The sequence below is a fragment of the Cheilinus undulatus genome, linkage group 3 (genome assembly GCF_018320785.1).
Source record: "Cheilinus undulatus linkage group 3, ASM1832078v1, whole genome shotgun sequence".
In the NCBI taxonomy this organism is placed as follows: domain Eukaryota; kingdom Metazoa; phylum Chordata; class Actinopteri; order Labriformes; family Labridae; genus Cheilinus; species Cheilinus undulatus.
In genome coordinates this window covers 17,984,394-18,045,341 of record NC_054867.1, presented here as the reverse complement: position 1 = coordinate 18,045,341, position 60,948 = coordinate 17,984,394, and the positions used below count along the sequence as shown (strand labels likewise).

At 39.3% G+C, this 60,948-nt stretch overlaps 1 protein-coding gene across 1 annotated transcript; it reads left to right on the top strand.

Annotated features, from left to right (window-relative positions):
- The first annotated feature begins 277 nt into the window (after window positions 1–277).
- On the top strand, window positions 278–28,555 carry LOC121506585 (inter-alpha-trypsin inhibitor heavy chain H3-like). The gene is made up of 24 exons (XM_041782392.1): window positions 278–406; window positions 8,063–8,098; window positions 8,204–8,227; window positions 12,338–12,492; window positions 12,576–12,680; window positions 13,234–13,396; window positions 13,540–13,650; window positions 13,744–13,872; window positions 17,847–17,963; window positions 18,066–18,234; window positions 19,752–19,877; window positions 20,800–20,981; window positions 21,102–21,287; window positions 23,184–23,323; window positions 23,515–23,675; window positions 23,860–23,889; window positions 23,985–24,026; window positions 24,162–24,191; window positions 24,310–24,351; window positions 24,764–24,874; window positions 24,947–25,148; window positions 25,494–25,669; window positions 25,780–25,891; window positions 25,974–28,555. Exons 1-24 carry the CDS (start codon window positions 308–310, stop codon window positions 26,113–26,115), a joined length of 2,790 nt encoding a protein of 929 aa, XP_041638326.1. The 5' UTR covers window positions 278–307; the 3' UTR covers window positions 26,116–28,555.
- The last annotated feature ends 32,393 nt before the right edge of the window (window positions 28,556–60,948 follow it).

Below are 60,948 nucleotides of genomic sequence, written 5' to 3'. Positions count from 1 at the left end.
GCAGTAAACACCTGAAGAAGCACTCCACGGGCAAGTCAGGACTGGAAAAGCCTTATCGGAGATGATACTTTCCCCCATACATTCTTAAGTCTACAAACACCTCAAACACCTTCAGATTAATGGAAATGCACACACACAGTGAGTCACACACACGTAAACTTAGAAATGGAGGAGCAGAGGGTCCCTCCTCCTGCAGAGTGTGGGCGGAGAGAAAGTCTTATGGGAAGACTTTATCCCTGTATTCCTGGAATTTCCACCCCACTTGATTTCAGTCATGCCAGGGAAAAGGCCCGTCTGTTTCTACGGCATGTGGAGAGCCATGCTGCTGTTGGTTTGTGTTTGCACATGGCTGACAGCCCAGACCCAGGGAGCTCTGGTTGTTTCCCACAGAGATGCTCTGACAGAGGTATGTACAAAAAGCTGCATGTAAACAAATGTGTGCCTCATTATTTTCTACTGTTCGTGATCACCTTATTAACCCTCAGCCAAATACTGTTTATAGAAGTCAGTTTTTAAAAGCTGTGTGCAGTTTTAAGAGTTTCTTTCTGTGGAAATCCTCCATGATGTGACATTCTTTGCATGCATGGTAGAAGCAACAGGAATTCTCTTGATAAGGAATTAAAGAGCTCTATTCAAAGGGCATAAATACCAAGACTGTGCACAAAAACAGAAGCAGGAAAGAGAAAAGCCAATTAAATAGATGCCAAAGTAGTGGCATCATGGGAAACACCCTTAGGGGAAACATCTTACAAATCTGATGAAAAAGACTTCATGGTGGACTCATGTATGGCTGACATGCTGTTAAATGACCAAACACTCAATCATGATAGATAGTCAGTGAAAATATCTGTAATGTAACTCACCATTATTTTATTATTCCCTTAAAAATATGTTCTTTAATTGCACTGTAGAACATGGAATCATGTGGTTAAGTCAAATGTTCTAAATGCATTTGCAAAAACTAAATTATATAATGTTAAAGGGTCAGTAGGTATGATGTGAGGCTCTCCAAGAACAAGGCATAGCTTGATGGTATAATCTGACATGGCAGATAACCCATTCCACACATTCATAGCATGGGATATATTTCACATCCAATGCGGCAACATCCCATTAGCCACAAGCCGGTGCTGCTGCCTGGAGCGAAGCCTGTTGTTCCAGAGGAGCTAAGGAGACATCGCCATGGCTGCAGAGCCGGTACCAAGAAGAGAGAGAAAAGGAGGAAATATAAGCCTTCGGTACCAGCGGTTATAAGAGGGAACGTGAGGTCTTTGGCAACAAGACGGACGAGCTTGGCGAACTGATCCTGAACCAGTGGGAATACCGCGAGTGCAGTGTTATGTGTTTCACTGAGACATGGCTGCACTCGCACATCCCAGATCACAGCGTGGCCTTACCTGGCTTCAGCACTTTCCACACGGACAGGGACGTGGTGCAGAGTGGCAAGAAGAAGGGTGGAGGGATTGCACTTTATGTGAATGAAAGGTGGTGTAATCCTGGCCACGTTAACATGAAGGAACGTCTTTGTACCCCTGATACTGAACTGTTTGCTGTGGGAATGTGCCCGTATTACCTGCCGAGGGAATTCACGTGCGCCATTTTTATTGCTGTCTACATCCCGCCGTCAGCTGACGCAGAGGCTGCAGGCAATGCTCTTCTCTCCACTGTCTCAGGGCTTCAAACAAAGCACCCAAATGCATTTGTAGCCATTACTGGGGACTTAAACCACGTGAATATGGACAAAACATTACCCACCTTCTCTGGGTATGTGAAATGAAACACCGGACCTCCTGTATGCCAATGCTAAGGAAGCATACTCAAGGCTTTCTCTCTCCTCCCCCAACTCCCCCTGGGGAACTCTCTGGACTCTGTGCCCCCAACCCCACCACTGGAGTGCAGTCCCCCCTCCAAGGTGTGCTGCTCCCTCCCCCACTTGACTGTAACCTCTGGCCAGGTTAAGAGACAGCTGGAAAGATTCCACCTCAGCAAGGCTCCAGGCTCTGACGGCATTAGCTCCAGGGTTCTGAAGACCTGTTCCAGCCAGCTGTCTCCTGTTCTTCAACATCTCTTCAACCTGAGTCTGTGCCAGGAGAGGATACCAGTACTGTGGAAGACATCTTGCCTGATACCAGTACCCAAGAAGACGGCCCTATCTGACCTCAAGGGGACTGTGCTATCTCCTTTCCTCTTCACATTGTACACCTCAGACTTCCAGTACAACTCCAGGTCATGCCATCTGCAGAAGTTTTCTGATTACTCTGCAGTGGTAGGGTGTATAAGTGATGGGAGAGAGGAGGAGTACAAATACCTGGGCATCCACATCGACAGCAGACTGAACTGGAAGGCCAACACAGAGGCTGTGTACAAGAAGGGGTTGGGCAGACTCTATTTCCTGAGGAAGCTGAGATCTTTCAACGTATGCAGCAAGATATTGGAGATCTTCTACCAGCCTGTTGTCGCCAGTGTTCCGTACTTTGCAGTGGTCTGATGGGGGAGCAGCATTGGAGCAGGGAAGACCAACAGACTAGACAAGCTGATTAGGAGAGCCAGCTCAGTGACTGGCTGCAAACTTGACACTTTTGTGGCGGTGTCAGAGAGGAGGACTTTAATCAAACTGTTATCCATCATGGAAAACCCTGACCACCCTCTGCACCACCTGCTGGATGGACAGCGGAGTACTTTCTCAAACAGACTGGTGCAGCTCAGCTGCCGCAAGGACAGATACAGAAAATCCTTCCTACCCCAAGCAATAACTCTCTATAACAGTTCACCTCTGTCAAGCAGAGAGCTGCCACCCTGACCGTCCACTTAAATGCCGCCATCTTCTTGCCCTGTTTTTCGTTGCACAGTTTTATCTTGCACAGTATTTTTCACTTATTAGCCAGTACTCTTTTGGTACTCTTTTACTCTTTTTGGTTGTAAAATTTGCTCTGTGTTTCTCAACAACTGTACTTGCACTTTAATGCACTCCTTATTCGCACAATTATGACAATCGTACCTTTTGCACATTCGAATTCTATCTTCAAGCAATACGTTTACATTTGAATACCTGTTGCATAATACCCAGTGATCACAGATTTGCAGTATTATTCTTACATTTATTATTTATTCACCTATCTGACACTATTTGACACTATTTTATATACAGCTTGTAAATATGTTTATACCTCTTGTTTACTTAATTTGTAATTTAAGGTCAAGTTTTGAATGTTAATTTACTGTTAATTTACTGTGTACTATATTTTCTTCTGCTACTTTCATGTTGATTTCGAGCTGCTGTAACACCGAAATTTCCCAGTTTGGGATCAATAAAGTACATCTATTTATCTATCTATCTATCTGTCTGTCTGTCTATATATCTATCTATCTATCTATCTATCTATCTATCTATCTATCTATCTATCTATCTATCTATCCCATTAGGGTGATTGGATGATTGTTCTGTCTGTCAGTTTCATTACAGGCCAATCAGAATGACAAAACATATGACATAGTAGGCAAGTGCTACCCCATACAAGCTAGACAGGAAGCCTAAAGGCCAGCTCAGTCTACGTGAATTCAGCCAGGTTTTGCCCGACTGCAACACTGCAGCTCATTGTCAAAACTGGGGACCAATTATGAGAAACGAACAGTCTTGTGGTGTGACATAATTAACAACAAATGAAGACATCCCATCACCCCGACTTGACAAGACTAGCATGTCATCAACATAAATCCTGAGGCCTACCAACAGGAGAACATTTGCTCCTTATCTTTGCATCGTCATTTACAAGATTCCCTACTTTTTCTCCAGGGAACAAATGTCCATTCATTCATCCATGTTCTATAACACTTATCCTGTTGGGTGTCGCAGGAGGGTGCAAGAGCCTATCCCAGCTGTCATTAGGCGAGAGGCGGGGTACACCCTGGACTGATTGCCTGTCAATCGTAGGGCTGACCTATAGAGAAAGACTACCAGGCACCCTCACACCTACGTCCAGTTTTAGAGTCACCAATTAACCTAATGAGCATGTCTTTGTTGGTACTTGGGGAGAACCCACGCATGCACGGGAAGAACATGCAAACCCTGCACAGAAAGGCCCTGACCGGGAAGCGAACCAAGAACCTCCACACGCCGCTGTGCAGCCTATGGGAACTTATGTGCACATTTTATTTTCTTTACATTATTACATGCATACCTTAAGTTCTATATCTGAAGGAGAGACAGTCTATATTTTCCTTCTCTTGTTACATCCATATTTTTTAACCATAATCCAATCCATAATTGTTTCTTGTTTATTGTTTTCTCCATTTACGAGCTAAAGACCGCTACAATCACACAGAGCACTTCTGTTGAAGAGTGACTGACACTCTTTGACCTACCCAGGGCAACCTGTGGACTCGCGCACAAGTCGCGAAGAGAGTGGTGACGTCAGCAACCATGACCGACCGGGTGCATACCTGTAGTATGGCCAGGCTTTCAGCTAAGATGGGTCAAGATTTTAGTTGCATAGTCTGACAAGGTGCTGTTCTGAATGAACAAAAATAACTGTGTTGTCTGAGCCAGCCCTTAATTGTTTACTATTAGTGGAGCCAGTCAGCAAATCAAAATCATGCTAAGGCCAGCAAGAAGAAGATCAGAACCCTCTCTTCCACTGTGAAAAGCTTTTAGTGTGATTCACAATAGCGTATAAATATCATATCAGATGTTGAAAAGGAGATATTTGACCATTTCATGAAAAATATTAGCTCATGTTGAATTTGATGGCAGCAACACATCTCAAAAAGTAGGGACAGGGCCATGTTTGCTATTGTGTTGCTTCCCCTCTTCTTTTAAAAGGAACCCTGCATGATCATAATAATATGATGATGCATGATCATGCATAATATGAGACCTTTAACACTGTTGCTAAGTTCTATTTTCAATTTTAAGACTTTTTAAACACATACATTGAAGTTTTTCTTGTAAATGTCTGACATAAACTCTGGAAATCTGAGCTAGGATTTTTGTAAATAAACAACTTAATAACGTAAAAAAAAATGCCTAGATATTTTAACCTTTTTGTTAAAAAATTAACAGCTTCGCTTAATTCTTAAAAATGTTTTAGGTTGGTCCTAATACATCATACACATGATATAAAATATAAATATGTGTGTAATATGTGTGTGCATATAATTTTGACAACATCAGAGCAGACAGTGTCCCCCTCCTCCAAAATCTTTGGCGCCCCCCCTGGAGGACCAATGGTTTAGGATGATAGGTATGACCTGGAGTGACCTCAGAAGAGACCTTCTATTCCAGGTCACACCTTAGATACATCCTGGCAAAGTCTTTTATTAATCTGTGTAAAACATCAACTTTCATTCACACAGGATGCTTTGCATATTTTGAGATTTTTGTCATAAATTTTGAAGCAGCTATATGTGATTTGTTATTAAATACACAAACATCAGCACCTCCCCTCATTTGGCCCCAAATTTTTGTTAACTTGTGAGAGCTCGTGAAGTTTCCCACACTTACAGAGGTCGGTCGTCTGCTTTGTTCACTTGCTGCTCAGTTGGAGACGCACAGGTGCCCCTCCCTTTTTTGTTAACCACCTGTTGCTGCTTGTGCAGCTCAGCTTTTTCAATTTTTGAACACAATATTTTGTGAGCATGTCATACTGCACTATTGGCATATGAAATAAATCTTGAATTTCCTGCCTCCGCCTCCTGCACACCTGCTTTTCCATCAGCTTCACGTCTGCCTGCTGCTGCCTGTTTATTCCTGCCAGCTTGTTTGTGTTGTGACCTTTAAGTCTGATCCTCTGTCCCTTTGCCTGCGTTAAATCTGGTTAGTCTGGTTTTGGGTTCACACCTTGCTGTATGGACATGCCACTAAGGTGCTGACGTCATCATTTTTATGTTTTTCCCAAGCTGTTTTCACACAGAAATTCCTCTTCTTGAATATTCAGGAAAAAATGTTCCTGAAATCTTTCTGCATCGTTTATCCTCAAATCATAAATATCCCTCACAGTGTTAAGTTTTTACTACCTGATGGGTAGTCTCTCAGGAGGTGAGACATGATGTAAAGAAGCTGCTGTCAAAGTGTCTGATGGCGGAAGAAGCTTTAGAGTGTATCACTTTCATATCAATACTTGGATCTGTGGAAAAGAGTAATCCATCCAGGTCCTTTGCCCAAACAATTCTGGTTCGGCCCTTTCTAGGGGAAAACATTTATTCTAAACCTAAAAGTTTGTTTATAGGTTTGTATATAGCACCCTGTATGACGCTGATTCACTCACTCGTCAGTGGATCTGGTGATAGTGCAAACTGTTAAATTGTCTATTCTTTTTAACTGAAGAATTTAAGTTGTTAACTTAAGACCACGTCTTACCTCAGGGGTCAATTTTGGGCCACATCTTTGTAAATAATACTAATCAAAATGCTTACAGTTTTTCTCAGTTGCTTTGGTGCATTTCTCAAATCATCCTCAACATTTGCAAAACAGTGAGTGCATTTCTCAAATAATTTGTACAAATAGCAAAACACCATGGATTACCTGCAAAAGCCAGCCTCTTGCTCAAAATCCTTAGTTCATCTCTCAAAAGTAAATATCTGTGTCAATGAACATGTCAGTGCCATCAGAATGACAAGTCCTTGTGTCATTGTGTACGGACAAGACAGTCAGATTGCTTAGTCATGTTGTCAGTATAACAGTGTACTCTGGAGGGACATTCTGATGTAAACTATGGCTAAAGTTTTGATAACAATTATTGTTAATTGTAAGTTACACCTTAGTGTATGTGGGAGATTCCAAGAGACTAGATTCACATTTACGCTTTTACTATTTGTACTGTAATTTGTTGACAGACCATGTCATTGCGATACAGAAAGAAAAAGACAGCCCTGCATATCACAAAGAAAAAAAACAAAGAAAAAAACAAAAGTAGAAATGTGAACACAGGACAATCTTCTTAGGGAAAACTGTACATGCAGTGCTGTAGGAATTACAGTGCAGTCCTCCTACACCTCCTGACGTTCCTGTATGTTGGGCCACAAATTCTCATCCACATCACAACGAATATCTTCTCTTGTGATGCAGTGTGGAAAGAGTATTTTAGAGTGTCTTATCCAGCCTCTGCAGGTATTTGCTGTGATGTCATCACTCGCTGCATCCATGGCAGCCAGAAGGGTCATCTGTGTATGTGGCTGGCGATCATATACTTTCCATCTCCATGCTAAGAAAATTCCTCAATCATCTAATTCTCCTCAATCAAATTCCTTGATCATTGGTTGATCTAATGCTTTACACATTTCCCTTCGTTAGAGAAAGTCAAGATTCACCTGGGAGCAATTTACTAATTCAGGACAGATTTAGGAAAAAAAAGTTTAATGCTTGACATAGCTATTATGACAACATGTTCAACCAGTTTGCATGTGAAGACTTATGCGATGAACTAATGCCTAAATGTTGTGAGGGGTGAGACTATTCAGCAGAGACCCACGATAATACATTTCAATCAACATGACATAAGCAACTGATAATGTAGGAAACAGCAAAGAATTGTACATAATCATTTGCATGGATGTACCAAAGCATTTGCAACTTGTTAAAAGAAATGAGAAACTGCTTTTTTGATGTGCACAAGTACACAATGATGTGAAAATTGAACAAGCAGTTTTGAGAATTTCAATTCTGATCTGAGAAATGTACCAAAGCGACTGAGAAAAACTGTAACACTGTCCAACAAAATTTTCATGACCTGAAAGTCATTTTAAAAGCTGATAAAACTAAGGTTAGAATTTTTTCAAATGTTAAATCTAAGCCTCTAAACCTACCTGTGATCTCCACTTCTCAGGGTTTACAGACTGAGTTTGTTATGAGTTACAGACATCTTGGTATTTGACTGATAAATCACTCTCGTTTACTCCTCCCATTCAGCAAAACTGACAAATATTTGTTGTTCACAACAGGATGTTGATGGAAAGAAATAAGCAGGCAAAATGTCAAATTTGCTTACTATAAATAGTCATAGATTTAGTGCCCACATTTTTCTGATGATGCTACTTCTCCTCCAAGTCATCCATGTTTGTGTTTCAGGACACCAAAGAAACAACGGGCATCAGGTCAATAAAGGTAATCAGCTCACAGTCTTTCTGTGCTTGATTCATCTAGCCAGAAAACACTTAAAGGTTTGATTGTGAAAACAAACTGCATATTTTCTCTGTTTTTATCCCACAGAAAAGAAGCACAAACTCTGAAAACGTAAGTAAGTTTTACTATCAGAATCAAGATTTGATTCTGCCTTCAAAGGGACACTTGCATGTTCCTGAATTTTTTTTTTTAATTTCTTATAAACCTGAATTGATAATTGAGTACACATGGGTCAGTCCAGAGAAGAAGTGACTCTCTTCTTTCTCACAGTAGTGGCATTGTAACTGTTTGCAAAAGGAAGGCCACATTTTTTTATAAAGCTCATTGCTTCCAGATGCCCTTTGCCTTTCTCTTCTTTCCCTCGAGTCCTCAGGCATGAATACATTTTTTTCTTTTCCAGAGAATAAACAGGAAGTGGACACTGGAAGTGTTTTGTCCATCTGTATTTTATTCTCTGAATTTTGCAACAGGACAGACACTAAAAGTTTCATCCTTTATGCATGTTTTTTTCACAGGAGAGTGACTGACCAGCCATCTTTTCTCAACAATGTACTCAGAGAGGGAGACTGAATTACAGTTATCTTTTACTCCAAAAATAATGATTAATCATTGGTAGGAAAACAATGTGAAGTGAAAATAAAGGGAATTTGTTGTTACTTTTAAGGGATTTTTCTGTTGTTTTTGATATTTTTGAAGTTGGATTGCATGAAGTAGGCTACTTGGCGATAACAGTGCCATTAGCCTCCAGTGATAGCTGAAGTTCACATTGCAAAATAATAGCAAGCACAGAGGCTCTCTGGGTGAAATATGAAACGCTTCAAACATTTGATATAGTGTACAATTAAGCTAGCATTGTTTTGTTTTTTTTTGGAAATTTTTACTGTAGATTCGCTAAATTATGGATAGCAATTACACCCATCTGCTACACTGTAGGCTAGCTTCCCAAAGCCCGTCCTGTTTGAGGAGGTAATGCTCACTGACATCTATGGAAACTAATGGCATATTATCGTCAAGTGCCTCATACAACTCTACAGCAAAAACACCCACATATTCACTAACATAATCACTTAGATTTTTTTTCTAGTGTGGGGGGGGGTGGGCTTCATTAAACGTTTAACTTTACTTTAAATTTACTTTTATTGTAAATTAAGTTAGTATTTTAAATTAGCCTTATTTTGGGGATTTGTTTAATTCTTGAAGTGGTTTTATTTATGAATTATTTTACCTGGAAATTAATTTTAATTTTCTGCAACAACGCCACCTAGGGGAATTTCACCCCCTAGGACATTACCCAGAAACGCACTCAATAGAAAAGGTCATGCATGTTCGAGACTCATTAGGACAGAGACGTGTTCCAAAAGAATTAACAAAAGCTTTATTAAAATACAAAAATGTTTAAAATGTTAATTTTCTATAAAAATCCTTCTATCCAAAAGTAAACTGCACAGTTTCAAGTGGCCCAAAAAAGTAGCCGTTTGGGTTAGTACAAAGGAGCAGGGCTGAGGGCTTACCAGAGGCGTGGGCCGAGTAAGGTGAAGGGGAAGAAGTCCTGGAGCTATCATCACATGTGCAAACCACACACAATCTGAATTGACACCCAAGTGCACTACTGTACAGGACTTTGAAGGGACCACCACCGGGGAATCGTCCAGCCACCTGACCAACTGCTCCTGTCCAGAGGAAGAAAATCAGCAATTAGAACAAGGGCCCACAGTATAAATATTCAAGCACTGTGCCTTTTAAAACAGCTATACCATTCACGCTCTCTCACACACACAGTTAAACCCAGGGGGAATAATAAAGTCAACACCAAAAGAAACAAACCAAAAAAGAGAAAGTAAATCAGTAATTTAACACAAAAATGTTATTACCCAAATCCTTAAGACATTCGTGGCATGGTATTACTGTCCTGGTCTAAAATGTCAAACCCATGTACATGAGTCCAGAGCCGAGATCACCCTGTAGATTTGAAGTGGAGAGGAAAAAGGCGAAAGGAAATGAAACGGACAAAACGGCAGTAAATCCAGGGAGCAGAGGCCGGAGATGCCGAATCCTCCACTGCACTGCGCAGCTTGGCCTAAACTTTCCTGTACCCTCCTGATAGAAATAATTAAACAGAAACAATCCTTTTGGGTCTCCACAATCCAAATCTAGCAAAAGATTTAATTTAAACACATTACATCGATTAAAATCCATGTATGGCTTCTGATCTACAATTAAAATAAACTTTACGGTAGCTTGAATTACCAGTCTGCACTCCAGCCTGACTGGGCTCAGTGACATAGCAACCTAATGCAGGCACAGCCAAGAAAGTCTGGCTGCAGACCATCATAGACACCTCCTTTATTCATGTCAGATGCTGTTTTTGTCAGAACGGAAGTGTTGTAATTTGCCAGTAAAGTGTATTTCCAGGTTTTATTTTATTTTTTTTAAGTAAACAATAATCATAAACAAAGTCTGGCAGTTACATTCATGAAATAATTACATTGCTAACATTGCAGACCCAGCAACATTTTTAAAAAACCCAGAAAGGTCAGAGGTCAAATCTGGAATTATGTATCAACCAGTTTTAAAAGTAGTTGCACAAATAGTGGCTTGCTTTAGCTTCATCAGCTTTAGCTAAAGCTAACATAGCTATGCTAGCTACGTAATTAATGTTACAGCATAAGCCAATGTAGCTTTGTTAGCTTTAGATTAAGCCAACATAGCTATGCTAGCTATGTAATAAACAGTATTATTGAATAAGCCAATGTAGCTTTGTTAGCTTTAGCTTAAATTAACATAGCTATGCTTGCAACACAATTAATGTCCCTATACAAGGCAATATAGCTATGTTAGATTTAGTTAAATCTAACAAAGCTATGCTAGCTACATAACTGACGTAACTATTTAAGCATATGTAGCTATGCTACGTAGCTACCTTAGCTACGTTTACTTACGTTTACTCCGTTAGAATGTTGTTTTTTTTTTAAGATTTATTTTTGGGCCTTTTCATGCCTTTATTTGATAGAGGAAGGACAGTGGATAGACTCGGAAACAGGGAAGAGAGTGGGGAGAGACATGTGGTAAAGGGCCACAGGCCGGATTTGAACTCGGGCCACCCGTATACATGGGTAGCGCCTTAAACCACTCGTCCATCTGCGCTCCCTAGAATGTTTTTATGGAGGAAACAGTCTGTTTACAGGACTTGACTTCATTACATGTTTTATAATTCAGTTCTGCAGGTCACTATTTTAACTTTTGGTATCCTATCCCTTACCCTAAACCTAAACAGATTTTATTTCTAAAGTTTAGCCCGTTATTTTCTTCTGACACAGATGGCCATCAGAGATAAATAATGCAGACAGACCCTCTCAGTACAGCAGCATTTCAACATAAAATCATTTTTTAAGTTATTCACTGAGCTGTTGGGGCTTCCAGTCTTTTATTCCATACACCCCCAAAGTAGCAGTACTAGAGACTGTTGACTCTTACATCCCGTCTTAGAAGCATATAATGTTGTGGACAGCTGCCCACACTTGATAGGTCTTTTCCAACGTTAGCATAAAAATGATTCAAAACATCATGGCCCCCCTAAAAACATCACCACACATCATTTCAAACATAAAGTGATCTAATGTAAGAAAGGCTGGACATAGAAAATACCATTTGAAATCAATTTAAATCTTCCTTTAATTTTTGGAATACATCTTGCAACCCTTCCTCCCCCCAAGGGGTCCCAACCCACACTTTGGGAACAACTGTGCTAAGCTCTCAGCCCATGTGCTCTTGCTTTGAAATAACGTTAATGGAAACTGGATTTAGCAGAAATTAAAGGCTTCAAGTTTGCTTTTCAAACTGACTTCCATGGTGATGAAAATGTACCAAAAAGACTAACGGAGGTGTACCCAGCTGTGGTCTTTATAATCAATCAAGAACTGATAATATTTTGGCGAACACCTTAGATCTGTTTGATTTAAAAACTTAAATACGGGACAAGAAATATCAGCATCTGAACTTCCAAACATCAAAATAGTTGCCATGTAAATTTGTTGATTTCCTTTCAATACCCTATCATGATTTGTGATAGAGAAAACACACCGCCAGTATTCTTTGCCACTTTTCCCTCACTCTTGTTGTGCTGTCTGAGACTGAATATCTTAGAAACTATTACTATACATGATAGAAAGAAAAACATTTCACTCACTAAAGATGTCGTTTCACACTCTGCTATCCTCTCAGGTGGAGGTGTACAGTCTGAAGGTGCACTGCACTGTGGCTTCCCGTTTCGCCCACACAGTCATGACCTCTACGGCTCTGAACAAAGCAAACACCTCCCAGGAAATCTTTTTCGAAGTGGAGCTACCAAAGACCGCCTTCATAAGCAACTTCAGCATGTCAGTCAAATCTCTGTGTTTTTGACAGTTAAAATGCCCCGTCTCTCTCTCTGTACCTTTTAATGATCGTCTTGTGTTTGCAGGGAAATCGAAGGTCAGGTGTACACTGGGGTAGTGAAGGAGAAAGAGAAAGCCAAGAAACAGTATGACAAGGCTGTTTCCTCAGGAAAAACTGCTGGACTGGTCAAGTAGGTTGAAAATTTGTAGAAACACCGTCTGCCTCTGAAATCTTCCTAACCTACCTGTTCACTGTCGGAGACTACAAATAACCATGGTTTGTAACGTTGAAGGATGTCAAAGCCAAGCTCAGCCACCCTCCTGAGACCCCTTTTAACAATGCTACATGTAATTGGATTGATTCAAAGTATAAATGAATAGTGCTTAAAACCTACCATATAGGCCTAAAGCAGCTTCATTACAATCACACCTGACCCTAAATGGTCATGAGATGCAAAAATCAATACTTTCTTCCACTCACTTTGGTAAATATTTTATGCTTTATTCAAACACGTGCTCACCTTAACTTCACACAGATCTTTTACTAGAGGAATAGATGTGAAATTTCTGGGCAAAGCCATGTGAAAATTTGCCTGTGTGCATTTATACAGGAACTTATGTTGAAAACTGCAGGAAATTGTCTGTTTTTTCGTGTATGTGTAAAATAGCTCATAACTGAAAATAATTTGGGAAGTCTTTTAAATTGAAACGTCACAGAAGAGTGATTCATGTCCATTTTTATAGGGCCTCTGGGAGAAACATGGAGAAGTTTTCGGTGTCGGTCAACATTGCCAGTAATAGCAGCGTGACCTTCACTCTGACGTACGAGGAACTCCTGAAGAGGAATTTTGGACACTACGAGATTTTGACCAGAGTTAAACCAAAACAACCAGTGCAGGAGTTTCAGGTTGAACACACACACTGCTGCTTTTTCCAGAATATTAACAAACCAGACAGCTGATGCTTAAAAGTTTGAGGAATTTCTTTTTTTTTTAATATGATTAAGCTACCTCAGTTATGAGTTCATACCTGTGTGTCTTTGTGGACCAGATTGTGACCAACATCTACGAGCCCCAGGGCATTGCATTTGTTGAGGCCACTGCAACTTTCCTCACCAATGACCTGGTCCCACTGGTGGATAAAACTGTCACAGACACAAAGGTAAATGTCAGACAGATATCTCCCCTTCTGTTTACAGACATTAACAAATTAAATGAGATCCACTGTTGATTGATATCAATGTCTCTTTGTCAGGCACACATCTCTTTCTCACCAACTCCGGAGCAGCAGAGGAAATGTCCCGGGTGTGAAGGGACCTTAATTGATGGCGATTTTATCATCAAGTATGATGTGACACGAGAGAAGAGCCTGGGGCAGGTTCAGGTCAGCCACAAACTTAGTCTTACTACCTTAAGGAAATTGATAACATGCAGAGTTGTTGCCACTTTATTTCTTATTAACTGTTAATTTGTTGACCCAATTATTATTGATAAAACCTAAGAAATAGGATGAATATTTTCTATATAAGATGCTTGATAATTCCCAGGTAATTTCTTTATTTTGGCCCACTATATTAAAGTGAGCCCTTACTGAATAATTTTCAGGTAGTTTTTTAGGGGGTTAAAGTTAGGTAAAATACAAACTAATTACCAGAGAATTGCCATAATATTATATAAAATTACTTTACAATTAAAATTATTACTAGGTTAATACTTTTGGATATTACCATATTTTATAATTATTCATTAATTATTCCTTAGAGAAATACCAACTTATTTCTAGGTAATTACCACCTCATTCTTGAGAGTTTACCAGATTAAACTTATTACTATAAAATAACTAAGTCATAGGGGTCCACTAAAATAAAGTGTTAGCAAATATTCTTTATTAAAGTAATTTTATACACTAAATATTTTGGTGATTTTATTTTCAACAACAAGCAACAGATCTTGCAGGTAAGTCTCGACTATCATAGGCTCCAGTACCCATCATCCCAGTGTTTGTTTCGGCAGCTATGTTAAATTTAGTCTTAGCCTTAGTCTGTAAAATATATTTTAGTTTTAGTCACATTTAGTCACTTTTAAACCATGTAGTTTTAGTAGATGAAAACTTAAAGGTAGGGCTGTTAACATTGACACCTTAACACTTGTGATTACTCTTGAAACTTTAACCCATTAAATAAAATAACACAATTTAATCATATGACTAACTTTGACCACAACTCCCTCCCCTAGTCCTCCAGCGTGGATGTTTACGTGCCTGGGGCTGAAGAGGTGACAGGAGGGTCAGACACAGCCAGCAGTGATGAGTGAGGAGACAGACCTAGGCCTGTTTGGCAATTTTCTGTTTAAAAAGCTGGCGAATGTTAGTTAAGATAAAACCAAACTTGTGGGTACATGCTGCAGTGACGAACTGTCTTAACACCAAAGCACGACGAGTCTTAAGTACCACCAAAACACATCTTTGCTAATGTTAGCAAGGACGCTAACAACAACGACAGTTTTCTTCTTCAGCTGCTCAAAGAAATACTGAGAATGGCTCTAAAACTTTGAGCAAGGCCTGTTAAACTATTAATCCAACGTATTTGATGAGTTCAGGTAACCTCGGTAAATTAGACGACTGTATTCTATATGTTATGGTGTGTTCAGATGTCACATAAAAAATAGGACAATTTCGTTTTTGATGAGAAACATACAGTGTGAATCTGTGTTTACATTTGAGGGGTATACAATAGGTGTGACAGACTGAATCATAGCTTTTTAACTCAAGCACTACTCAGCTAAGACCACTTGTAGTTTAAATTGTTGCCATTATTTTGTCTTTCCACCAAACTATAGAAAGTATCAATAGTGGTATTGATAAGGACTCAGATCAGCACTTTCAATGTGCTGTACATAGAGTTAAAAGAATAAAAATAAAACACTTGACAGTAACAACCTTTAAAAATCTAAAAACATAAAAATATACTTAAACTACTTAAAAATGCTGTGATTAATCACAGTGTAGTAATGTGATTAACTTGATTAATTTTTTTAATGGAATAACAGCACTACTTAAAATATTTTAGTCTAGATTTAACCAATTGCAGTTCCATGTATTAAAGTCTGTACTTTGGGTCGAAACAGTTTTTATCTCTGAACGGATATTACTAGCTGAACACTCATATTAATGCACTATCAATACTTCATTACTTTAAAATATAGAGAAGAAAATACTGACATACATGGAGTGCTCTCTCACCTCCTCTTTGTTTTGTGTTTTTACCAGTTTTACATATAGAAGAAATTGCAAGAAAACTGCATGAACTTTTCATCAGTTTTTATCATCAAAGATCTATTTTAAGCTAGTCCTAGTTTTGTCTTTCTCATGGGAAAAACAGTTAGTCAAGTAACATTTTTAGTCAATGAAATTTACACTGCATGCTGAGACTGGTTTTAATAGTGTGGCTGTTTACATGTCCTGTGGACCATGCAGGCTGTCTGTTGACTGTAGCTGATGAGCTGTCTTCACAGCATGTATTTTATTTAGGGGTGTAAGATATTGTCAGTTTGATATTGATATTAGCTTAAAAACTGAGTTATAACCATCTATAGACATGCCGATATTTACAACTGATATTTTGGATATAATGTTCTGTTGATATACGCTGTGAATATTGGCTGTATGAACAAAACAGTTAGTGGAGTTGGAGTCAGCAGTAGTCTTCTTCTTTATTCATCATCATTCCTTACACTTTGAAAAAAAAATCTGTTTGAAGAACACACATTTTCTTAATTTGTTCATCCTCAAACTTTAAATTGCATGTGTTCAGGACTGAAGTTTTAGGTTTTGGCTAAAATTATTCCGTAACTAGAAAAGCACTCAGAGAGCACAGACCTCCGCCATCAGCCCTATCTCCCAATAGTGAAGAATCCTCTAAAAACATTTCTGGATCCAGACGGTGATCCGAATCACTCCCAAAATCTAATTCGCCGATTACTCCTTCCCCGGTGGGTTGGAGACAAGGTGAGACAAAATGTTGGCTTCGATACGTGTGAACTGTAATGGTGGAAGCGCCATTGGTCTCACTAGATGACTGGAAGTCATGGCAGAGGGTGAATATTCCTCTATTCCTCCCAGCATTGTGAGTATTCTCGCTACAGTTCGCTGTCTTTCTCTCTGTTACGCTCCGACTCGTCTCCTCAACTGGGCGTGTGATTTTCAAACTCTATAAACTCCAAAACTTTGAATAAGTTATTCATGTCCACCATCTTCTGGTGTAAAATGGTAACAGTGCAGACCTCTGCCATTAGCCCTATCTCCAAATAGTAAAGAATCCTTTAAAAAATTCCTGGATCCAGACAGTGATCCAGATCAGTCCCAAAATCTAATCAGTTCCTTCTTATGCCATTTCTGACATTTCCTGAAAGTTTCTTGAAAATCCGTCCATGACTTTTTGAGTTATGTTGCTAACAAACTAACAAACAAATGAACAAATCCACCCGATCACATAACCTCCTTGGCAGAGGTAAATAGAGGATATCAGCAAAAATCCAGTATTGTGCATCCCTAAATTTAGTACAAACTCTACAAACTCCCTGAGGTAATCTGTGTCTTGGGGACTTTTAGCTGAATGAGAAATTGAAAGGAGGTCGTTTGCCATACTCCCAGAGAAGTGATTTCAATTTTTAAATAGATTTCAGGAATTTAGCTTTAGAGAACAGTCAGTCTTTAATACGTTAAAAAACTGCTTAACTGCATAGTTGTCACATGACTTCAAAAGGCTTTTAATAATAATAACCAGTGCTCAATTTAAGTCAGATCTCAATAAGCCTTAACATTAACCCTTAATTAATACACAATGGCAGCTAAAGTTATTATTATTTACCCCTGTTCTTTTCAGTCTTTATTTCACAAATGTTGACCTTTTTGTTAAGAATTTTGAAAAAATAGTTTATTCATAATAATCTGTTTGAATAACTTTGGGTCCAATTTTTGGAATTTTATTTTATTTTAACCAATGAATTCTATTTGGATATAAAATCATTTTCATTTGTTTTTCTCTTAGTGAAAAGCTTTTTTGATAGGGTGGTGGTGGTGGCATTTCTGCACAGGGCAAAATTTCACTTCAGCTGGAAAAAAAAAAAAGGCTTTTAGCACTGATGATTTATCTTAACATTAAATGTTGTTCTTTTTACTTCCCTACTTGTTTGGATATGTGTGTGGGTGTGCATTGGTGCTAACCTTGCAAAGCAGATGGATTCACCTGTTTCTGTGTTTCTCAGCATGTGTGAAACAAATCCATCTGGCGTGTCAGGTTACATTGGTGCTGCACATCTAGAGAATTTATCTAAACCAGAGTATTTATTTCCCTGAAGATTGTGAATGGATACTTTGTGCACTTCTTTGCTCCACCTGACCTGCCCAGAGTCCCAAAGAACGTGGTGTTTGTGATCGACAGGAGCGGATCAATGTCTGGAAGAAAGATTCAACAGGTGAGATTGAGTATTGATAATACTGATGATTGTTAATTGGTTTGATCACTGATCCCATCACTGTAGGCACATGTTCATTTGTGAGTTTGGGAACTTTTACAGACCCGGGATGCGATGGTTTCCATCCTGAAAGAGCTCCACAAGGAGGACCACTTTGCTATTATCCTGTTTGATGATCAAATAATCACCTGGAAGAACAATCTTACCAAAGCATCAGAGGGAAATGTGTCTAAAGCCATCAGTTACATCAGGAAGTTAAAGGACAGCGGATGTAAGAAAGAAAAAAACTATCAACTCACATGCCCATTTTTTATGCATATTCTTAAACAGTGGTTAAAATTTCTATTTATTATATTTTTGGGGAAAAAAAAGAAAGTCAAGGTCAGGAGTGTGGGGAAAACTGCAAAAGTATTTTGAGCTATTTGCTAAAGTGATTTAGCCTCCTGAGACCTGAGCTTTTGTTTGTAATGCATTTTTTGTTTCTGCAGAAAACACAGCACTGAATCGGTTTTAGATTGGTTAGTTAGAGGGGGTCTTCAGTCAGTAAGAAATGGTGTTAGTCACTGAGAGAGGAATTCCCCAAAATTGCAAAGCAAATTCCCTCTTAAAATTGTAACTAAATTCCTGAAAGAAATTTGCAACTATGTTCTTCACTTCCATGAATATGAGGGAAAATTACCCAAAACATCCAAACAAATATCCAGAAATTTCTTTGAAATTCTTGAAAAATTCAAAAGACAGCCTTCCCCCAATGTCCCACTCACATTCCCAGAAGTGCAAATAACTTCCCAAATTTCCATTAGAATACCATAATTAAAGTCCCAAAATTACAAGTGCTTATTCCATAATTCCACAAAAATGCTGGAAAATTTCCAAATTCCCCCAATGTTCTCCAAATCATCCAAACAAATTTCCCAAATTTCCATGAAAATGCTCATTTCAAAGTAAATCTCCTTTTAAATGTATTACTTCATTGAAAAAAAATGCAAATATATATTCAATGAAAATTAGGGAAAATTTCCCCCACCATCCAAACAAATTTCCTGAAATTTCTATCAAATTCTTGAAATTTTAATGGACGTGCCTGCCTCAAACACCTGATCAAATTCTCCCCAAAATACAAATAACTTAACCCAAATTTCCGTGAAAATTAAAAAAAATCAAGTCAAATTCAAATGAAATTTTCTTAAATTAAAGTGCATTTTCCACATTTCCATAAAAAATGCTGGAAAATTTCCAAATCCCCCCAATCATCCAAACAAATTTCCTAGATTCCCATAAAGATGCTCATTTCAAAGCAACTTTTCCTCAAAAAATTCCAATGAAACTCAAAAAAATATATAAACTTATTCCCCAATCCATCAAAACAAGGAACATTTTCAAAGAAATTCTCCAGTTATTCCAAGCTTAGTACGTAAACTTATTCAGTTTATTCAAACATATTCAGGACAATAAAAGTTTCTTATAGCAGATATTATCATTATGTTGCTGGAAAGCCCAAATTTAATGCTCTTCTGTGTACATGCATTGACTGAGGAGGTTAAAGGAAGTCACCACTAGGGTTAAAAGCAGCCAATACCCATAAAAACTTACTTAGCATACAAGTGTATTCCAGACTCAGAGATTTGTTACTTTCAACAGTCAATAGAATTTATGCTAGCTATGCTAGGAAAAAGAAGCAACTTGAAATATAGAAAATATTTAGGAAATGGTGCTTTATTTTTCTTTCCATCAATGTCACTTCAGCTGTTTCTCATACTAGTTGGCTCGTTGTGTATTTTCTTGCAGCCACTAATATTAATAGTGCCGTGTTAAGAGCAGTGAGGATGCTGGTGAGAGAAAGAGAAAAGAAGAACCTACCAGAGAGGAGCACAGATATGGTTATTCTACTGACAGATGGGATGCCAAACAGCGGTGAGTTCGCTTGATTTTAGATGGATAATATTTTTATTTTCAACTGTGATTACAACTGTCTAAATGTAGCTACATTTTCAAGCTTTTCTATCCATGTACACTTTAAGATCTCTAGTTAATTCTCATTAGGTGAAAGGGCCAAAGCAAAAGGTTATGACTGGATGATGACATTGAAATCATCTGTGTTCATTTAACTCCTACAGTGTTAAATGTAACTCTTTTTTCCAAGTTTATATAACTCTCTCAAATTTTGAGTCCAATTTACTCTTTGGAAAGTTTTACTATGGTGTTAATTTCTAACACTCTTATTTTATAATACATTAAAGTGTACTTTTAACAAATGTGTTATTTCCTTTCATTTTGGATGTCAATTCAGGTATTTGCAGCATTTCTCATGGACACACTGCTACTTAATTCTTATGCTTTATTGACTTCATTGACTTAGTTGAAAAGGTGGGGTGTCCTCTAGCATTGATGAAGCAAAGGAACAACATTTAAGCCAGGTACTACTCTTCTTGAACAATGTCAACAGGAGGAAACTTGCTAACACAGTGAGCAACTTCACTCACGGTGCAAAAGCAGTTTACATCAGCAATTCATTAGAAACATGAGAAAGACATCAGACAGTATCTAAACACACATAAAACAAGTCTCAACAGTCTGCCCAAGGGTATGATGGGAAAACTTTACCCACATATTCCCAAAGATCTGATTGTTTAGGATGCATGTATTTGTCCACTGTGCATTCTTGCTGGGCTTTTTCCCAAAGGTGAGAAGAAAATCCTAAAGATCTGAACAGTAACATTCACAACAGAATTAAAAAATTCTGTCTATTTTTTGCAACCGTCATACTGAAAGTCCTAAGTTTTGCACGTGTTGTACACAGTGTTTAATATATTCATGCATTTACATGTGTTTGTAGGAGAGTCTAACGTGGAGAAGATTCAGGAGAATGTGCGCTCTGCTATCGGAGGGAAAATGTCCTTATTCAGTCTTGGATTTGGAAATGATGTACGTTACTCCTTCCTTGATGTGATGAGCAGACAAAACAAAGGACTGGCCCGCAGAATTTTTGAGGGTTCAGATGCATCACTTCAGCTACAGGTGAAATGAAAATGACACATATTTAGGGGAAATAAAATGCTCATGCAAAATTGTTTATTTTTTTGTTCACATCTGCAAGTTCATTTTTCAAATCATTTTTTGAGCTTTTCTTAATTCCAGGGTTTCTATGAGGAGGTGTCCAGTCCTCTGCTATTGGACGTGGACCTGCGTTATCCTGACAACGCGGTGGAGGCCTTGACCAAAAAACAGTACAGCCAGTTGTTTAACGGCTCAGAGATTGTAGTAAGTGGTCGGGTAACGGACAATAACCTGGATAACTTCTTGGTGGAAGTGTTTGCCAAGGGGGTGAGTAATAAACATGAATATAACAGTTCAGCTATCTAATGATGATTATTTAAAAGTGTATTTAAAAATAATGACTGCTTACTCCTAACGTTTGTGCATGTATTTTAACTTAACTAGCTTTTGAAGAGGTGCTTTTCTATAATGTTTTATTGAAATCAAGCAAAGCTGCTCAACATTCCTCCTTACTAAGAGAATCTTAATAGCAAGAATAAGGAAACCATTGATTTTTTTGGTCCCTTGATTTTTTATCATCCAGTCAGAAACTCAGTTTTATCTCACTCACACATGAACAAAACCTCTGAAAATGTCCTGTAACTTTTTGGAGTTGAGCTTCATGTGACAGACAGCTGAAATTTTCACCCTGAATTTTTCACTTCTTTCTCTGCCATTACCCTAGTAAGATATAATCTAGAGAGGCGCATGTGTGAACAACGTAGCTCAGGAAGATTTCAAGTGCAAAGGGTGTGAATGTTGCTGTCATTTTCCAGAATAATGTGTGAAAACTGTCTCTGTTAGATATTTTAGTAATTTGTGTGAGAAAATCACAAAATTCCTACCAACCTCAACTTCACATTGCATTGGTAAGTAAATGTGTTCAGCTAAACTAGTATACAAAAAGCAAGCAACATCATCGTAAGAATGACATGCTAGCATGTTGATGTTTTTGATATCTACAAAGTAATCAATTAAATAAAGATATTTAATGTAAAATGGGTGACTGCATAAATATTTACCCTCTTTAAAACAACTCGTTCTTATTGAACAGAAGTCCAATTGGTGCTAGAAGTCTCACAATTAGTGAGATGGTGATCACCTGAGTGCAGTGAAAGTGTCTCAGCTGATTGTAGTATAAAGACACTTCTGTCTGAAAGGTCCAGTCACTGTTAATCAGGTGGCTACCATTACACCATGAAGATAAAAGAACACTCCAAGTAACTCAGAGAAAAGGTTGTTGGTCTAAGTATAAGCCGTGATGGATACAAAAAAATCCAAAGCACTGAACATCCCCTGGAGTTCAGTTAAATCCATCATCAAAAAATGGAAAGAATATTTTTGACACTCAGATAAGCCACAATGTTTGGCAGACACCAAACACTGCACATCACAACAAACACAACATTCCCACTGTGAGACAGCGTCATGCTGTGGGGATGCAGCCGGACCTGGAAGGCTTGGTAAAGGTAGAGGGTTAAATGCATGGGGCATAGGGAAAATCCTGAAAGACAATCTTATTTGGTCTGCAAGAAAACTGTGGCTTGAGGGAAGATTTATTTTTCAGGAGGACGATGACCCGAAGCATACACCGAACGCTACACAGAAATGGTATAAAGACAACAAGGCGAACGTTCTGGAGTGGCCGAGTCAAAGGCCAGACCTCGATCCAATAGAGGATTTGTGTCTGGACATGAAAAGGGCTGTTCACACCCAATCTCCATGCACCCTGACAGAGCTTTAGACATTTCTTAAGAAGAATGGGGTAAAAGTTCAGTGTCCAGCAATTATATCAACCATGATTAATGTACAAAATTAAAAGATCCAAGGAGGTACATATTTTTTATGGGCACTGAGCTTTAAGCTTGTCTTTTCTTAAGTACCTTAAGTAGCTGTTTGCCTTGTGTAGACCAGAAGAGGGGAGGAAATTTTAAAAAAAGCAATTAAATCAACTGCTGTTATAAAATAATTTGTGGAAAAACTTGCTATATGTCGTTTTGATGTTATTTACGTCATTGTTATCACTGGACATTAAAATCGAGATGTTCTTGTTTACGCCTGTCTTCAAAATAACTTTCATTCCTTATTAACTTCCAATTACTGTTATATTTAACTAAGAAATTTAAAAAGCATGTTTGTCACTTAATTTCCTACCGTGCCACTTATTTGCCCCTCTTTCTGCAGCCTGAGGAGGATTTCTCAGTGCAGGGAAAGGCCAGTGCACTAGACTTTGACGTGGTCTACCCAGACCAGGACTACATTTTTGGGGACTTCTCAGAGCGTCTGTGGGCTTATATCACCATCCAGCAGCTTCTAGAGAAAAGGTTCATCAGTCACTATGTCCATTGAACTTCATCTGAATCCTTCCAAAGATGTAGAACAGGTTTCTCTAAGACCAGAGAGGGACTGTTGAGAGAAATGCTTTGTGGGGAAGACTTTTATTTGCATACCATTTGATTTAAACTATGAAATTAAACATCAGAGTAATGTCTTCTTTCCCATATGTGTCCCCCAGTGATATCGGATCTCAGGAGGAGAAAGACAACACCACAGCAAAGGTCTTGGAAATGGCTCTGCGATACAACTTTGTCACCCCTCTCACCTCCATGGTAGTCACCAAGCCTGAAACTGAGGATGGAGCAGACAGCCCGCTCATCGCTGACAAACTCACTGAAGGTAACACAATCTGTCATAATTATATTGAGAGCAGCTGATGTCTTATCATTATTTGTAATAATAGAAAAGGTCAAAGTGCAGAGCAGTGTATATTTTGCCAACCAAAGTCTGGTTTTTATAAAAATTCATGAATCAGAGACATGCTAAAGAAATTCAACTGACTTTTCATTTCTGTGCTGCACAGATCAGCGCCAGAAAGCAGAAAGGAGCAGAGGTAAAATCTGTTTTCACTAAGTGATCACACAAACCTTATCAATTTGAAGGTTAATATACCGATGATTGCTTTTATTTGTATGCTTTTTATAACAGGTTCCTTTGCTCAGAGTACAGGCACAAGTAGACACTCACCCGGTATGCTTTTTCTGCTGCATTGTTTTTTTACACAGCTTATCATGTTTTCTTAAAGCTTGTATTGAATTCAGAGTGTACAGAACGGCCAGACTTATAAAACGACTAACCAGATGTATCCTATTTTGTTTTTAACAGTATCTTTAGCGAAGACCTTCAGCTCCAGACGTAAGCCTTTCATACCACACTAAACAAATATTTCATTCTAATGATTTCATTGTGGTTAAAGAAGTTTCTTATAAATAGTTTAATTCTTATGCAGAAGACTTATAATTTTTTATAACAGGTTCCAAAGTCCGTCTCTCCAGACCTGTCACCCAATTTGATGGTAAGACTTTCACAAAGCAGGAGTTCAATTGTCACTCCTGCTTGTTCCTGTTTCTTGTGCTGAAATTATTTTGAGTAGTTTTTGGTGGAATTCAAAGTACCTATACTCTCATCTGTGGATGAGATGATTTCTAGTGGAACAAACTTACCAAGCTGCCCTTAAATTTAGGCATTGATATAAAGGATGTCTTCTATGCCAAGTCTTTTAGAATAAGCACCCTTTAGGTTGTACCAACCCTCTGAGCCTTGGTTGGTTGTCAGGTGTTAATGCCAAGCCCTGGATGTCGATATGTTTAATTCAGGGGAACCAAGAGTGTCTGTGACGAACCTCGTATCAACTCACTTGTTTTTCTTGGTTTGGACCATAACTATGATGATGTTTTCTGTCTGATGTGATCATGTTGCTTTTTTAGCGGATGGTGATCCCCATTTCACGATCGAGCTCCCAGACAGAGACGCTCTGTGCTTCAACATCAACGACAAACCAGGAACCATTTTCAACCTGGTCAGAGACCCAGAATCAGGTCAGTCTGAGTCTAACTCTCTACTGGCTGTTTTACAAGAGAACACAATAAACTGAATCCTTTTATTTTTAGGTTTTGTTGTTAATGGACAAATTATTGGCAAGAAGTTGACAGATCATGGTGGAAACATCAACACCTACTTTGGCCGTTTTGGTATCATCCACCAGAAGCTGGGGGTGAGCCTGGAAGTGAGCACTCAGGACATCTCAGTGATCCACAATGGGAAAAAGGCAGAGCTGCAGTGGTCTGAAATGGCCTCAATCAAAGAAACAGAGTGAGTGATGATGCTTTCAATCATTATCATTTGTCCTTTGGGCTATCAGAAATATCCAGTAAGAAATAGCAGCAACAACACAGGAGAGTCCCCTACACGGTTATACAATGAGTTGTATTAAAATGATACCAAACTGGGAATGCCTGGCTTACCCTGGTTTCTGGGAGAAAACACTACTTCAAATAGCAGCCCAGAAATGATGGAAGATGACTGAAACTTTATTCACAAAATAAATAGATATGAGAAACCTAATGTGAACTTAATGAATCAAACTTGAGCTCTATGTACCTTTGAAACACCATTTGCTGCTTACCAATGGTTACAATTTATTTGTGTCTCCTTTAGTCTGGACCTTAGGTTGACCAAGAACTTCAGTCTGACAGTGACTCTGAGGCACTCAGTGAAATTTATGATCATTAGACACACTAAGGTCTGGAAGAGGCGCCACGACCAGCAAGACTTCCTAGGTTTCTACACCCTGGACAGCCACCATTTGTCTGCCTCAGTGCATGGTCTACTAGGTAGAAAGCTTCACATCATGATGTCATCATGATTTACTGGCATTATGTTTGCTTAGTCCATTTTTTTAGACATATCAAAGGGCTTAAAGATGATTTTTTTTCCCCTCCAGGTCAGTTTTACCATGGGGTTGACTTTGAGGTGACAGACATACACTCAGATGAGCTCGAGGAAAATGAATATGCCACCATGTATGTGAAGGGGCAAACACTCAATGTGACCAGGTACCAAGAGACATATTTACAGACACAATGCATGAAAGTGGAGAGAGCATGTCCTTATCATTGTTTTTGGTTTCTTCCACAGGCACTGGCAGAAAGACCTCAGCCAGGATCTGAAGAATGGGGAAATAATTCCCTGCTGGTTTGTTGATCGAGATGGGGCAGGCCTCATTGATGACACAGCCTCAGACTACATTGTGTCAGGGCTTTTTAAGACGACTTTTTGAATGTTGAAAATTAAGATATCCAAGTGGCATGTTCAGGGGCCATGTCATGATGGTGCCAGTGCTGTGAGATGAGAGAGAGCAGATTTCTTTGAGTCAGTTTACCTTCATTCACAAATTACACACACGCAGCAAACTATATCAAAACTAGGATTTTAACATCTTCATTAAATAGTAAAACTAAACACTAAATCAGCATTAAACAACACGGTCCAGTTTATTTGAATCTTATCAGTGGTCATTTACTAGTATGTGAAATTTTAACTAGCAATGTGTACTATTATATAAATGTTACCTTACAAGAAAAAGTGTTTCACAGAGTAATGGCTCCCAGTGGGTCTAGCCTCCAGACCAACCATCACCTCTTAAATAAGAAATCACAGAGAGGGATCTGGCTGCAGACCACAAATCCCAGACTCCACATCTCACAGACCATTACTGTAAGACACTGCATCTATCAGAATGGAAATACATGCTAAACTTTCAAAATTGAATCGGATAAAACTTTCAGCTGGGTTAGGGTAAGGGTGAAGGTAAGGGTTAGGATACCAAAAGTTTATAGAGTGTAACCCGACCTGCAAAACCTGATTACAAATAGTTTAATAAAGGTAGGTTAACAGTCTGCTTATAGGAAGAACGCTGCCCTCCATAAAAACATTATAATATAACAAACGTAGCTTCCTTAGTTGCATAAGCTATGTAGATAACATAGCTACATAGCTCATGTAGCTTAAGCCAAAGCTTATGAAGCTCATGGATATACTAACAAAACTGCAAAGCTAACATTTACTACATAAGCTTGTTATCTACATAATCTACATTACTTTAAGCTATGTTTGCTAATGCTCATGTTGCTAAAGCTAACTTAGCTACGTAACATTAGCTATGTAGTTGGTGAAGCTATGTTAGCTTTGGCTAAAGCTAATGAAGCTGAAGCAAGCAACCGCTGGTGTATCTACTTCTAAAACAGATCCATTCATATTTTACCTGTGGGTTAGACCCATGACATTTTCTCTGTTTTATTTATGTAATGTTGCTTAGTCTGTAATGACCGCAGTGTAATTATTTTATGAATGTAACTGCCAGACTTTGTTTATGAATAAAGTTTACCACCACCTCCCCCCAAAAAGAAAAAAAAAATCTGGAAAAAGTTGTACTGGCAAATTCCGGCACCTCCATCCTGACAGAGGAGGCGGTGTCTCACAGCAGCTGTCTGTGATAGGGGACATCTGAGATCTTTAGTCTTTGTCTTGAAGTCATGACCCACAACTCTGAAAATTTTCATTGAATGAAACACGAGGTAGTTTGGAGCCGTAACGGAACAAACGCATTTGAACAAAGAGACAGGACAAAACATACATTTTTAAAAGAGCATCAATACAGGAGCCAGAGAATATGTGCATTCTCTATGTTTTACTCTTTACTGTGATCACATGTAAATTTCAGTTGTTTTATGAAGAGCTAAAGAAACTAACACATTCTCACAGGTGAAACAGCTTTCATTATGTCTCTCAAGATAATGAGATAAATAAGTTGAGATCTCCTGAAATAACCTACATTTCCTGGTTATGACTTCAAAATAAAGTACAATGTAAATATACAGCCATGTGCATCAGTCCTGGGCATGTAGATTGCCAAGGATTCATCACGGGGCTTAATATGCCACAACCTGGGGCTGAAAAGGAGATTGGGGCAGCCAGAGTTAAGCTCTACACTTTCACACATATGTGTGTTAATTGGCAGTGAAGGTCAAGCTCAACAGCATCTCTTTTGTCTGGGCCTTTTCACTTGTAGTAATATGCCTGGAGACAGCTGGTGGTTTTTGGGTGCATGGGACAACCTTAGCATGGCCAGAGGCCTGTGGCAACCCTACAACCCGCCGGGACAGTACCCCAGGTCATGCTTACTCACTACATCCATCCCTTAAGGCCTTTACACATTGAGGGCGATGTAAACAAACAGCACGAAAACTCAGAGTCAAATTTTGTTGTGCCTTTCCATGCACATCTGGAGCAATGTGATTTTCCAAATGAATTCTACACATTCTGAAAATCATTTGTTCTGCAAAAGTCTACAGTGTGTTTCTCTCTGCCCTCTGATAAACAGTGATATACAGTGTATTGGAGCAGAAGATAAAATGAGGTCTCTGCCTCTCTCTTCTCTTGTCTATGCGAAAAGGCATGGGTACACACAGCCAGGAGGTCAGTATGCTGTTTTTTTTTTCTCGGCAACAACCAGTGTTTTGATTGGCCAGATGTGTGCTCATCTGGAGGTGAACTTTCAAAATCAACCATAGTTTGAAACTAGAATAGCCGCCTGAGGCAGCAGACCCACGCCTAAGCAGCGCCACAGAGGAACTTACGCTCCCATTGATTACTATGGTGTTCAAAATTTCAAAGTCCGAGAAAAATAGGTGCGCAGATCATCACCAAAATCTAATCGATTCTACCCTGTCACTATCCCAATATTCCCTGAAAGTCTGGTGAAGATCTGACTTTCTGTTCTCGAGTTATCTTGTACACATGCAAACAAACAAACAAAGAAACGAACAAAGATACAGAACCCTTTACATAACCCCCTGCCGATTTCATCGGCGAGGGTTAAAATATCAGTCGCAATTTCACACGGCAAAATAACAATGCTGATGTGAAAGCTTGCATTGTCTCACTACCTGATCAAATAAAAAATTCTTGCGAATTACTCACACGAAAGAAACACCCTTTGTGTGCAAAGACCTTAACTCTGACCTCAAGTTGTGGACTTTGCTTTTTTCAACAGATTATTTCCCTGTGCCCTGGTAATATGCAATGACATCCAGAGATGGGTTGTGGCGATCCTCCTTCCTGCTTGATGGTGCCCTCAGGTGGGCTTACTCGCCATTAGTCGCTTTACTCCAGCCTTGATTTTTGGCCCAAACATGCCTCAGAGTTCTGCACAGTACTTTATAAATGTATGTCTACTTAGGGCTTCTGCACATCATAGACATTTTGCCATATTTCATTTTCCCTGTCACATGTTTGTTACCAACTAGAAACAGCTCTGCAGCTCACCAGCTGTGAACCACAAACGCGCATCATTAACAGGAAATCTTAATCAGCAATCTGTGCTCATTTATGAATATTGAGGTGTTTTATTCATATTTCTCACCCTGATACTGACTCAGAGAGGCAACATTTTATGATACTGTGTAAATAAGATACATTTAATCATCTTCTATTAGTTATTCAAAAAGCAACATACTAATTTCTGATATTTTTATGACAACAGCTCATCATTGATTACCATTACTTGTCATCAATGTCTTTGAAGTGTCAGGACTTACGATGAAGAGTATACTTGTCTTGTTGTGAAGTAAAGTTGTAAGTATGCTTGTTGTGCTTAACAGCTGACTGACTTACAAGATTCTGACTGTGTTAGCATTGAACTCTACCACATGAAAGATCAATTATGCAGATGCATTCATCAACTTTTGTTTAAAAAACTATATAGATATGTATATATTTTTTTCACCTAATTTGATTTTGTTTTAAATGAAACCATTAACTGTTATTTAGTCATAATTTGCACTACCTGAATTAACCTTTAGCCATATTAAATTGGTACCACACATGTTTGTACATGACTTTCTTTGGGCATCTTCTGTATGCAGTTGGTTATAATGATTTATCTTCAGTAAAAGTACAGCTCATTTATAAGAGGAAAATAATTATAACTGGTTGGCACACATTGCCTTTGTTACTAAGATGTTCCTTTCCAAAGTTTGGGAGCTTTGACTTGTGAAAATACAGAAAATACACTAAAATGATTATTGTGTCTGTGCATAATGCAAATCAAAAACTAGAAAACATCAACAAAAACATTATCCTGTGGTTGCCCTTCTTATGACTTTAATGGAAATTCTAAGAAAAATCAATATACGCATTTTAAGTCCATGGAAATGTTGTCCCTGTTGCAGAAATGACTGGGCCCCTGAGAGGTCCAGCAAATATCCCCTCCTTAAATCGGATTCATTCGTGTTTAAAATAAAATATGGTTACCACAGCTTAGCTTTAGTAATTTGACCATGATTTTACTGACCTCCATAGGCCCCCAATTTGGCTGGGCCCCAGAAAGCTCTCTCCTTTGTCCCTTCTTATGGGTGGCCCTGCATCCTTCGTGCACCTTGGAAGTTGGTGAGTTTGTGCCTGCTTTAGCTCTACAGGTGGTCATAGCTGGAAGCGAGTGCCCAATTCCCCTCATTAGCATAGAGAAACACCCCTTTTATGCCTATATAAGGGCATTAAAAAGGTGAGTCCACACAGGAGTGAGAGGAGGGGAAGCAAGATATCAGTGATGATCAGTGATTGAAAACAAACTGTAAAAACAATCACAGTACTTTGAAGTACTTTGATAGTTCTAGCATGGATGTAGTGCTGCCTGAAATGACACCAAAAGAGGGAGAGTTGATCATACTTTTAGCACCAGTAGACATTAAATAGAGTATATGCTACAAACACATAAACTGGATGAAATCACTGGTTCAGACCCTGCTATAATCAGAAATGCATCATACTGTAGTAAGAAAAGTTGTGTGCTAAATCTATATTTATAATTTAACATTTTGCAGCTAAAAACAAACACTTGATGTTTAAACTGATACTTGTATGTCATGTATTTTAGCGTATCATTTCATTATAGAAAAGTACTGAATTGATAAAAGTGCGTTTCAATAGAATAAAATTACATTTTACTGTGTTGTTCTTATTCTAGCATATTTTAGTGCCAATTAGTGTTAAAACTGAACATTTTGTCCTCTCATATAAGCACTTCTAGTTTAGTGGCTTACGCCAGCTTATAGTCTAGCTGTTGGTAAGAGTGCTCTGGAGTGTTTTTAGATTTTATTCTTGGCTGAGAATAACAGATAAAAACTTCTTATCTTCCTTAAAACTTCGTAAAAGGGTCTTTCAAACATTTACTTTTTAAGAAAGGTAGATGAATGAGGCCCGTTGTGGTTGAAGGGCTTGTTCATAATCCTACAGCCACAGGGGGCAGCAGAGAGAGCGCTCCCTATGGTTTACCTTGCGCCGAAGATTTCCGCTCTAGAAAGCATGAGTTGCTAAGCAACACAAAGTTGAAAGATTTGTGGTACATGTGACGCATTTTTACACCATGTTTTCCACTACTGTGAAATTGAAAACAACAAGGATACCGACCGAGGAGCCTGGCAAATGTACCCAAGGCAATTGTCATTATTCGGTAAAACATAAATACAAGCCTAAAATGGCTAAAATAAGCAGCTAACCAGACCTAGCTAATGTTAAGCCCGCTACACATGCTTGCTAGACAGTTTAAGTTGTATAACAAAAAAAAAAGGCTAATTTTGACCGCCCTTGGTTGGCTTATTGTTTCTTGAAATACCCATAAAAAGGCGACAGTATGTTAAAGTTCACTGTTTTTGACAGGTTTTCTCACACTAAACCGCAGCTTCCCATGAAGACAGGGAGCAGAGACAGGTGACTTTTCAGCTTCATAACGGACTTTCTCTGCCAGCCAGGTAAGCATGTTAATACTGAGGCATCATGACAAATAATAATTGACCTAACAAAAACTACGGCTAAAGACGTATGTGTTCCAATAAAGTTCTAAAATTCACAATAATTTTGGCTCTACATGGTTAAACAGGTGCCTCTGGCGATACTAATAAAAGCTTAGTGTTGCAACAGGGTATTGAGTATTGTGTAAAATGATTTTAGGTTCACACTCCCTAAGAAACAAAGACAAAATTTAGAATTATTAGATTAGATTATTCTAATAATAAGTGTCTGTAATTTTATTTTTAACAACAATAATTGAATTTGCAATATAAAATTGCTATTAAACGTTCTGAACACCTATGATACACCTGATTACACCAGGTATTTGTAGGAAAATCACAGGTGTTGGTATTAATGCTAACCATATTTCTGTTCCATTTAAATCTCATAAAGCCTTAACACTAAGTCCATATGCAGAGCTTTAACACAATATTTACTTACCCCTAATGTTTCTCATCATTATTTTCAAAAATACCGTTTAATTAGCACTGTGAGAAATTACAATACACACACTCAGTTTCTTACACTCAGTTTATTCACAAACCAGTAGAAAAAGCAATACAATCCATCATGATAGTTAATAAAAAAACTCATTTGTGAAATGGGATTCCCCAGAAGCTATATGGAGCATGTGGACGGGCCCAGACATTAAACAATTTACAAATACACAATATACACATTTACAAATTCTACCATCATGTCTAATATTAACTCATAACATGCCCTCAAAGTATAGGGTCATTCTGTGGGAAACAGAGCAAAAAACTCTCTTTTCCTCTCTTACCTTCTTTTGAACCACTTGTTTGAATATATGTATAATTTTGCATGCAGTGTTATACGCTGAACTTGGGCTCATATATGTACAGTGAGTTTGATGAGTGTGTGTGTAACAGAGCTAGGGAGCGCTAGAGAGAGCAGGTTGTACTGTAACAACTCACCAGCTCTTATTACATGGCCGTGCGGTGTGTGCACTAATAGAACTAGGGCAAGTGTGTTGACCCCAGTCATGTCGGAAGTTCAGAAGTTGAGAGGGATTTTCTAAAGGGTTTCTTTGCAGAAGTGTTTGTCTGCCAGTGTCTATTTCTTTGTACGTGTGTGTATGTGTGTGTTTGTGTAAGCTTTGCTGATTAACACCAGATGTGCAGGGCTCAGGGTGTCGGCAATAGCTTGAGAGGGCCCCACTGTACTCCATTTGGCCCTGGTTGCAGAAATTGCTAAAGCGACTTCTTCACACATGGCTGACATTAATATCTTCTCGGTTCATCCCCCAAATCCCCAAAAGGTTAGAAACATCAGGTCAGTCTGAGCCAGAGACAGGTTTAATAAGGTAGACGTGAAGCAAAGGTTTATAAGTGTAGGTCAGCTGATGTGCCACTAGAGGGCGTGAGAGAGCTATGAAAAATCCACAGTGAGTTTTAACTCTGGTCCCTTAAAATAGGCTTTCATTACCCATCGTAAATGTTTTATGCAGGGATCTTTGCTGTTTCCAATTAATGTAAGCTAAAGTAACATTTTGTTAACAGATTTGATCACTATAGTAAAATTATTTTGGAACAAAAATAATTTCCTTTACCAATTCATTCAAAGCAAAAGAAGTCATTCTTGTGGAAATGTGAGAAGTGCTAACTATTTTCAGTATTTCTTGATCCCTGTGTTTAAAAAAATGTGTTCCTTCACGTTGAAAATTAGAGAAAATCATAAAAGGTGCCCACCAAAAGTTCCCAGAGCACAAAAGGGCATATTGAATCCTTTTACTAACTACACAGTCTGTAACAGAGATGTTTAATTTCAAATCATGAAGAAGAAATACACAGCAACTGATAGATGATAGATTTTTGTTTTTAATACGACCATCACAATAATTCTAATAAGATAATTTTCTGACAATGTTGTTTGAATGGCTAGATTCATGTCTCCATCTGATTCTGAAAGAAACTGGTTCATGCATTAATTTCCAACAGACCAGATTACCTTAACAACAACAAACTCATCCATAATGCTGCAGTTTGAGTTTTAAGAAAAGCAAAGAAAATTGAGCACCTCACAGCCATTTTTAAAATCTTCATTGCCTTCCAGTTCAGCACAGAATTGATTTTGAATTACTAGTTTTGTTTACAAATCCTTGAATGTTACCTTTCTGACCTGCTCACAGACTATGACCCAGTCAGATCTGTCAGATCATCAGGTATGAGCGTCCTGCATGTACCCTAGTACATCTAGTGAAAGTGCGTTAATTCATTACGGTGCTGTTGTATGGAACAAACTACTGCTGACTTGAGATCTTGAGATCTAGACACTTAAAGTTATTGTTTGAGTGGTGTGAAAGCACAGCTTTTCTCTCATGCCTTTGGCTGTTAATCATAGTACAGTATATTTGCATTTCGTTTATTTCTGTGTGCTCTTGATCAAAACTGCGTATTGTGTGTGTGTGTGTGTGTGTGTGTGTGTGTGTGGGGGGGGGGGGGGGGGGGGTAAAGTGTTTAGTGCTTTCATTGTTTTTATTTTCTGTAAAGCACATTGAATTGACCTTTGCATGAAATGTGTTATACAAATAACATTTAATTGAGTGAAATTAAATGAAATTGGATCGACTCAATTGATGTAGTTAGCTATAAATATTAGAGATGCAGCTATTGTGAAAATCAGGGCCAGTACTTATGTTAAACATAATATACTGTAGCAGATACTGTGCCGATGTTTTATTTTTATCACTTCTTTGGTGTAAGACTCGTAGTATGCCAACTTTTTCTCTCATGTTTGATCATGAAAACAGATCAGATTTGTCTGTTATTTAATTCAGCAGCTAGATATACTGGATGCCAGCATAAAATCAATATGGACCCAACAGATAAAACAATGGTAGCTGATGTCTGTTCATTCCACATTATTTGGCTGATGTTTGTAAATGAAGCCAGTATCAGCTGATACAGATGTTGAACAGATGCATCAGTGCATCCCTTATTAATGTGGTTGTTAAGTAGTTCCAGTTGTTTTTCTCTTCCACAGAATATTAAAAAGTTTTTGTTGTTGGTTAAAAAAGTAGCATTGAAAAATGAGTTCAGCGTGTTAAGGGTAACAATGCCTGCTTTGGAAGATTTCAGTGAGACACTTGTCTCAAGGCTTAAATTTGTCAGAAGTTATCATTTTATATCTTCTTATTTTAACACCACTTCCTTAAGCCCTCTCTTTCTTCCTCACCTCTCAGGTCTCTCCCTCCCTCACCCATCTCTGTACCTTTTGTCCCTGTGTGAATATTTCACATTGCTGTTGCTGCTGGTGCGTGATGCTGGGGACTGAGCGCTCATTGTGTGTTTGCAATGTGGGTGCTGCGGTATGTGGCTCCCCGGCGTGTGGTGTGTCGTGACAGGCGTGTGGCCGCTGACGCCAGCCAGCCGCCTGCCTGCCTGTCTGTCTGTCTGTTCAGTTACACCTGACCGACACCGACATTAGCATAATGGCACACACATGCAAAAACATGTACATGAACACACAGCAATATATACATATAGAACTCCTAACAATGCTCAAAAGTCATTTTGAAAGTCACTGATCCCTTCCACTGTGCTGTGCACACTTTGCCTCAATATATTTTCTTATTTTTGTGAATTCAGAGATTTAATTTTAAATACATTTGTCAAAATGTAGACTAATAAAAAATGTAGGCTGCATGCTTCAATTGATAGAATTTATCTAGTGTTTGCATATCCCTTGCAGTTATAAATATTACTGACAAAGCTTTATGCTCGCTTTTTTATCTCACGCACCCATATTTCATACTCTTTTTATACTCTTTATACTTTTCATTGTAACTCTTATTTTATATTTAATGCAGTGTTGATTTTTTGTGCAGGTCTGTGCTGAGATGCAGTGAGGGCCATGCGATATTGCAGCGCACTGTGGTGTAATCCTTGGTATTTAGTGTGTTCTCTCTGGCTGCCGAGGTGAAAAGTTGAACCTGGTGTTGACCTTCTCTTGAGAGAGGGCTTAGCTCTGAAGTCAGGCGCAGGCCAAACGCACAGGGAGGATATTCTCAAGTTCCTCTTTCCCTCCCTCACGTGCACCTCTCCTCTGCACGGCCATCCTCCCCTCCCACACGGAAACAATTAGCATCTGTGATAAGATGTTGTACATATTTTCACCGTTTTATCTCATCAGAGTGTTTTGTTTGTTTGTTTTTCCATCATGACTAAAGTTTGTGTCCCCTTGTCATGGCACTCTTTATCACCGATACATCTCATCTAGGTGCCAGGAGAGAGAAGGAGAGAAAGACTGAGAGGGGCCTTATGTTTACCACTGCAGGGAGTTAAATTCCAGATAGAGAGATAATGAAGAAAACAAGCAAATGGATATGCAAAAATAGACAAAGCGGGGAAAAAGCAAAGCAGACTGACAGACGACAGAATTGATGGTTGTTGTAAACAGTATTTAATGTGCTCTCCCAAAAGGCCAGTTTGGGAAATTTTGGAGTACAGGTTATACTCATAGTTGGGAAAGGGATATCCGTTGTGATTATACACCCTCGCAGTCACAACACAGCATTTGTTTGCATGCCTAAATTTAAGCTCCTAATATTGACTTCATCCTCCCTAAAAGGAAGATCTCAGTCCCTTCTTGACAAAAAGAAAATAAACTTATTTTTAGCTGTTTGTTTGTTATAATTCTCCTCGGTACAATTGTGCAGTTGTGATTGAAAGAAGGACACATACTTACCTCATTTTTGTATTGGCACTGTTAGTGGTTTTTCCTATCTTTGTGATATTAATCCATGTGAGGGAAAGATAGTTTAACCTCTGTAAGATTTACACGTCTTATCATGTGTCCTATCACACGCCACAGACGTGCTGATCCACACTCCATTTTGTTTAAAAACATGACTCAGAATTCAAAACTAAGTCTGACATTCTTCCAGTCCAGTGGAGCAGGAGAATACATGGCCTAAAGATATGAGTCCGACAGTAGATGTTGAATTTTGCTGCACTCTGTTCTCCATCTGTTTTAGTTTTGGAGTGGTTGTGATAACCTTAGCCTGACCCCTGATTGGGCTAATCTCACCCTCATCTTCTCTCGCTGGTCAGCTGACAGAACGCTGCTCTGCAATTGGTGGGTGCACCACTGAGGAAGAGGAATTTGTTTAGCATTGTGTTGGGGTAACAGTTAGACAGTGAGAAGTTTAGTCTACTGTCTAAACCATAGCAGGGCTTCAAAACACAAAAACAGGAGGAATGTTTAGGGTGAGAATTCAAAGGGCCAAACATGTTTGCTTTCCCAGGCAGTGGTCTATTAAATACTGTTCCACCGCAGTTTGTGCACAACTGGATGTAAGTAAATACAAAATCTGGCATGCCAAAAAGCTGATAAAAGTACTTGTTTTTATAAGAGCCTTAATAAGGTTAAACATGTTCTTTTTTTAAATAATTTCAATCAAAACCTTTTACAAGTTAAAATCAGGGAAAACTGCCACTACCCAGAAATGGATGCAGTATTTTTAAAGTTGATTAGTTTTGTTCTATTACTTACCAACTAAAAATGGAAAGATCTAGTCTTATGAAGTGATAGTTTAAGTACTTTTAATCTCTTTAAGGGACAGGACAAGTTGCTCGTGCAGTAGCAGCTTCAGGCGCTCTGTTCAGAGGGCTTTAGTCCGGCCAGATTAGATCAGAGGACCACTCTGTTTGTTTGTTTTGATTTGGGAGGGGCAAAGCTCCTGAGGGACACCCCCCTCTCCAAACTACCTCTCTGCTATCCCTCCCCAGGATTCACCTTCAGGGCACAGTCGACTGGAGCCCCCCTGACCTCTCTGTCACCCCTTCCTAAGCCACGTTAGCCAAGGCATCCTGGGAACAAAAAAGAAAGCGAAAGAGGACTCTGCTTGTGTCTTAGCGTCCACTGAACTAAATCACAACCAGATTCATACATTCAGGGGGTGTAGGCAGTGCCACCCAGGCAGACAGCCCCTCTGGTCCTGGTCATCATGCAAAAAGGTTCATCCCAACACGATGACCTCTCTTTCATCTGCTTGTGGGTCTTAGGTGCTCTCACACCCACAGGGGCAGCATACAGCTAGTTAGAGAGGTAAGCCTAGGGCTGTAGTCCCGTTCTTGGGTGTTTGCTGTCAAAATGTGGCTTTAAGTTTAAGCAGTTACCAGACAAGAAAAGGATTCAGATTTATTAGCTTATAGTTAATCTGCCATTGGGTTGAAAACTGAAGAAAAGACATGGCATTTACATGATTTTCTACCTCTGTGTATTCCTCTATTACCCATGACTGCGTTACACTCACCCACTTTTCTACTATCCATTGTCTTTGCATTGATGCATTTTTCCCTTTTCTCTGCCTCTCCGTATATCTGTCTGTCCGGGCTCATTGGCAAGTCAAGGGAGCGATCCTACACACACACATACACACACACCACAAACCTCCGCTGACCTCTGCTTCATCTCCCACAAGGCCTTGGGGTAAGGCAGCATGGCACCAGACAGTTATTCAAACCCTGGGGCAGCTTCACAGCAGGTCAGAGACAGAAACAGAGAGGTAGAGTAAGAGGAGTAGGAGAGTGAGAAGTGAGTGTGTTCTTAGCTGATTATGTGGTTGATTAACTGGTGTCTTCACTTCAGATGACGAATGTGGACGTTTTCGTTTGAGTAGAAAGAACTAAGACTTTGTGAAGTCTTTTCATTAATAATCAGTGATTGTTGGACATTGTTTAGTGGAATTTCATCTACTTTTAGAAATGCAAAAAAAATGTAAAGTCTTAGAAACTAATTAGTTTCTTTGACTTTAATTATTGCCTTTGTAGATTCTCTCTCTGTCTTTAAACCCATCCTTTTTTAAAAAGGAAAAATGTTATTCAGCCATAAATTAATTTTGTTTTTTTTTTTTATTATGTTTCATTTAATTTTAATCCCATGAAACAGGAAATAAAAGCAGGGGTGTGTGTGCTGTGATTGGATTAAAAGTCGTCTGTGTAAACATTGTGACCCATGTCTTTGACACACCTCCTTCTCCTCTTGAAGAAAGTCTCTTCATAGCAGGGACGCCGAGAGATGAAGGTCTCTTTTAAAAGGGGACACAGGATGGGGAGGCAGACTTTGGAGTCTTTCTAAGGCACGTGGGCCTGTGTTTTGTGCCCGTTTTGTTCTTCTAAATCCTCCTTGGTTTGTGTTTGTCTTGGAGCTCTGCTTTGAGTGATTAGGGATGAGGATTTGAACAGCTCGGTTAAATGAAGACATTATTTCAGCCCTTTATTGTAGCTTTGAATAGTCGTCTTTTGTATCAATAAATGACACTGGTTTGAATATTAGCTTCACTGAAGATTTGTTCTGAGGAGAAATGGTCCAAAGTGTTTGCATTATTTTACTGTTTCAGAAACTTGGTGCTGGTTTGCTCCTTATGGGATGAGAGTGTATTGGACAAGTGATGTCAGTAAACCATGCCACCAGAGATGAGCCATATCACAAGAGGCATCACAAGAAATCTGAGTTGTGCCATTAGACAGAGAGAAAGGCAGTATCTTGAGAGAGAAAGAAAAAAGGGGGGAGAGACACAGAATGGATTGTTCCTCAACAGACTGACGGACCTTTTAGCCTTATCTTCCTGAGCTACTCTTACAGAAAACCAAGGAGAGAAGGGAAAAGAATGCCCTGCTCTTTCTCTCCCTCCCATTTCCCATTCTCTCATTTCTCCTGTCTGACTCTCCCTTCCTTCTTCATTTCTTCTTCTTCTTTTGTTCATCAGTCTTTACCCGGCGTTTCTTAAAAATCCTCTTAACCTTTGCACTCCTTTTATTGTCTCCCTTCCTCAATATCTTACCTTGATTTTTTTAATATCTTGTTCCTTGCCTCATCCGCTGCTATCTTATCCGTCTTCAGCTCTTTGTAGCACTCTTAGAGCTCATTGCTCCTACAGATTGTTAAAAGGTAGATTTGTAAGCTGCCAGTGAGTCTCAGCAGCAGTTGGCTGTTAGTGTTACACTTTGTTAAATAGATCTCATTCTCCATCTTAGACTCACACCATAAGCATGGCAGCTTTTCAGGCGGGGGATGCTGTACAAATGTGGGCCCAGTGGCCTTTGCAAGAACATCCTATTTGCATTTGTTTACATGTGCCAATCTCTGCACGTTTGGGTTTGCTTCACGTCATGATGTTTTGGTGCACCCCCTCGCCCAGATCCTGATACAGGCAGACACACACACGCAACAGTATTTGGTTGTGATGACACTATGAGTCGTCCCTCTCCTCCCTCTCTGACAGAATGAAACGGATGGATAATTAGATATCAAAGAGAGGCAGGCAGGGTGTGGCGAGGCGCTCGGGCCCCTACGATGGTAAAGCACTTATTAATGAGATAGGCCTTATCTGCTCTCCTCCCAGGAATTCTGCCTTTGATCGGCCCCGACTCCGGACTTAATACATTTTTGATTGATAGGCCAAGATGACAGAGAAAGGCGGCATGGATGGGGTATGTGGGTGGAGGGGAGTGTGTATGTGCTTCTGGAAGGAGGGGGCTCAGATGCAACTGTAACGATGCCCTTCACATGATTAAATAACTTATGACAATAGTGCTTCCCCTTATGGAATTTGATACATTAAGATGAGCGTATGCGCAAATCATTTGCTAAGTAAATAAATCTCTGTTACCGAACTTACACAGTATTTTAAACACCCGCATGCACCTTCACATTTCTCTGCCCGCACGGACATAAATTTACGACGACAACCTGAACAGACAGGCCTACTCAGTCACCTTAACCCCAACTATAATTCACACACTGGGGCACCAGAAAATCTTTTCCTAAGACAGAGCAGCGAGGGGCAGGCCTGTGGAGGGGGGCTGAGATAAGGCCCTATCCTCGTCTGGAGATGAGTTATGGCCCACCCAGGAGGATGTGGCTAGCAACGACCCACCCGGACAGGCTGCTCAGCCCGCTGGGATTGGTAGGGATGGCGTCCTCCTGTTAGTGAGGCAGCGGGTGACCTCATGGACAGATAACAGCCTCGCTCTCAATAACACCTTGACCAGAGGGAGGAGAGGCAACATCGCATCAGTGAGCCTCCGAACACACTTAATCTCAGGGCCACACAAACAAAATCCACACACATCATACACCTCCGCCCCCACTCCTGTTCTCTGCTCGACAAAGAGGTGACTGAGCGTAACCATTACAGCGCCGTGTCACCTTGTTATGAGTCTCTGTCAGGGGGAGACGTTGGCTAAATTAAAGAAGCCATAACTGCTGCTCCGTCAACCGCCCGTAATCCCCCATTTATTACCATGCCAACAGTTGGAGGGATAAACCCCCCAGTCAAGTGGACAGATCGATCACTGTGACAGGCACATTTCAGGTCTCCAAATCAATCACACTAACAAAGGCAGGTGAGAGAGGAAGAGGGTGTTAATTTTTGTTAGCAGAGTAAAGCTGTGTTTTGGAATGAGTCAGGAGAAAAGGCCTGAATGTAGCCTCACCTGTTCGGTGCCAGATGTCCAAACTTTATTTTACATATAAAAATGGGTCGTTCAAAGTGTCTCTATAATCAGGTTAGTGTTATTGTTTCTGTGTTGCACAGTAGGTTTTATGTAATAATGAACATGTTTAGCAAAGTTTGATACTTTTTGTAGGAGGTTCTGTATCTGTGGTTGCAGAATAACGTAAAACTCACACTTTAAAGTTTCTATTTTAAATACAGACCTCCGTTTATTACTGGACGCAGCATGAGCGTGCAGCTCCATAAGAAACATGATGAAACGAAGGCAGCGCTGAACAGAGAAGGGGTGGGAAGCGAGACAGCATGAGGAGGGGGTTAGATGATAAGAGTGGGAAGAACTGATAGAGAGGAAGAAACCGTGTAGAGAAAGAAAATGATTAAAAACAGCAATCACCCGTCGGAGACTGATAAACCAACCAGTCGTTAATTGGAAGCGTGCAACTCGTGGGGATATGGTTGGATTAGGTTCACTTCTTTCCTTTGCTCTCTGTCTTTTCTGTCTTTTCTTCTCCGCTCTCTTTCTTCTCCTTCCTCCTCAAATGTCTGGAAGACACATTTCATTATCAACAGTTAAAATTATTACAATTCATGTAATATTTACATTTTCACATTTGCCAACCCGTGGAGGGAAAATTTAATGGCCTCTTTAACGGAGTTCTTGCAGTACTACGGTACAGCTGAGGCACACTTGGGAAGACCAAACATCATTTGTTATGAGAGAAAATGAATAAGGAAGCGAGGCAGAGATGGAGAGACAAAGAACAGTGAGGTAGTAGCTGTTTTTGAGTGATCTTGGATTTGGGGGGCATATAGGAGATGGGAGATGGGTGGTGGTCCATAAACAAAGAGCTGACAGCCAACCCATCACCCCGGCAGGTCTGGCTTGTGTTGCCTAGATAAACCAGAGCTGCTGCCTCCTGTATCAACACCATCCATCATCCATCTTTGCCTTCTCACCCGCTCATCCACCCAAACGGCCCTCTAACTCCCTACACCTGCCCCTCTGCCAGCTGTGAGCTGTGAGTATTTACTAATACAGCTTTACAAAACTTATAGCAGCCACACTGCCTTTGTTTCTGTGCCCCATACCCTCCTTTTATGTTGACTTAAAGTTTTCTAGGTGAACCTCAGTACTTTTGATGCAACTGTCCATCCCAGCTAAAACTGCTTGGATTTGTCTGCTCTTTCAATGAAAGTTATGCATCTTAAATTTAACCATGAAAGAGTGAGCATTAATCATTGATATGTCCACCGTCATTTATCTGTTGCTCATTTTTGGATGTAGGTAAGTCAAATGACACTGAAAGGCATTGTTTCCTTTTTGTATCCTTTTTGATTAGGTTGAAACTATTCAGGTCTGCTGTAGTTTGCATGTCAAATCAGACAAAGCAGAGGTCTGACTGAAGTTTGGCAAGACAGCATTTCCAAAACTAGTCTGACAAAATGCAAAACCATGATTTAGAAAATTTTAGCCCCCTCTAAATGATCCTTCAGGCCCACATTGTCCCCTCGTCAATTTGGTTTTTGTATGAGCATCTCCTGCCTTTCTTTGTTGCATGGAAAGAAAATTATGCAAATGAGATGGACACTCTGAAGAAAAAATGTTGACATCTCCCATCCTTGCTCCCCCCTAAATACACACACAGTGTACACACCATTCATTGAGCTCTGTTTTGGCCCAGTTTTGGTGGGTCTGTCTCTTTTGGCTGTCTCTCAAGTATACTTTAACTATTGTAGTCATATTGAGCTCCATCCTTTCTTCTGTCCATTATGGCCCTTTGAATAAGACTGGACAGGTGCTGAGACGAGAAGACAGAATGCCGTCAGCCTTTGGTAACAAACAATAATGTGTTATCTGACTTCAAAGACAATAGAGGAACTAGAAGTTTTCTTGCGTTTGAAGAAAAGTATTCTAGCCGTGCCATTAGTGCTTCTACAACACTTGTTCACATTTAAACAGTGGGGGAAGATTGATTTTTGCCATGCAGAATGAAAGTTGATTTTTGCCTCAAAGACAGTGAAATTTAATGAAGGTTTGGTGCAGAGGAAACTTTGTAGATTTAGTTTTTTTTTTATTTTTTCAGTGATTCATTCAGTTCCACCAGTCAGAGGGGAATTAAGAGATAGAGCAGAGACCTGGAGACTGAGCAGAGCAGGACGGCCGGGGAAATGGCTCAACTAGAGGATGAATTAAAAGAATAAAAGCCAAGAAATGGGAAAATGGGCTATCACTTGTGCAGCATAATGAACAAAGTGCAGATATCACTGTCTTTAAATGCCGGGGGGCTACAGGCTCTATGTTCTCACACTAGTAGAACAAATGAGAGAGAACGGAGCCAGAAAGCATAATGATTGTCCATTAGTCTGTTAGTCACTGAACTCCACTTCCTGTTGTAGCTTTAGGGAAGCAAAGCTGTGGGAACACATCTTAGACCACAGTACCCTCAGCCTGCCCTTATGCACCCAGACACAACTCCCTGAGTTTCCCTTGAGATATGAACAAGAATTAGTGGTCCAATCAGAGGTTTAAACTTACTGTACAAGTCTGGAAGCGGACCGAGATCCAAAAGGATTTAAGTCAACTTGCACTTTAATGAAAATGTGTGCTAGGTTCATATATGCTATCAGAGATCATTATTTCAGTGTATGTAAGCAGTATGCTGTAGTGTTATGTGAGCAAAAATATGTCATATTTGCAATATGTTGTTTAATGCACTTTAGTGCTATTTTCATAGGGAACAAAACAGTTGAGGACAAAAGGAGTGTGAAAAGTAAATACTCTTTTTAAAATAACAAAGTAGCAGAACATTTTAGGCAACACATCTTTATATGACTGTTTACACATTAGAAATGTTAAGCAGTATTAATGAAGAAGTACCCAGGACCATTGAGATTTTAGAGATCGTTTTTTTACCGTGAAACAATTTTGGAAATAACTTTAAAATATTATTTTTAGACCTGTTTATTTCATTTGTATTTTTAAAAATACACTATATTGCCAAAAGTATTCACTCACCCATCCAAATAATTGAAATCTGTTTTTCCAAACATTTTCATGGCCACAGGTGTATAAAATCAAGCACCTAGACATGCAGACAATTTCTACAAACATTTGTGAAAGAATGGGTTGCTCTCAGTGAATTCCAGCATGGTACTGTGATAGGATGCCAACTGTGCAACAAGTCCAGTCGTGAAATTTCCTTGCTTTTAAATATTCCACAGTCAACTGTCAGTGGTATTATAACAACGTGGAGTGACTGGGAATGACAGCAACTCAGCCATGAAGTGGTAGGCCACATAAAATGACAGGGTGAGTTCAGAGGATGCTGAGGCGTATAGTGCACAGAGGTTGCCAACTTTCTGCAGAGTCAATCGCTACAGACCTCCAAACTTCATGTGACTTTCAGATTAGCTCAAGAACAGTGTGTAGAGAGCTTCATGGAATGGGTTTTCATGGCCAAGCAGCTGCATCTAAGCCATACATCACCAAGTGCAATGCAAAGCATCGGATGCAGTGGTGCAAAGCACGTTGACACTGGACTCTAAAGCAGTGGAGCCACGTTCTCTGGATTGATGAATCGCTCTTCTCCATCTGGCAATCTGATGGACAAGTCTGGGTTTGGCAGATGCCAAGAGAACAGTACTTGTCTAACACTGGGCCAATTGTAAAGTTTGGTGGAGGGGGGATTATGGTGTGGGGTTGTTTTTCAGGAGCTGGGCTTGGCCCCTTAGTTCCAGTGGAAGGAATTCATACCAAGAGATTTTGGATTATTTTGGATACCAAGAGATTCCATGCTCCCAACTTTGTGGGAACAGTTTGGAGATGGTCCCTTCCTGTTCCAACATGACTGTGCACCAGTGCACAAAGCAAGGTCCACAAAGACATGGAAGAGAGAGTTTGGTGTGGATGACCTTGACTAGCCTGCACAGAGTCAAGACCTCAACCCGGCAGAACACCTTTGGGATGAATTAGAGCATAGACTGAGAGCCAGGCCTTCTCGTCCAACATCAGTGTGTGACCTCACAAATGCGCTTCTGGAAGAATGGTCAAAAATCCCCCCCCCCCCCCCCCCCCAAAAAAAAAAAAGAGTTGAAGCTGTTATAGGGGAAAAGGGTGGATCGACGTCATATTAAACCCTATGGATGAAAAATAGGATGTCACGTAAGCTCATATGTGAGTCAAGGCAGGTGAGCAAATACTTTTGGCAATATAGTGTAAATTTGAATGTCTCTTGTGTGTCTTTGCTGTCTGTAACAGTGTGTCCTTGTTTGGTTTTGCCAAAATTCTTCTGATTTTGAAAATGTAGCCACCTTTACAATTATATTTATAGAAATATCTGCAATGTACTTCTTCAGTAAAGCAATTCAGCAATCCTTTGTTTAAAGGAGTAGTTATGCTTGTGCCCTGAAACTTTTTGTAACCTGGCAATACAGATGGATTGGCCAGATTCCATTTCTGTCATCAGGCAAATCTGTCTTGAAAAGCTCCAATCTAAAACAACTGTGCCAGGTCTGAGAACAGATCTGACCAATCAGTGTCATTTGAGGAGACTGCGGCAGTAGCTACAGGCCGGGTTAAGTTGTACTGGCACCCGATAGCAATGACTGCTGCTGGTGTAGTGTTAAGCTCAGATGTTGATAGAGCAGCAGTTTTATCTGAACAGGGCCACATTTCTTTATCAAAACAAGAGAAAGGCCACACACTGAATGCTTCTCTTGACAGAGGAGATGCTTTTGCTCTTCTCCTGATAGGCTTTGGCATGGGTTTTGTCCACTAACAAGCTCCGCTTTTTATATACCACTGCAGCACCTGCCTGTGTTGAGCTCAGGTTACTACCACAGCTGGGCATGCATACTACCCCTTTTTTGTCATGCCACTCTGATTTGCCCATGTTAAAGCTGAAGGACAAAACATTGGTCCAATCACCTAAGAACATTTTTTTTTAAGTCCTGCCCTTCCCAAATGCTGTATGTATTGGAGGTTTCCCAGATGAATGTAAAATATCTTCTCTGCAGTGGCTATATGAAATAGTCTATCTGGTGTTTCAGGTTAACCTTTTTGAGCTGTCAGTATAAACTCAAGAACTGGGCTTTAGATTTAAGATAGAGTAGATCTCAGGAGCAAATAAACGTAATTTCAACTTAAAAGTAACACATTTTATCAGCTATAAAAATTCTGGCAGTTGTGTTGATCAACTGACAAATGACTACGTTAAGCAATTAGATAACCTGTTGCAGTGTTTCCCTCAGGATTCAAGGAGACTATGGCGGGGGGACCCCAAACCTTCTAGTAGGGGTGGGTAAAAATATTGATTAATCAATGCATCGCAATATTTCCTCCCCCCTTTTAATATCGATTCAGCAAATCCTCTGAATCGATTCACCTCCTGGCCAGTGGGGGTCGCTGTGCGTGTGATTTGCGTTGTATGGACGGAGGCTGCACTTGACCAATCAACAACCAACCATAACCATGTTATGTGAGGTTTATCGGCCAGTTTACATGCACTTTCCTTCTTTAGCGTTTATACAGAACTGTCATGTTTTTTACTTTTGTACTCCATATGCACAAATGAGTTATTATTGTGCCAATTTTTATTTTCAGATGTTTTATTGTTCAAAAATGTAAAGTGACTTACCAAATATGTTCACATGGGCATTAAAATAATTATTAAAAAAAATGTCAACAGGTTAATTGTGTATTTCTACTTCTTACTGAATCGACATTGAAGCATTTAAATCAATATCGAATCGAATCGAATCGCAACCTAAAGAATCAAAATCGAATTGAATCGTGAGGTTCTTAACAATACCCAGCCCTACCTTCTAGATGCTTCCAAGGGCAAATTATGACATTTTGGAGTTAAAGGCACATATCTTCTGCATTTTTAGAGCATAATGAAGAGGCTTAATCTGTGGAAATTTTGTTCTCTTTAAACAGTTCACTCTTGTATTAAATCAGAGTTTAAGTTTGCATTCTAGAGAGAAATAATTGGTCATTACAAACACTCTTTTCCTCCTCGCTTGCCTGTGTGACTCAAGAATTAATCAAATCACAGAAACAGAGAAGTTTATGTATTCTGTATTCTAACACATAAAGGAATTATGATTTATCCAACAGATGACTGAAAACAGACACTGGTTTACTCAGCTAGAACTGAAAATCTTTAACCTGACTGCCTCTCCCCCTTTGTCTGCCCTATTAGTGGGTGCAAAGAGTTTTTAACATGTTTTATGTCTGCTATGGATACTTTAATCATTTCTTTTTAAGTGAGACGTCTGACTGACGCCAGTCTTCTCAATCACACGCTTGCCTTTTGTTTTTGTTTTTTTTTCACTTAAGAATATTAAATAAATGTTAAATTTTTAATTATTTACTAAATCAAACATTAAGGTAGCCCATTAGTGTGTGAGAGAGGCATAACGACATTGATCGGATCCGTATGAACATGCAGCTCTTACATGGACACAAGATAGAGAACAACAATCTTTTCACCTAAAATGTGTCAAGGCTTCGTCTTCTGTTGCTAGAGTGTCAGAAGTGTCAGATTAAACTCTTAATTTTTCCCAGAGTCTCTAAGGGTAATTGTTGCATTTTGAAATTTCACAATTTTGCTTCCAAAACTGTATTTCATTTTGGATTTTTGTGCTGCCTTAAACAATTCGTAATAGATGTCCTGTTGGATACAGACCTGCTTTCATTTTGAAAGAAAATAAAGAACTTATAATGGATAAAATTAAAGCATGAACTAAATTACAGAAAGTGAAACTTGGATGAATAGGAGATAAGGAATTATTAAAGAGAGACCATTTTTATATAACAAGTTTCAAATGACCTTTGACTTTTCCACTAAGTTGTCTGTGAATGTTTTTTTAGTAAAAAGAAACGTTATGGAGCAGTGGTTCATCTATTTTACATGACTGTGGCTGCAGGGAGACACTGTGGCTTAACAAAGGTTTACTGAAAGGGAGAATACAGCATGCATTTTATCATGATTTTATATATTAGTCATTCTGGTATTATCGACCTTAATTAATCACCGTCATACTAAAACCTCCCATATTGACCACTTTCAATATGTAGTTTTGATGTCAAAATACATATCCTCTATACATCCAGCCTGATCCACAACCTCTGCAACTCTGTTCCTGAGTGCATGAGTTATTTCCCCTATAGATGTGACAAATGAGCACCATCATCTCTCAGTGATGAGCTCACCACTGCCTGCCCTCAGCTCTAATGATGATGATCTTCAGTCACGCGTGGCCCAAGAAAGAGTGCACTGCGTTTAAGACCCCTGCACTCGCCATCGTCTCCATTAACCTCAGTGACTCAGCTGTTGACACTAACCCCTGCACAGGCTAATGATCAAACGGAAAATGATGGACGCTCTCTGCCAGTGTGGTTAGACTGGCATGAGTCTTCATGTGACACAAGCAGGCTGTGAGTGGATTATAAGGGTGTGTGGGAGAGAGCGAGAAAGAAAAGGGCTTCATGATACTAGTGCTGAGGAATGTGATGTGTTGGAGGTCATGTGAAACATCGCTGGCACTCTGAGTAACCTTCATGAAGGCTATCACGGCATGACCCGGAAGTAGTCAGGTCATGTGGCAGGGCAAAAGGCTCGTCTCTGTTGACAGCACCCTTTCCAATCTATACACAACTCGCACTCCTCAACCTCCTGGGAACTGTGCTCCCTGGCTGCTAAGCTTAAAGGGCCCTGTCCACACAGGAAGAGAAATGTTGACGTGACTGACCAGAGCATAGAGAGCCATTGTTGGTAGTTTGGATATCACGGAGCCATTTTTAGGTCCGTGTGCTGAGAGGAAAACTTCCCCCAGGAAGTGCTGTGATTGACTAATCGAAACCACATCTTGATGTATCTCACAGGTCAAACCCCTGGTGGTTTACAATTTTAATCCCAGAGAGGGAAAGGTGTCCCTGTCTCGAACTACGTGGACCATTGATCGATGTGTGAGGGTCTAAGAATAGAGAGAAATGGAAAAGGGGAGGCAATGGGTGGAGGAAAAGTTGACGTAAAAGTCACAGAGTTCAAGTTGCGTGTTAACCAAACAGAATTGCCTTTTGAATGGCTGGAGCCAGGGGTTTACATAAGTTAAGTCGATTAGTGTAAATTTGCAGAAGTAACCTAATTTTAAGAGAAAACAACTGGCTGAATTTTAATTGAGCACAATAGTGGCCAGCTAACAAGACAGAATGAGGAAAATGAAGCGAGACTGATGGAAAGACAAATGGTTTTTGTAGGCTGCTGCCACAGCAATTAGCGCTACACTTTACTTTGTTAAAGAGAGCAGAGCAAACTCAATAAAATAGTCTGGTGTAGATCACAAGGACGAGTGCAATACACAGTGCTAAGTGTTTGAAAGAGTTTGGAAATCATGTATAAAAGAGCACTTCAGGTCTGGATATGCATAAAATAACAGCTCACCTTGTTTATATTTGATTAACGTGAAAAACTGATTGGTAATACTACTATTTTATTCAAAGAATAATAAAATCCCCTGAAATCTAATCTGATTAACATGGATTTTTTACATTGTGAGTGAAGATCTTTCTCTGTCTGTCTGTAACATATTGCGCAGATGACTTTAGACTTGTCCACTGAGCTGTCTGTGATTTTTTTTAAAAACTGAAATTAGACAACATGGAGCAATGATGGACTTATTTTACATAGAGTTGAGAAATTTTGCAAAAAAAATCAAAATAATAATGAAAATGCAATTTAATTTGTGATTATTTCTTATGTTCATTTTGAGTTTTTTTTTTCAGCATAAACACTCAATAAATCATTCTATATCATAACCAACCCAATATATGATTTAAAATGTCTAACTATAATTATTTTAACTAACATTGCAAATTCAGTATGAATTGTTGTACCAAAAACAATGATTATTTTGATCATTGAAAAACATACAAAAGGGTGCTGGTTTAGCTCAATTGGTAGAGTTGGTATCTACGTAAAGGCTTTCCTCTAAAAATAACATCTGCAGCAAAACATTGCATTAAACTATTATTTTGACTTTAACAGATTTTAGGTTAAAGAAATATTTCCCCTTAAAATTGCAGATGGTGCAACATTGCAATTTAATTTAAATCATGATTAATCAATCATAATAATAATAATAACTTTATTTGTATAGCACCTTTAAAAACAGAGGTTTGCAAAGTGTTTTGACAATAAGCAGAAGCACAATAAAACAGAGCATCATCATAACACAAGCAAGAACATAAAGACAAAACCGCATCAACAGGGGAACCCGTGAAAGATAAAGCCAGCAATGTAACATCATTATCATCCTAGTAGACCCATTACAGAGTCCAGAAACATGACGAGTTGAAAATACATAATGAATCCTTGATATATAAAATTTCACTGTGGAATTAAAGACAAAGAATAAAAATATAACTAAAAACCCATCCCCAATCATCCTTAATTTTACATCACCATGGCTGCAGAAAGGCATTGCAGTGGCTTAACTTATGTGTGCTAAAAGGTTAAATAAAGCATCCTTTTTTTTTGCCATTTTGGTTAATAATGTCAATTGTATTGCATTAAGTATTGTATCTTTGTGCACACCAGAAGATTTTTTTTTTTTATTATTATTATTATTATTTTTTTTTTGCTGTTTTTTTAACATGGGATGTAGCAGAAAAAAATACAAGTAATGAACAGAAAAGTGCAAACATTTACAGGCTTTTTTTGTGTCTGTTTAATGTTTGTTTGAGAGAGACTGACTGTCCAGTTATTTTGTCATGTAATCAGTGAAAAATGAGTGAACTAAACAGCATTAGAAACATTTTCAGACATTGTGTATGTTAATTACATTCTAGTCACTGAGAGCCACTCTCTTTATTATTTGTAGGTAAGTGAGATAAAAGATGGAAAGACAGTGTTTTTTTGGAATATTTATTTTGGTGATTTTGCATTAATTGTTGTTATTGTATTAGGACGGTGGATAGAGCTGAGAGAGTGGGGAGTGAAATGTGGTGAAAGAGCCAGGACTTGAACCTGGACTCCCCTCATACATAGGTTGAAACAAACCACAGCTCCATCTGTTCCCCTAAGGACAGTGTTTTCTGACTAAAAAGCAAAAATACAAATTTTAATCAGGTGGTCTTAAAGCGTATTGAAGGTGATACATCTATTTAGCCAGAATTAAGGCTTTATAAAAGTATTAAAAAGTCATAAATCAAAGACTATAAAGTTTTATTTTTTGTAGCTTTCAAAATGTATTAATTTCACATTCATCTAAAGAGGTTTTGGGCTAGTTTTTCTGCATTTGTTCGTAAGATCGTCATGGACACATAAGTCCATCAAAACCAAAAGAATAATCTGAAGAAAATCTGAAGATTATAATGAGTATTCTGAAATGGGCAATTATGCATAGTATTAAAAAAAAAACTAAATATTTACTGCTGTATTTTTTAGATTTATCTACATAAAACAAACTTTCCATTGTAAGCTACTTCATGATATCAAAACAAAGTGTTTTTTCTTATAGTCTAATCTCAAAATGCTCTGAGAAGGCTTAATTTTCATACTACAATAAGATATGCTAGCATTTTTTGTTGTCACATTTTTATCCTACAATCAGTCTAATACATATACACAACTGTGTAGTTAATGTAGTGGGTTAGAAATTTGATATTGTGATAAGGTCTTAAAAAGGTCTTAAAATGTATTTAATTTAATGTCAGATTTTCTGTATATACCCTGTTAATACATAGCTATATAAACAGATGCACACACAGACACAGAAACTATACAGAGTGATAAACACAAATAATACTTAAAGCTCAGCTACCTTGGTTAGAAAGACAGAGCTTTTAGTCCGTATATGATAACACATAAATATACACTGAATATTGTAATGTTGAACTGAGTCAATTTGATTACATCACATGCTTTCTGAGTTTAAGAAATGTATCTGACCTTGCAGTGTAGTCATTTTCCTGAGGGGTGACACTTCCAGATAAGGTCTTTGTGGTCAGCAGTAAATATGTCACTACACTTAATACGAATCAAAGCTTCCTATTATATTCCAAAGGAAATGAATGTGGGTAATTGTAGATCCACTTGTGTAAGCGTGAGGTTGCATTACAAACATTTCATTTTTATTTATTTGTAAAAATTAAATGAATAATTAGAAATAACATGTTTTTAAGGACCACCTGAAATATAAAAAGTAAGCAACATAAAATCACAAAGCTAATGCAAGAAAACAAACTCGCTAGGTCATTTTTGACACACTTGAGCCTCTAAAGTTAATCAGATGTTTGAAACAGCAAGAACAGTTCATGTGTGTTTTTTATTCTTACACCATGACCTTATTTAATATTAATGGTAAACATATATGAGGTTTGGTAGGAAGTGTAATGTTTAAATGTTTTGGCGACATGAATGAGAGAACAGTTAATATGAAACCATCAAGTTAAGACTATATAGATTTATAATTTAACTGTAGATAAATGTTAGGTTGTTGAGATGTGTGTGTGTGTGTGGGGGGGGGGGGTGTGTTGGTGTGTGTGTGTGTGTGTGTATGTGTCCCAGAGTGTTTTGTACACTTTTTTCCCAGTCCTTGATAATATAGAGGAGAAGCCTTATATAAACAAATCCACTGCACATCGGCTGCACAGCTTTTTAGCAAGGTCAAAACGGCTCAACTTGTCACTGTGTGCACATCAGTGTGCTCTATAAGTGTGCATGTGTCTTTGCACTCTAATGTGTGTTTTAATGTTTTAACATATGCAACCCCTTATAAACAGTGTTTTATGCAAACAGTGGCAGAGCTCCCATCAGATAAGGCTCCAGAACAGGAGAAGGAGACTGCATGAGAGTGAGAGAGTGCTGGGCAAGAGAGAATGAGTGAGAGGTGAAAGTGGAGGCAGTGTGAGAAATGAGCACCAAACATTAAAGCCAAGAAAATGTTCTTTTTTAGAGACTGTGAAAACATAGAAGGACATTTGTCTGAGGCAGGAAAGTGTATTTTTTTCAACTTTAAATATTTAAGCAGTAAATTCCAGATTTCATGTTTTAGTCGATAACTTTAGCAACCGCTTTAAAACCCTTTTTTATACATTAAAGGATGTAGCTGATGCCCTTAACAGTGTCACCATATTTTGCTAAGTTCAGCCTTTTTTACCCGCTTGTGGACTTGTGATATCAGCTGTCCACTGCAGTCCAGAGTGTATCTGGGTTTTAGGTGTTTTTTGGCGTAATCTGCTGTTGTGTGAGTATCTGATGGTAGACTCAGAGCTGCATTGGTCACTTTATCATCACTAATGTAATCTTGTGCTCCCCTCTACTTCCTCTACCAACAAAACATAAAAGTCTGCTGCCTGATAGAGAAAAATATAACACAACAACTTGGCCTTCTTGCTTGAGCCATCTATCTCCGTATCTCCTATCTCTTGTTCTTCCTGTTGCGCTCTCTCTCTCTCTCTCCTCTTAGCAGAGAAACATGTCTCGAGTCTCCTCTGAGTTCTGCCGCTCTTATTTTAACTTTCTCAGCATTTCTCCTCTCCTTATTATGATTTTCTTCTGTTTTTGATGATTGAGGAAGAGCTGTGGTGTTGACGGATCTACCGCTCTGCCCTAGATCAGCTAAATCTCTCATTTTGAACACCCCCCGCAAATTTCTGTCACTCTGGGAGACAAATGTGCATCTCGAGTTCATTCCCCCCTCTCCCTGTGCCCACTGGCTCCCTGAAACTCAGTTCCGTTTGCCTTTGAAGTTCTGCGTGCAGAATGGAGATTCTTTGCATGGTAAATTTGCCCAGTTGCCCGCAGCGTATCCATTACACAAGTTTAAAGAATGCTTCGGAGTCGTTTTGGAAGGGTCCTCTTTTCTCACTTCACAACCAATTTCTCTCTGTTTTGAACTTCGGTAGTCATGAGCCATGTAATCTGTAAATTGGGCCCTTTCTTCCAAGCTTGCGCTCCACCATCGAGCAGCGTTTGATGTGCAATTATTTTGCTCATTACAAGTTAATTTTATTGTTATAGTTTGCAAATGTTTCTTGGGGTCATGATGTTAAAAGTTTCTGAGGAAGTACGAAAGAGGGAGAATTAGCGAGTTGAGCGTGCATCATGGCAGCGCACAAGCTCATTTGAGATGGCAGAGCTGGCTATCTTTAGGCTCACTTTCAAGCCTTTTAGAAACAACCTGCTGGGTGGTTTGAATAGCTAAGGAGAAGTTGATCTGGGATTTAGTGTGGAAAAAGGATCCAAGGCCTTTATCTTCTGTAAAAGGTTGGGAAAATGGAGATTTGTCTTGTTTGTTAGAACGGAACCACAATCTCTTCCACAGAGAAATCTTAGCAGTATAGGAATTATACATCCCATTTATATCGCCTTTTCTCTCCCCACACACATCTTTGCAACCTGGTGTGATTATGCATGTTTGCCGACACATTGTTGATATGAGAGGAGGGGATGATGAAGAAGAAAATCTGTCCTTTATTCAAAAATATTGGATTTGAGTGGCTTGCTAATTTCACATAGAAGAGGATAACCACATTAATGATGTCTGGCTTGTGAACAAAGGGATTTTTTGAAGCTGCTAAATGTCATTGTTGGAGCTTGGCAGTACAAATCTGAACATCATATAAGCATGCCGCTACATCCATGTTAGTGAATTATGATGTCATGCCTATTTATTTCAATAGCGGCTTAATCCACTGATTAAAATTTGATTGAATTTTCAGTGACTTCTTGTTTGTATTATTTTACAAAACCCCAAATCATGCAGCAACATGCTGTTATTCTCTTCCCTTCCCCAGCTTGAATAATGACAGCTGGTGTAGTTTTATTGCTTTTTGTGTTTTTCATTCAACCTTGCTTGAATACATTTATAATTAGCCTTTAGCAACAGGACAGAATTACCAACACATGCGTTCAAATTGTTTGTAGACTCTGCTTTTCATCTGGGGAAGAGATAGCGCTCTGTGCTCTTTCTTTTACGTCTCTTTCATTTCTCCCCCGTCTCATGGCAAAGGCAAATTCTGTTGGACTGTGTTCTTAATACCATCAACGCTAAATAAACTTTGTTGACAACAATAGCTTCTGGCAAGGCGCCTCCACAAACAAAGGAGAGCCAACAGGTTCAAAGGCAATGCATCACTCTGCTTCTGACTCGTCATTATTCATCCCTCTGTCTTTACCTCTCATCCCCCCATTCTTTTTTATTCCTGTGTGTGCATGTGTGTTCTCTTTGTGGCTCTTTGTCTGTTAAACTGCTACATGGTCTGGATACTGAGGCTTATTAGCTGTTCAGTTTAATTAAAAAAGGCCATTCATATGAAAATGTGAGTCCGATAGCGATTGCTGTCCCCAGCAGCTTCCTCCTGTTACTTTTAATTAGACACCCACTTGATTGACATCAAACCTACATGCTAGCTGGATCCTAGAGAGAGAGAGAGAGAGAGAGAGAGAGAGTCAGAGTGTGTAAGAGCTAATTTATAGTATGTGTGTATGTGGAGGCATTTTCTACACAAACATGTACACAGACGTGCACAAATCCCAGCTCTAAGGTCATTAAAGCATTACAGTGCAGAGACTGTACATCAAAGTTCACTTTGTCGTCATGAGGCAATTATCCGCTATACCCACCTTGTCACTCGTCCAGCAGGTCACGTCCAACAATGAACAGTAACCTTGTGATTATGAACAGGGTCTGCAGTGTTACAGTCACACCAGCATGCTGATGGAGAAGGTGATGAGCTGCTTTTCTCTTTCTATTTGTCCTCTCTTTCCTCTCCCACTCTCTCCCTCTTGCTGTCTCCGGAGAGAAGTGTCTCTCTTCATCTGTTTTCAGTGCACGCTCTGGCTCTCGCTACCTTATTATTATACTGTCAGCGGCACGTGCCTCGCTGATAGATGTTCCTCTCAACTGTTTACTACAAGCAGATGATTTAACTAAGGCTCTCTGTTCAACTTGACCTCTCTTCTTTTCTTCTTCTAAAACAAGATGACTTCATCTGTTGTTTACAACGACTCCATTTTATGGAAGGAGACAGAGGAAAGGCTGGCTATATGGTAGATGGTGGTGTTTAAAATGAAGCCGATTGGTGTGTTTGTTTAAGGAGAAGACGAGGGTTAAGTCTGTGTACCCCCCCTTACATCTCTCATCACCAAGCAGCTAGCGTGCAATGTTGTGCTTTTTTGGGTCATATTATTAACAAAATACAACAACTACTTTTCTGTGTTTAAGTAACTTCGCCTCAGTACCTTTGATGGCTCCATTTCAACTGTAGCCCAGAGTAGCAGCCTGTTTCATGTTAGCTAAATAAGGCCCACCTCTATGCAGACTGGAGTCTCCAGCAGAAATGGCCCATCAGAAGTCACTGCTCTGTAAAGTTGTGTTCTTTTCCTCGTGTTTTGTTTTGATTTGCAGGACGTTTGGGAATGATTTGGGAGAAGGGCCTGATGGCAGCAGGGATACCAGAGCAGGACGTGCTCGGCGGACCTGAAATGTTGTTCCAATTACTGCCTTCATTATGGGTTTGTCATCTGCTGTTTGGACGGCGGATGACACGGCAGCCTGCATTTCATGCAGTGGCAGTAGAGGCTGCTTGTTTCCCTTTTTTCAATAAGTCTGAGTTTAGCTGGAAGCAGGTTTAAAAAAAGTAATATAAACGGAGTATTTTGTCTTGTTGATCTGTCCAGTTTTACCCAGTGATACACAACACATGACTCTCTAGGTGTGGCTCTTAAGTGACCAGTTGCGGCTCTTTTGAAGCTTAAAAAAATTCCTCCATTAAAACTTTTGCAATGGCAGACACTGTCATCAGTAAAGATTCATTGCAAGTCACATTAAAGCATATTTCCCACACAAAGAAGACAGGCTGTAATTGCCAAATTTAAATTATAGCTTTCATATTTTCAAATCTGCATGTTATTATTGTCGGGTGCACACACAATAGAGAAATGCACAAAAGAGAAAGAGAGCAGAAGAAGTCAGCTGGTGGTGCTTCTCTTCAGTAAGTTCATTCATTGAGGTGTGCTGTCATTTGTTATAATTTAAGTTTCCTCTGCCCTCGTTTTAACTATTTTCATCAGTCACTTCCTGCCGATGCTCTTCCACACTTGTATTTTAGGATTATGATTGCAATACATGTCATCATCAACAAACCAAACACATACTGATCACATGTTGAGATCACGCAATATCCAGTAAAACTTGTCCAAACGTGAGCGTTTTGTTTGATCTTTAATGTACTACTGATAATAACACTGTCATAAGAGCAGAAACATAAAACTAAAGCTACAGAATGAGGCAGGGTGGAACATGTGACTGGGAGAGCTGCAGGTGTGAGGCAAGGCCAGTTTCAGTCATTTGAAGGCCCAGGGCAAAGACCAAAATGCCCCCCCCCCCCCCCCCAAGCTAAAAGCTTTGATAATGAGTGGATAAAATAGAAAGCATCTCTTTCAACTTTAAAGGACCACAGAACTGTAGTTTCTGTCCAAATGTAAGATGTAAATACCCCAAAAAGTAAAACATAATACATAATTCATCAACTCTTTGAAAGGCATCTCATAGCACTAACTTAGCACATTCTAACATTTAGCAAGTCTGTGGGCCAGGTGGAACCTGCACAACTTACAAATATGCTCATTACTTGTGACTTGTCCTTTTCTCTGACACTATATAGAGATTTTTATGTAGCCTATTGCATCCCATCTAACCATGCAATAATCCACTAATTAATACTTTCATGTTATTTCAACTATGGATCACCTGATCTGTGGGTCTACCTTACATTCCTGGTTTGGATTGTGGTTCTTGTAAAAGTATTTTTAATACAATGTGGCTGTTGGGTCGAATAAGGTTGAGTACCACTGACCTAAGGCCTATGTAATAAAAGGTTAAAAGCTTAATTTAATTCATATATTAAAAGGCTGTTGTCTGTGAAAAATCAGTGTTTTAAGTTGTTTTAAAGGTCCCTTAGACTTTCCATGTTGTAACTCTGTTCCACAGTGTTTTCTCCCTCCTTTCAGACAGATTAAATAATTTGTGTTATTCAGAAATGCTCCAAGCAATACGGCTGGATGGCCCATGTACAAAAGAGCCTAACATGGTTTGAAAGAGCAAGAGAGAGAGAGGTGGAGGACTGTGTGTTAATGTAACACATCATTGTTGCGACTCTCCTAAGTTAACACCATTAGCCAACCAATGTGAACCTCCAGCTGTCCCTTTCAGCCACTGAGGTGTGTTACCTGGGCTGACTTACCTGTCCTCCCAATGCCCCCCAGGATACAGCACTTCAGCCAGGCCCCTGTGTCCTCCCTCTCCACAGCACTTAGCAGTGATTAACCCCGGATTCGGCCGGCCCACCTGCCATCTGACTACCATTACAGCCCTGCTTATCTGCCTCTCCATCTCCCCACAATAGGGCCAGGGCCTGGGCTAGGCTGGGGGATCGAGCTGGGGAAGGCTGTCTGCTCTGTTTAATAATAAATCATTAGCTAAATACTTTTGTCCATTTGTGTCATGTTACATGTACTTCAATTTTCTGCTCTGTCTCTGTCCATCATCCCCCTCCCGCTTTTTTCCTTCCCTTTCTCGTCACCAGCACGTCTGCTGCCACCATCCTCAGTGCCTGCCAGTGTCTGTCCACTGTGCTAATATTTCCTGCTTGTTTCTCTTTTTTTCCTTTGCATTACTGCTTCTGTCTCCAAGAGTCAGGACTAACTATACACCCAACTGATTCATATTAACACAACAGCTTATATTTTTATGCAGCATCATATTTCTTTGTATCCTATGTGCAGACCTTGTGAAAAAAAAAATAAAGGATGAAGACAAGTTTTCCACTTGGATTGATCACATACTGTGTTGGTACCAATGAAATGAAAGCTGTGTTTAGTGTGTTTCTCACATTCTGAACGGCACCGTCTGAATTGGCTTGTTTTGGCTGCTACTGTGCCAAAACCATCTATTGAAGACGTATAGACACATCACTCACATTTATGCTTCACTCTACACTTTCTTTGTCTCGTTCACTGTAAGAGGACACCACAGAGGTACAACTACTGTAGGGGATTTGTGTCCGAGGTTTCACAACACACACGCTCACACACACATATTCTTGACACCAGCGTCGGCAATCTGGACAGCGAGGAGGAGATAAGTCCGTTGGTTCATCTAACTTGTATAAAGTGATTATGGACATGCTGAGCCCTCCATATTTAGACTTCTTGACGCCCCTTCCTCAGGTCCTCCCCTCTGGTCTGACTGTTGTAATCTAATTTTCCGCTGACAGAGACCGTGGAGATCCTTGGGTCACGGTGCAAACCCCCAGCCCCCCTACCCACCCCCACCCCCTTCCTTGCGCCCTCATACTATAACTATAAAGTCGCCATGCAGCAGACAGCACACATTAGATCTGTCTACTGCTTTGCCAGTTAACCCAACCAATCATAGCCATGCACTGCCTCTGTAATCAAAGTGAAAGATTAGGGAAAAGGCGGCAGAAAGAAATTGCATTTATCCTTGTATCCGCTTTTTGTTGTTCCTATCATTGCTCAGCACCTTACAATACCTGTCGGAGTCCCTGTCAAGTTGAAAGATGAACCGTACATTGCATATGAATTTAAATCATCGGAAGATAATTTAGACGGGTAAAAATGGGGATGAAGAAAGTGTGTAAGGTTGGCTTCTGTTGGTGCTGAGAGAGAAGGCCACACCTGAAGAGGTCGTGCTCCTTGTTGACCTTAAGTGTGTCCCTGACATGATTCACCCTTAGTTTCACTAAACATCACTCTACCTGTCAACACTTGCATTCGACCTCGCCTGCTACTGCTATCTGAAATGGTGAATAGTTAGGCACCCTGACTTGAATCACCCGTTGAAGGATTTATCTCAGTCATTTGACTGTTGCATTAAAACTCCAATGTAAGCATCTGGCATACATCTTGTTAAAACTGATTTAGATCAGTGGTTATCAACTGGACCCACCACATCTTCTTAAAAGAAAATTGCAACACAAATTCCTTAAATAGTTCAATCCTAACCAAGTTTTTCAAATGAAAATGGGGCTGTTTAAACCTAACATGGGATATAGATCTGACAGAACAAGGAGATGTGGATGTGTCCTTCAAAATGAAAGCACATCATAGAATTTTTTTCCCATATGTTCTTCCAGCCACACATCGGCAACCCTCTAGAAATGGTTTTGCAACCCACCTTTGGGTCCTGACCCACCAGTTGAGAACAGAGGATTTAGATTTCTATGCTGATGCTAGGGCTGGGACATTAAGCGAGTTTTGATGTCAAGTGCAATTTTAGCTTCCCAGGATCACAAAGTGAGAATCAAGATTAAATGATTATTATGCTGCATGCTGAGCTCCATTTGTTTAGTCAATAGGTTTTGTCATGTGTGTTGAATTTTCAATCCTTTTTTTTTTTTGATATTTTGGCCACAATGGTGCATCACTACCACTATAAAACACAGCCAAGGTATTTTTTATTGACATATTGAAATTATATACCTTGATTCTTATGAATTTATCATTTCTTTCACTTCATTTTAACTTATTGTTTGTTCTCAGTGTTCAAAATGTAGGAGTGTTTAGGATGTTTAGGATTGTTAAGTACAAAAAATAATTAGTTGTCATATAATCGTCATTCACTATTGATCAACATAATCATAATTAAGGGTTTTTCCATAATGAAGCAGCCCTTGCTCTCCTCCTCCCCTCTTTGTATCCCTCCCTCTCTCCTGCAGGCCGTAGCATAGCCAGTAGCTGATAGGCA

Bases quoted from the DNA above. Each gene is read 5' to 3' on its own strand.
- LOC121506585 (XM_041782392.1), top strand. From the start codon at position 308: ATGTGGAGAGCCATGCTGCTGTTGGTTTGTGTTTGCACATGGCTGACA. The intron at 13,397-13,539 runs GTTGAACACACA...TTTGTGGACCAG, and splicing joins AACCAGTGCAGGAGTTTCAG to ATTGTGACCAACATCTACGA. The intron at 25,149-25,493 runs GTGAGTGATGAT...TGTCTCCTTTAG, and splicing joins GCCTCAATCAAAGAAACAGA to TCTGGACCTTAGGTTGACCA.